General features: G+C 35.8%; 4 protein-coding genes and 1 non-coding gene across 6 annotated transcripts; 2 read left to right on the top strand and 3 right to left on the bottom strand.

Moving 5' to 3' along the window:
* Positions 1-14,007: 14,007 nt before the first annotated feature.
* LOC104084772 (uncharacterized) lies at positions 14,008-15,231 on the bottom strand. The gene has a single exon (XM_009588722.4). The coding sequence runs from the start codon at positions 14,879-14,881 to the stop codon at positions 14,333-14,335; it is 549 nt and encodes a 182-aa protein (XP_009587017.1). The 5' UTR covers positions 14,882-15,231; the 3' UTR covers positions 14,008-14,332.
* A 3,604-nt stretch (positions 15,232-18,835) lies between these two features.
* LOC104084770 (probable serine/threonine-protein kinase SIS8) lies at positions 18,836-36,736 on the bottom strand. 2 transcript variants are annotated; one of them, XM_009588721.4, is made up of 15 exons: positions 36,404-36,736; positions 33,333-33,697; positions 32,858-33,061; positions 31,671-31,862; positions 31,196-31,449; positions 29,663-29,758; positions 27,337-27,423; positions 26,610-26,715; positions 22,934-23,222; positions 21,631-21,754; positions 21,464-21,483; positions 21,078-21,234; positions 19,477-19,765; positions 19,292-19,364; positions 18,836-19,090 (listed from the first exon to the last, which is right to left on the bottom strand). In XM_009588721.4, the coding sequence occupies exons 2-15, from the start codon at positions 33,579-33,581 to the stop codon at positions 19,008-19,010; spliced, it is 2,223 nt and encodes a 740-aa protein (XP_009587016.1). In that variant the 5' UTR covers positions 33,582-33,697; positions 36,404-36,736; the 3' UTR covers positions 18,836-19,007. The 2 variants fall into 2 exon arrangements, with proteins under 2 accessions (XP_009587016.1, XP_009587015.1); XM_009588720.4 differs by having other exon boundaries at positions 29,663-29,773.
* Positions 36,737-41,458: 4,722 nt separating this feature from the next.
* LOC117273860 (small nucleolar RNA R71) lies at positions 41,459-41,565 on the bottom strand. Its single transcript, XR_004503881.1, has one exon. It is a non-coding gene; the product is annotated as a small nucleolar RNA R71 (small nucleolar RNA).
* A 5,271-nt stretch (positions 41,566-46,836) lies between these two features.
* LOC138904985 (uncharacterized) lies at positions 46,837-47,172 on the top strand. Its single transcript, XM_070193479.1, has one exon. It carries the CDS (start codon positions 46,837-46,839, stop codon positions 47,170-47,172), a length of 336 nt encoding a protein of 111 aa, XP_070049580.1.
* Positions 47,173-67,108: 19,936 nt separating this feature from the next.
* On the top strand, positions 67,109-67,669 carry LOC104091385 (abscisic acid receptor PYL11-like). The gene has a single exon (XM_009596711.4). The coding sequence runs from the start codon at positions 67,109-67,111 to the stop codon at positions 67,667-67,669; it is 561 nt and encodes a 186-aa protein (XP_009595006.4).
* Positions 67,670-72,089: the final 4,420 nt, after the last annotated feature.

Genomic DNA, 72,089 nt, shown 5'->3' on the forward strand with positions numbered 1-72,089 from the left:
ATCGATGTTTTGTCACTGTTAGTTTCCATTCAATTTTATATTTTGCTTCGCAAATTGTCTTGCAATGTGGCCCATGACCAAAGTATGACATTATATGTTCATAGTCCCTTAGTCTCAAGTTGGTACGCAAGGATAGGTGAGGCACCGGGTGCCGGTCTCGCCCCCCAGGTTCGGGGCGTGACATAATCGAAGAGCCAACTTTCGTTATTTCAAAGTGGGAGACTTGGTTCTAAGGAAAGTAACTCAAAATACCCGGGAACTCAACGCAGGGAAGCTAGGTCCAACATGGGAAGGCCCGTACCGGGTTTCAGCTGTCACCAGAAAAGGTTCATACGAGTTGGAGAATCAGGATAGAGAAAAGTTGCCAAGCAACTGGAATGTGGCACACATTAAGAGATATTATTGCTGATGAACAACACCTGTACTGAAAGTATGTGATGCACTCTTTTTTTCTTCGTCTAGTTTTTGTCCCAATTGAATTTTTTCTGGCAAGGTTTTTAATGAGGCAACAACGGAAAGCCTACTGAAAAGAAGGTTTCAACAGCATCAATAAGACCTTTTAATAGCAAGGTACACAAGCGAAGAACCACTCCAAAGCAGTTAGATAATCTTTGACTCGATAGCAAAATTCCCACCGGGAAATTAAGTTTGCTATCAAGCAAAGGTTACCCGACCGTTCACAAGTGCAAACCACTTAGGGATTGTTAGATAGTATTTGGCTCGATGACATAAATTCCTAAGGGGAAGTGAAATTTGTTACCGAACTGAAGACTATCTAGCAATTCATTAGTGGAATCCTCGAAGGTGCAAAACTTCCAGTGTTCCAATTTGCATCCTTCACATTCAAACACTGGGGGGGGGAATGATATGAGGACACGGCAACAATGACTGCCACGTCGACCGAAATACAAAAACCGAAAACATAGTTGTATCATCGGGACCGGGGATTGCGCAGCCAGCCCCATAGAAACAAGTTGTACAAGTTAGCCATAAGAAATGGCAATTTCTTTTTAGTATAACGAATGCTTATGTACTTTTTGAAAATGGAAGGAATAAAGTAAAGTCCTTTTATTTCTATCTTGTTTCTTGTATGAATGATGAATTGATTTTGTCATTTGAAAGTTAAACAAGTACTTCAAATGCTAGTGCCGTAATGAACAGGAGACGTCCTCTTCAAGAGCACAGTAAACATAACAAGGCCCTCTCTTATAAAATCCTCACGATAAGGGGTTGATTTCAGAAAAACTTGTGCCCGAAATCCAAATCTTTCGGGGGGAAATATACCCAAGGCCTTACATAATCAGACACAAACAGTAAAACTTGCGCAAAACACTCAAGCAAGAAAGAACGCAAAGATTAAAACTTGCATAAATTTTCAAACAAAAGAATGCAGAAAGACTCATGCAATACTTGAGCAAAAGATATTTTTATTCACAATAAATGTGCCAAAATAGCACATGCACAAAAGTTGGGAAAAGAAAAGAAAAAGCTAAGTTGTTGCATCTCCGGAACCCGGAGGAAGAGAAACGTCCTTGCTGTTGCGGGTCCATAGTAAGAGCATAATAGAATCTTCAGTTTGGTCCATAGTATAAGAAGACCATTGAGCATAAAACGACCCGCAACCGGAACCCGCAGCAGCAAGCTCTTCAGTTTTGGAGTTCAAGGCTGCCTCCAAGTTGGTCAATCTCTCAGCGGAGGCAGCCTCGCGATCGGATGCGGCAAGAACGACACTATGGACTTCAGCCCATTTGGCCTTGGACTTTTCAAATTGAATCCTCAGCGGGGCGATCTCTTGGCTAAGGGTTTCCACTTCTTGCTCGCTTTGCTGCAAACGAGCCTCCAATACAACGACCTCAGTAGCTTTGGCTTCCAGTTCTGAGAGGCGAGCAGTATTTTGGTCTCGCTCGGCCAAAAGTTGATCTCGCTCGGAGGTAAGTTCTTTTTTTTCCCAAATCAACCTCTAAAGGCCCTCAGAAGTAAGGAAATTGGCCTGCGAAACAATAAAGGTGAACTTAAGATATTACTAAAGCAAAGACATGAGAAATGACAAAGGAAATGAAGAGTGTACCGTTGCGGAGTTATGCATAACATTGTTAAACAAACACGCTCCCGAGAGAGCTTGTATCTTTTACCAATCTTTTTCTCAAGACAAAGGCTTCAGATAGTTAGCAAGTTCCACCAACCGGGACAGCAAGTTGCATCCGGTAGAGATCAAGAGAGTAACGCTCCTCCTCATTTGTGGATCTTCTAAGGGGGCAACATAATTTTGCCCCAAATTCCCGTGAACTGGGGACTGGAGCAGAGAAACATCCTCTTCTAGGATAGATGCGGCCGATGGAGATGATGTAGCAGTTGCTGATGGAATAATTAGTGGAGAAGGAGATGAATCTGATGGTGTTGAAGGATGAGAAGCAGCTGCGGAAAATGTAGTGTTGGTTGTTGGTTGCTCGTCAACCGAAGACAGCAGGGATCTGGTACTCAGCCCCACAATACCAGGCGCAGTGACTGGGATCCGAAAACGGGAGTTGGCATTTTCTACCATTTCAAACTCCCCCAGAGCACCGAGGCATATTCCTCGGTTGGTGTAACTAACTCAACAAGATTGAGTAGTCTGTTGAGTTGAGGAAGGTCATCATTTTCTATGTAGAAAATCTCCCTCCTCGCTAGCTTCTCTGTCATCGTCAATCATCACGTTATCTATGGCCAGCCCGGGCGGAGGCTCATCACCACGACTTCTGGAGACAACTCGAGGGCAGCATCCTTCGTCCTCTTATTGTTTCCCCCGGACGTAGAGGAACGCCTTCTTTTTTGTTTCTTGTTCTCCGGATGGGGACTCCGAGAAGAAACACTCGCACCAGAAGCAGGTCTGAAGACGCCTGTCTGTGAAAAAGCCTTCTGCAGTAGCCTCGCTGCATTATCAGGATCAACCAAAACGTCCTCATCGGGGATGACAACCGAACCCGGGGGTAGACCTATATTCGACAAGAGAGAAGAATCATATAACTTTCTTATAAGAAAAGGTAAAAACAATATGAGTTCAACTTACCATGATTTTTGGCCTTCCACCCATATTTCAGGGACAACTCTTTTCACGTGCGAGTTTCGGGAGTACCAACATCCATAATTTTCTTAACCCATTGGTCCAAACCCTCAACCCTAGGGGGAACTCACAGAGTCGCTATGACAGGTAAAGGAGTAAAAGTCAATAATGACGAGAAATGATCTTTAGCAGAAGCACAAGCAAACTATATACTTACGAGTACGGTTCCATAATTCCGGAAAAGACGGAACCGAGGCCGGGATGATGTCACCAGAGGAAACTGAAACAAATCATTTCATCCACCCACGGTCATTATTATAGTCCATGCTAGATAGCTGTGTATGGTGGCCTCGCTTGATGAAGTTAATCATCCCCCCCACGGAAGATCTTGCGGGAATAAATATTCATCACGTGAGCTAAGGTTAGTTCCTCCCCCTTTTCTTGGCACAGGCGCCGAAGACAAGTAATCGTCCTCCACAAGGAGGGACTCACCTGTGCCAAACATACCTGATAGCGGAGGCAGAGCTCCACAATAATGGAGTCAAGTTCTCCGCTCAGAGAAAACGTCCCCAAAGTGAAGGAATACGTATAAAGTACATAAATTCCTTCTTGGGTAGGGTTATCCGCTCCGCCAGATCAGGAGCGATAATGTCTAAGTCCTGGCAATGACAATCTTCCTTCACAACAGAAATACTGGAAGGACGAATGAAAAAAAGGATATTTGCCAACGGCCCATGTACGATAGTTAGCATAAGGAAATTTCTCTTCAAAGTCTTTAGTTGTAACAAGACTTCTAGGGATGATGGTACTCATGGTAGGAGGAGTGGCTTCATCGGCTTTACTTTTGTTCTTTGAGGAACTGAGGTTTTTGGAAAAAGAAGCCATTATTTGTTAGAGAAGAAGGAAAAACTTTTTGGTTATGAAAAGAATTAAAGAATGGTTGAAGAACAAAATACAAGTTGCATGAAGAGAGTTTGAGAGAGTTTGGACAATTATGGGGTATGAATAAATGATGTTGATGCGTATAAGTAAAGGTTTAGGCGGCTAAATTCGTGGCCATAATTACCTCGATAGCCGGCGAAAGTTATGCTAAATTGTGGGATGACGCGTGTTTGGGGCATTAAATACAGAGAGACGTGCGTCTAATCAACCGTCAGAAGCTTTTCAGAGGGGGTCAGTGAAATTCCCGCCAAAAGAATATTTCTACCAACTTTCCGATGATACAAAGTTATGTCACCGAAAAGTAGAGGGACTATCTGTATAGGGTAAAATATGCTATGTTAAGTGATTACATGAGGGAGCGACACACGGAGCCGAAGACATCGGATAGCTAAAATCGAAGACAGTTGTTCTATCTGTTACCGGAAAGAATGATGCTCATAAAGATGCTATAAATTCCTACCACCCGGTAGCATTTAATGGATAATATTCTACATCGTTTAGTACATTGCCCGTTATAAAGAATTTGTTATTCATGCCCATCGTTACACATTCTTCAATGACCCTCATAATTAAAATTAAAGAAGGGCATGATCCTAAGACCTTGTTCCCTAGGTGCAACTATAAATCGTGAGCTCCGTTATCATTGTAAAGGACACGAATTTTCTGGTAAACTCACGCTATAATCTATTCAAAGTTTTATACAATTTTAACTTCTTACTTTTTGATTTCACTACTGTTGTGCCCGGAAGCCCTGCTCCCGGAACTACTGTTTCTGCTATTTCATCTTCATCTCAAGGCTAAATATTGCATATTTATTCAATTCTCCTATTATTTCAGGATCAAATTAATTCACTTGTCTAAAAATCACGTATAAATTCAACTGTACCATTTTACGGGTAAACAATTTGGTAAGCTTTTCTTTGGCAGATAAAACATTTGTCTCTACATGTTACTTCAAACTGCTGAGTAGTACTTTCCAATTGTACTGTTTATTGGAATTTTTTTTCAAATATCAACTAGAAAGTGAAATAATAGCTTGTGGATCTCAACCCTTTAAGGTATTTCGGGAAGCCTATTATGTCCTTGTTTTAAACCTTTTGTTATTTGTTATTTGTTATTTGTTATAGACACTGTTTACTGTAATTTAAAACATTATGGATTTAGATTCTTCAAACAGATATTTAGCTAATAACCTCTCCGTCAGTTTTGAAACTAGTAAAGGTCATATGACTCCAGAAAAGAGAAAAAAAGGTTATATGGTAGGCATACCACCCACACTATTTTCATATTCCTCGAACCCAAACAGAACTCTTAAAGACTTTGTGGGCTAGACCCCAACCAAAGCCCACTTTCCATTGGGCGTCACATGTTTTCAAAAAGGGGGGGAAAATCAGAAATAGCCAGATTTACAACTGGTAACTAAAAAATAGTTACAATTTCAAAAGTATTCGAAATTTAGCCATTTTTTTATTTAAAGATAAAATCTGAACAAAAATACCCTTAAAATCCGAAAATATTCCAGCATAATATCAGTGTTTTAAAAGGCGTGGGCGTAAGGCGAAGCGTTTTACATGTGCCTCAGCGGGGCGTAAGCCCCGAGGCACGGGGCGTAAGCCCCATAGGTATTTAATTTTTAATATTTTATAAAATAATATAATGACAGTAAATATTTATAAACAGGTAAAATTGCATAAAAATTGAAGAAAACTATATATATGTGTGCTCCATCCCCACAAAAAACTAATCAAAACAATCTATTATACGTTACTTACAAGCACAAGTAATTTGAGTCTAAAAGAATAAAGTTTTTTATATGGAGGAACAAAAAGGATGATTAACCTGTAATTTGAACTTTGAATTTGCTGCTATGAAGAAGAATGTAGTTCTCTTTGTATTTGTAAAAAAAAAAATATTCGTTGCTTTTGGGAGATATTAGCAGACTAGCGGACAAGTTAAAAAATTAAAAAAACCATGAATTAGCGCTTAAATCAATAGAAAGGTCTTTACTTTTAAATTTAATACTTTTGAGTTCCTTTTTAAACCTTTTGAGTAATTACCAAACTGATTTTTGAGAATTTGGGTATGATATGAAGGACTAATTCAACAAATTTTGTTTTAATTTGAAAAAGTCTCTGGGCGTACGTCCCGAACGCCCGGGCGTACGCCCCAAATTGCGGGGCGTACTCCTCTTGAGACTTTCGCCCCACACCATCGCCCCGGGGCATTTTTGGTATGCCTCGCCCCGGGGCTCGCCCCAAAAACGTCTTTTAAAACAGTGTATAATATGTTGAAGTTTGAATTTTTTACATATAACATTCTAGTACAATGTGCTGGATTTTCATAATGTGTTGCAGTTCCAACATAATATGCTGGAAGTTTATACAGGAGCTCCACAATCCAACATATTATACTAGAACTTTTCTTGTGCTGGAGTTCCAACATATATACTATACTGGATATGTTGGAAGTTTATACGCTTGAGCTTTATAATCCAGCATATTATGCTGGAACTTTCCATGTTTCAGTAAAATAGTGGCTATTTTTCAATGATTTTGTAAACGCTGGTTATTTTTCTATTACCAGTCCTAAAACTGGCTAACCAGTGCTATTTTCCCGCAAAAACAAGTTTTACTTTCAAAAGTTACACGAGCTAATTCTCACTGGCAAATTGAACGTTAAATTGCAAAGTGTGAAACATTGGTTATTATGGGATAGTAAATACATGTTCTTGGCCATTTGGCACTAACTTAAACAACCGCTAGCCCATTATATTTGATTGCAAATTATAGCAAAAACTTATTGCATTGGCTATAACAAATATTCACTAACCCACCTTATCTTTTTCATTCTGTCTCTTTGCTACGCCCAGCTCCACCATCCAAACAATTATCATAACCCATCATAAATATCAGTCTTTACTTTATCAATTTGATAGTTCCTGTAGTAAGATTGATATTACATGCACTTAATAGATTTTATTTTTAGTCAAGATATGGTTACACAGAAAAAAAAATGCTATATATGGTGGGGCGGGGTGTATTGAAGTCTTTTCGGGTTAAGACTAAACATGTATTGCAATCGCGTCGCTGCCATCTCTAAATTAGTTAACAAGTTTGAGAAAATTCTGTCTTCAGTTCGCCCTCTTTCTTTTAGTCCCATGACGTTGGTGCGAATGGATGCTCGAGTTGCCATCTCGTGACTATGTTAGAGATAAAGTAATTGCTATATAACTAGAGTTTTCCTTAATGATAAATTTGAATTAATTTATTCTAATTGGAATTATCTTTTTGAATTATCGGAGTTTTATGATTGTTCTTTTTCAGATAACTATGCATAAAGTTGAAATATATGCTAAATAGACTGTCACTATATAATTTATATACAATAGACTGTTACTATACAAAATATATATATAAAAAGACTGTCATTATATAAAAAAAAATATACTAAATAGACTGTCACTATACAAAATATATACAAAATAGATTGTCATTATACAAAAATAATATACTAAATAGACTGTCACTATACAAAATATATACAGAATAGACTGTTACTATACAAAATATATACAAAATTGATTGTCACTATATAAAAAATATACTAAATAGACTGTCACTATACAATTTATATACAAAATAGACTGTCACTATACAAAATAAACTGTCACTGTGCAATTTATATACAATAACTGTCACTATACAAAAAATATACTAAATAAACTGTCACTATACAAAATATATACAAAATAGACTGTTACTATATAAAATAGATATTTCGGGCTATTAGATGTAATATATTTGGGCCGGAGAGATATTTCGGATTAATGGAAAAAAAACATGGACTATTAAAATTTTGAGGGTCATAGAGAGTTATTTTCTCTTCTTAATAGCGTGCAGTTGGTTTGTGACTTTGGTTAGTAACTATCTATTGCATTATTTGCATCCATCAATGAACTATATGTTCCCATAGAGGAGAAAATGTGATTTTGAAGTACAGCCTCAAATAAACAATTAAAGCCAAAATAAATGAATAAAAACCTCTTTATATTTTGATAGTATAAAAAAGAAAAAGGAAACTGTTTAGTGGGAAAATATGTGTAAAAGGATCATACCAAAGAGAAAAATAAATTGAGGGGAAGTATTTGGTCTGTTTCATGGGAGAACGTGGAGAAGGTGCCATACACTCTTCAACTTTTATCCCACCAAGAGAACATACTAACTAAATTATAATAAAAAGAAAAAGTAAGGCATTTTTAGTAGTTAGAGGAATTTTTTTCCCGAGGTAGTTAGAAGAATTCAATGAAGCTCAAAACAATTAAATTAGTCATTCTTGTATAGCACCTATGCTTTTCCTTTCTGAATAAAGGTCAATTATCCAATATGTTTCGTTTTTTCTTCCAAGTTCATTGCCTGTGGCTGCGGTATGTTGGAGCTATACCTGGAACTAACTCAAGTTTTGTCTTCTCAAAAAGAATATTTCAAGTTATGATATGTAAATTACTCCTTAATTAGGAGTCCAATATATGGTGGAGTAGGTGAAGGATTCAAAATTCGTATTCCAAATTAAATAAGCCCCTCATCGTATAGTCATATTGCAGCTAAATATCTTGACAAGTTTTTAAATATGCATCTTTTGGCACTTAATTTAGTCGTGTACCCTGTCTTTTGATGTCTTTTGATTCAATACCTTAAATCCTTAACCCTATAATCCTAAATCAGTGTCTTTATGGGGGCATCTCATTAAATTTTTAGGTATTTACCGACAAACTAACGAAAGAAGTACTATTAGAATTATTCAAGGGGGAACAAAGGGGAAAATTAGAAGGAAAAAGAAAAACAAAAGAGGCCGGAAGTTGAAGGAAGAAAATGCATTCCATAAAATTCTATACATAAAATCATAAAGTTCAGAAAGAAAAAAATCATACTTAAAAGAAGAATAAAGTTAGAATTTCTCGAGCCCGTTTATGAGCTGCCGCGTTTTATAAGTACCAGTGTTTTAAAAGGCGGGAGCGTGAGGCGGGGCGTTTTACTTAATACGGGACGAGACGAAAGCCTCGAGACACGGGGCGTAAGCCCCATGGATCTTTAATTTTTTTAAATTTATGAATTAATAATATAGCATTATAATACAATAAAAATATAAAAGATACATTAAAAGTTCAAAAAACTAAAAACAATTAAAGAAACTCATATAAAATAAAATATTTAGCATATTTTACAAGTATAATTAATATAATATTGTTAAAGTTACTATGAAATATGAATTAACTATAACCTCTTAACTTTCAAATAATTAAAAATTATAATTTCTTAAAAAATATTATCAAACTGCATATTTTACCTCTTTAAAAGTAAATTCTCAATAAATTTTATCAACACTGTAATTTAAATTATTACTCCTTCTTGAGTAAATATAAAATTATTTTTAAATATTTAGTAAAAGAAGAAATGTATGATAATTTTGAGAGACATAAAACTAAGACATGAAGATTTGTTAAGTAAAGATATAAATTTTGGTCATCTATTTTTAAAAGAAATATTCAAATGATATTCACCCTCACGATGTTTTCAATTAGTAAATATGCAATACACTATGGTTTGTTATTTGAGTTATTCACAATTTTTATATTCCTATAGATAAAAAGAACTTTAATCATTCATTTGTTAAAGAATTTAAGAGTCAACGGTGCAAATTAATGAATTCAACACATGATTTGCATAGGAACTATAGGGCGAGTCCCGAGCGTTGAGCGTTAGGTGTGTTTAGGGCGTACAGTCGGACACTTGGGGGCGTAAGCCTCACAGAACTAAACCCCACACATGAATTTCAAGGCGTTTTGATAGTGCCCGTCCCGGGACGGATCTCAAAAAAACCTTTTAAAACACTCATAAGTATTGATGACAACATGACAAATTTATCTTCGAAAATAAAATCATTACTAAACCACCATTATAGTAAAAGGTGTAGAGACACCGACTTCCTCACAGCCTACGCAGTAACGCAGCAGGTAGAGGCTCTGATTTAATTTCTTATTATTAAATTATCTTCTTGTCCTTTGTTCTTACTTTTTGTTTTGTACTTCTCTTCTCTATATGCCGTATAGAAAAAGAGAAAAATAGATAGACTTATTACTAGAGCCGAAAAGACAGAAGAGAAGATGGGCAAGTTGATACTTTGATCCATGATACTTGTCTTAGTGGACATATCTTGTGATTTTCTTCTTTATTGTTTTTTCATCGCGTTCCGTATTTGTTTTAGGGTCCGGATAATTCATATTCGCATCGAAAATTTTAATTTGATGTAATGTTCTCCCTATCAATGATGACTCTAATTTTAAGGTTCAAATTCGAAATCTCTGATTAAAAAATATATACGTACCTATCACCCACCCACTGCAACCCTCAGTAGTATATATGTAGTTAAGATTTTCATTGTTGTTATACTATTTCCCAAAAAAAAAAAAAAGGAGTTTTCAAGAGATTTCGTTATATAATTCGTCATATTCTACCTTGACGAGTTGACCATATCCAATTGGAGATCGCATGACATAATATCCATGTTATTGTCGCAGGGATTAATATAAACAATGAACATGGAAAATTTACGAGTGTTAGACCAAAAGGTCTTTTCACATAGCTACATAAAATGAATGTATTTTTTGTTGAACTCGAGCCACTTCATAAAACATTTTTTTTGATAAGAAAAATAAAGAAATGATAACAATTTTCATTGTTCGAGAAATATCACACAATGAACTTATAGTTTGAATCACGATACACATAGTTATTGGCTAATTCAATCGCATTTCCCCCTTGCTTATTATATATCAACTAATTAATCACCATTCAATATTAAGTTAGTCGGGGTCAATAATAAGAATCATCTACACTTATCTAATATTTTCATGGATCATTAAGTTATGTAACTTTTTTATTTTATCCAGATTTGAAACCAACACTCTTGAATTTTTTGTTGGCGGGTTCCAAACCTTTAAAAGAGGAAAACCTGAAAACTGGATGGGAATTGACAAAATTCGGCATTCTGATATTCTTTCTTCTCTCACAAGATATCTAATCAATGAATCCAATGGATTAAATTCCAAATAATTATCATGCCAGCTTTTTGCTGGCCCCCAATTTAGTGGAAGAGAGTTTCAGAAACTGAAACGAATCCGAATATATTGGGATCACGAACCATTTTCATACCCCCCCCCCCCCCCAAAGAACAATAATTAAGTGAATAATTAAAGAGTTCAATTAACTTTATGTAATTGTGTATAGAAAGTACTAGTTTCTCGGCACGTGCGTTGGATGTGTATGTCGAATCATGTAGTTAATATTAACTAAATAATCATACTTGAAGAAATAAAGTACATGTGAAGATTAATATGAATTGTCTCATCGTGACTAGTCTGTTGAGGGTCAAAGTGACAGTATATCGTTTGAATCTACAAAAATGAACAATCAAAATATAATTAGATAAAAAAATTACTTATTTTTTAATTTTATGAGGTATAAAATTGTAATAAAGCGTGTTTCACCTAATAGTTCCTTATAGTTGATATTCCGAGGACATAGAGTTAAAATTATTGATGTTCGTAGTTCGATAGCATTAATTTGACACATATATTTTTAACCAACATAAATGATAAAATTGTAACGACATGCTATTTATTTATTTTAAACTCACATTAGGAGTGTACATAAGTCGGGTGGGTTCGAATTTTTTAATTATCAAACCAAACCAATGGTGTCAGGTTTTTAAATTTATAAACCAAACCAAACCAACAAAGTCGGGTTTTTCAATCTCGATTTTTCTCAGGTTTTTCGGATTTTCGGAATTTTTTTCCGGTAAAGTTTTCATAGCATAAAATATGTAACTTGTGCTCCAACTATATAATGTATTTTCCAAGAAACTAACACAATAATATGAGATAAGTCATAGCATTATACTAAAATATTCAATAACAATGATAAAATAATAAAATTACATAAAACAAATATTGCTAATTAATAAGTCATAATAAAAATTAACATAATCTAAAAATACTATATAGGTCATGCTAAAATAAGTATAGCTAATAAGTACTAATATTAATTACATAACTAAACACTAAAGAAAAAGATAAACTAAGTTATGCATTTTCATTATAAACCAATGTAAAACTAAAATAATTATCCAACACTATCGTCATTCCTAGTATTGAATTGAACTTTTGTTAGCATTAGTATTGATTTGAACTTTGTTTGAGTTACTATATTTATGGGCTTTAAAATTTATTTACTATTCAAGAATGTTAAGTCTAAACTTGAAATAATACGTTAAAAAATAAAACTGTAAAAAAGTTTAAGAAATATTTATAAATTACATTACAATAAATATTTATATGTATAATTTTTTTAAAAAAAGTTATATAAATGTACTATCGGGTTGGTTTGGTTTCGGTTTGATTTTTTTTAGTTAAAACCAAACCAAACCAATTATGGTCGGGTTTTATTTTCTAATACCAAACCACATCGGATTTTTTTTCCGATTTGACTCGAATTATCGGTTTAGTACGATTTATCGAATTTTTTGTACACCCCTAACTCATTATTTACAGTACTATTATAATGGTTAGTTATTCCTAGTTGACGTTCCTTGAGCTTTCCTTTCACACGTTTAGTAATTGAATTAGGTCTACATTTATTATCTAATGCAACTCTTCATAATTTTATGATAGTTAATAGCAACGAGGAAGCTGTCTAATGTAAGCTAGGTTCTTGTATTGATTTAAGGAGGAATTTATTAATTTTCTTAAGGGTATTATAGTCTCTTAGTTTTATAGGGTCATTTAGGTCTTTTAACTTTCACTTTAGGCCTTCACACTTATAATATAGTATGATATGATGATATGATATGATGATTTATATAATTAAATTAATTATAAGTTAAATACACATAAATTTTGTGATAACATTGTTGAGTGTCACATCAGTTGGAAATTAACTGATGTGTTTACTTATGTGATCTTTTTAAAGTTGAGTTTGACTAAGGTCCATTTTTTTTTAATCAAACACTAATTGTTGACGTTTTAAAATGATAATTAATATGCCATACAAGCTAAATTCACTGATACTGCAAATAATCATTATGTCAATACATATAATAAGAATGGATGAATCTGACCCTGCAGGAAATGAAAGGGTCTAAGCATTGGTAAGGAAGCTTTTTAAGGATGCCAGCTTAGCTATTGGCATAAAATAGATTTAATTATAGTCTCATCACTCTAGTTTTTCACTTAGGCATAATGCAAACTAAAAGTGCATTATTCTATGCTTGGGAAAAAGCAGTGTGGGAACAATTGTTTCGTCAAACTTAACTTAAAGCACCCTCTGATTATCTTAATATATATAGTTTATTGTCAAACATTTGTATAAAGAATAGAAAGTATATTTTTCTTAGAGGGAAAAGTTCATGATAGTCTAGCTCATAATCTAGTTGTTAATAGGCTTTTGGACCATATGCAAATCTTCGTCTCAAGCAATGATCCAAAGAAGAATCCCTTTCTCTTTTAGTTTCAAATTCCAAATCTATATTTAGTCCCACATGAGTCATGATTTTATTTCTTTTAACTACTTTAATTAGATCTAATGATGCGCTGATCCTCAAATTAAATTTCATAACATGGCCTACTATGTTTAAGAACGTAATTTAAGTAAATATTTAATTGGATGATGAATAATTTAGTCACGGAGCGGCTTGTGTATTTTGTATAATTAAGGTGGGTGATATTTTTATTTTAAAAATGCACTTAGAAATCTTCTTTCTTAATTGCATAAATTAGTATAAGTTTCTTTTTTTTCCTGATAAAAATTACAGTATAAATTACTCTGCAAAATAAGAAGAAGAAAAAAATAGTAATGCCAACCGTCTCTTAATTTTTTAGAAGAAATTCACTCGGACATTTAACATGAGCTTTGCGTCAATGCCGACACATGAGGGGAACCAAAACCAGGAAACAAGCAGAACGATATAGCTGATATTAATGTGTTCTTAAAAGAAACGAAATTCCAAATAAATTACACCTTAGGACAAATCTAGTTTGCTCTGATCGCCGTAGATTTTCTGATAAAACAGGTAGTAAATGATTTAATACAAAATTCAAACATTAATACAATTTTTTTTTGGGGGGGGGGGGGGGGGGGGGGGGATATTATTGTTTTCTTTCTTCTATACTTATTTACAACAAAAAAAAAAAAAAAAAACTAAAAGAAAGGGTTCAAACTTTCCTTGAGAAACCTTAGTGAAGAAATTCTTGAAAAATGAATATCAAGAAAAAATAGTAGTAATAACCTTGCATTTAATTTATGGTTGATCACTTGAAGTCTCAGAAATGCTCTCTAAATGAGGTCTCCATACACCAACTCTTCCTCTTCTTCTATCTCTTTGTGTTGAGATTTTCTCCGACAAAATTTCACTCAAATATTGATCATTAGAAACCATCAAATTATTGCTATTACTATTACTATTACCATTATTGCGGCCAATATTCCCATGATCATGAGCTTGTGGTAATGAAGATCTTGTCTTCTTTTTCTTTGTTGTAGTTGATGATCTTGAACGAGTTTTCTCAGTTGAAGAAGGGATTGGCATAAGGAAATAAATCTTGCCACGTTGAAGTTCAGCATCAGGAGGAACTACAACGATCTTGGGACAAATTACCCCTTCTTCTGAGGAATAAGATGTTGATGGCTTCTTTAGTACATGTTTAGGGTAAAGCTTCATAATCTCAGCTGCTTTTACATGAGTTTCACTTATCTCTTCAACTTTTCCATTAGCATGAACTATTCTAATCACATCAAGTGCCCCACACGGTAGTATGCAAGATATGCAACATCTTATTGCGTTTTTCATTGCTATTTTTATCTTGCTCTCTCACAGAGGGATTTTCCAAAAGAAGAAGAAGAAGAAGAAAGAAAGAAGAGAAGAAGGGGGAGATATAGAGGGAGAGATGAGTAAAAAGGAAATAGAAAGAGAAGTATTCTCTTTTCCTTTGTTTATGTCAATGAAAGTAGCAAAATAAAAAGTGAAGAGGGGGAGGGATATAAGATATTGGTATCAATATCAATCAACTTGGTATAGTTTTTGTTACTAGAAATGATAGAGTTTATTATATGCTTTAGGGGCTTACTTTTTTTTTTTTTCCTTTTCTTTTTGTGTATACTTTTTCTTTTTCCTCTTTTCCTTACTTTTTAAAAATTTAAAATACTTGTTTGGGGGAGTTGAATTCTATGGCATGAATAATTGCACCTCATTTTTGTACTTTGGTTTTTGGATCCATCATTCAGGGCCCTTTGCCATTCAATTCCATTCCCCCATAGCCCTTAATTTGCTGAGTTCAATAATGGGAGTTTGGCTGCGTATGCATGAAAGCTTAGGGTCTTGGATGACCCCCATGTTTGTCCATGATTGGAATTGCCAAGTCAGCACAAGTGGGGGCCAGCATTTGCTTGAAGCTCAGACACGTGTCAGGATTAGAATTTGACACCTGTCAACATTTGGTTGAATTCTCCTGGTTTAGAGAGTAGGTGAAGAGGCTAATTAGTGTAGGGTCCTTGTTCAAGATAGAGCCAAATAGAAATATGAGAAGAGAATAGTGTTTTAGAATAGACAGGGTATTAGAGGATGGAGAAGGTTTCATTTGGTCCGTAGCTCATTAGGTTTAATTAAGAGTGAAAAGGAAATGGGGTTTTAATTTTTGCTATTTGTTGGAGTGGGTGGAGGGAGAAAGGAGATATGGGGGCATAAAGAGATATTCTTTTGAGAGGAGTTTTTTGTGATCTTTCAATATCCCAAAACAAATCATGTGGGTTTGTGGTTTTCATTGGGAAAGTGAGGTGTTGATAGACTCCTTTTACTCATCTTAAGTATAGAATGGATTTTGGTTTTGGATAGTGCTTTGACTAATGTGGAGTTGCTTGTCCTATTTACCCTAGAAAACATGAACTTCTAGCCACAAATTAAATTAAACTGTGCTTTTTTTTCTTCTTTTATCATTACCCAATATCAATATTCAAGAGATAAAAAATATACACTATCAATCTCTAATAATTTAGTTGGACTTTCAAGATTTCCTTTTTGAATTTGAAGAGGTGGGATTCCAATTCCAAGTACTCTTCTTTCCCTTAAATAAGTAGTAGTAGTATTCAAATCCAACATCATAACACAAAAGAAAATGGTTCATTCTGATCTGCATATCACAAAGTAAAAAAGTTGTAACATGATTGATTTGATGTGCATTACATTGTTATAGAATAATGCACCATACATTTACTTAGCGGGCCAACAAATGAAGCTTTGCTTAGAGCAGCAAGGTAAAAAAATACAAAGAAAGTTTAAAACTGTAGGTATAGTTAAACCTTATAAAGACATTGAGTTTTGCTTGGTTAATTTTGGTTGTCCCATCCAAGCTGTGGCCCAGTCATTAAATGGTTCAGATATGGATGATAGTGGGCAACATGTGAGGGCATGGAGAGAAGGGTCCATATGGGTTTTGAGAATGCAAGGGGGTTGAGAAGGGGGGGGGGGGGGAGGGGTTCTTATTTTAAGACAGATACAAACCTTATGATAAAATCTAGGATTGATTAGTTGGATTTATGGTTGATTAAGTGACTAAAAGTTTGAGATTAACCTTTATATATAGTTTATACATTTTATATCTACGAATATAATTTACCTATTATAACATATCAATTTTTATGTTTGTTTTATAGGTTATCAATTCATGATTGTCATAAAAGTTCCCTTTTTACATGATTTGATAGTGTAAATAAATTTATAGTGTTAGTGTATACTAATTAAACTCGTAATCTATTATGAGAGGTCAATTTGGAGTGATAAAAAGAAGAAAAGGGAAAATATGAGATGGATCATGGGCTGTCGGATAGCTTTAAATAATTGACAATAGGACAGTAGTGATAGGAACTCTTCTCTACCATAATTCTTTTGCCAATCATCTTCTTTGAAGAAGTTACAAAAAGAGAATTTTATTACCTTCTGACATATTTATCAACTTCGCTTTCCATACTTGTGTGCAGGTTCTATTCCATCTCTCTCAGAAAATTCCCTTTGTTTCTGTTGGATGCTCCTATATCTTTTTTTCCCATCCTTTTCCTTACTTGATTAGTATTAGTATATTATATATATATATATATATATATATATATATATATGTATGTACACACACAATCAAGAAGATCAAAGGTTTGGCTTCATCTTAGAATTGTTTTCTATATTAACCATGATGCAATTTCCTATATATTGTTCCAGCTCATGACTAGCTAGCATTTTGAGACTTCCTCTTTCTGGAACTGCTAGATAAAAGAAAGACTTTATGTTTTGTACGCGCTGATAATGTCAAGAATTTTAATATTATCGGATTAAGTTGACTTATGAAACTCTCGATCTCAACTATCAATTCTAACATGGTAATTTGAAAAATATAGTAGTAACATGTGGTACTTGAACATATTAAGGTTGGTACAACTTTGTATTTCGTTAGGTGACAGAGAGAAGAAAGAATGAAAAATGCCACATGTAAACAAACTTGATAATAGAGTCAATCAAGAAGAAATACTGCCTATACTCGAATTAAGAAGGAAAAAGTACATATAGCATGTGAAAAACATAGATGATAATCTGAATTGATTTGTACTTCAACAACTCTTGATGCTATTGATGAAGAGGACTGATCCTCAACTTGTGTGTAGTACCTATCAAACATATCTCTTTAATTAATGGGTGAAGAATGAAGGAGAATTTTTTGAGAATTTTGAGACTCAAAATACCTTTTTAAGGCCGACCAACGCTCATTACGATATACATTTGATAATGAAGTTTCATAATGAAAAGGAATGCAACATACTGCAACTGGTTAAAATTACGGTAATCGTATAATTATTTTTTTTTACATTACCAACGTATTTAAGTTAAGCCCTTGTATATTTTACTACTATAGAATCAGATATAACATACTGAAACACTTTTTATGACATTGATACCAGTTTTTGGTTGATATAGTTTTGGTAAAAATAAGAACCGATTTTTCTTTGATCTGATCCTTCATGGAAAAATGAGGGAGACTTTTAATTGGGGAAAGAGCAAATTTTGTGTTTATATCAACACAATCTTCCTCGTGTCCCTGACTTCCACTGGACATGAAAGTATGTGCATTTTCAAGCCATAACACAATCAAATGCATGTCCCATGTGTTTATCACATTGAGGCCATTCATAACAACTTATAAACACAACTGATTATTCTATTAGTAATTAAAAGAATATAATATTGACTAGGAATTTCTTATACATATTGACTTGGGAATCAATTGATTTCCATCCAATTATCCAGTAAATTAGGCGTACACAACAACCCAGTAAAATCCCATAAGTGGTTTGGGAAGGATAATACGTACGCAGACCTTACCCCTACCCGAAAGGTAAAGAGACTATTTCCGAAAGACCCTCAGTTCAAGACAACGAAAAGAAACACTATATCAGTACTATCAAAAGAAAAATCAAGAAATAGTGTGTTGCAAAAAGTTGTTTACAACTGTTTCCTCTAGATAGGTAAGTGAATTATACATTTAAAGACCTCCTAATTGGTCCTAGCCTTTTTTGTTCATTATTTTGGGGAGAAAAAAAACATGTACCTAATATTGCCGAACCCCTTGATTTTATTCACCCGTTTATTCTTTAAACTCAATAATAGTGGAAATTGCAGTTTTGGTACCTTCAGTGCAGGGTGTTAGTTGTTTGCAAAAATAGACATGGTTATTCAAAGAAATGAATGAAGAAAATAACACGGCAATTCCGCAAAAAATATTTTGTTAAAATGAGAAAAGGAATAAGAAGTAGAACTATAAGAGAGAAGTTTAGTCAAAATTTATGAACATTACTTTTACAGAAAGAAATTGATTATATATACAGTCTTTATTGAAGAATTAATCCTCGTTCTAGCATTCCACCAAGAATGCAAAGAATCAACTAGCAGAAGACCTACATTCTTGTAGCCGTAATAAGATTTCCTCACAACTAGGCCGTTCATCTGGTTCTGCCCAGCAATCTAAAACACGATTAGGAAAAAAAGTAATTAATAGGGAGAGATTCTCTCATTATATCAGAATAGAGTTAAACTACTATACGCTGTAAAGAATTTTTACCCTATAACAGGTTAAATTATGCTGATGCATATGAAATACATTAAATCCTATGAAATATAATAGCGTGTCCGTAATGTAGAGTAAGATATTGTAATGCAAAATACCTGAAATTAGCTTTCCTAGAGGACCTTCAGGAATTTCTAGCCGTTTTCCATCATTAGCAACAGCGTACACGACCTGAAGTTGTGAATTTCCACTTTATCAAGATTGCACTTGAAGATGAAAGGAAATGTTGTTCTCTTCTGTTTCCTTCACTAGGGGCAGGCAAGAAAGATCATTTAGAAATTACCTGGATAGATGGAACACCTTCCCATGGTTTTTTGAGTGTGAATAGTTCCCATATTATGACCCCAAGACTAAAAATGTCGCATTTTTCGGTGAAAGGTTCATTACGAATAAGCTCTGGGGCCATCCATTCCGGTGTACCTGCTGAGGAAGAATCTTGCATGGGCGTTGAAATCAGTAACCGCGACAGTCCAAAATCACAGATCTTGACTTTGTAGTGTTTATTTACAAGGCAGTTTCCACTCTTTAGATCACGATGCACAATTTTCATCCTATGTATACACAGCAGCCCCCTAAATGATCACAGAGAAGCAGATGTAAAGATAACTGCAAAGCAGAAAATAGACTTACCATAACTATAGCGCAAACCCAAAAAAAAAACACCTCAGAGTCCCCAAGCTACTAAATCCTACTGATTCTTCTCTCTTTTCAGGGAAATATGCAATATATGATATAAGAGTACAATTTCAGTTATGTACTACAATCAGTTAACAACGTGGGTTTGTCCCGATTGACTGTTTACTGTCCTTTTGGTCGATGAGACATGATAAGTAAACTGACTGGACATAAGTCTTGAAACTTGTGTGTGTGTATATCTTTTCCCTTTATGCTTAATGCCTATTGAATGCTCCTGTCTGCGTCCATTAAAAAATCCATGAGAATAGCTTTCATTTTCATATTTTTTTAAACCGTGGTGTCCCAACCAGCTTGCGTGCACCTCGACTAATTCCACGGGTGGTAGTCAGTTTCCACTCCATTTCTTGTTATACTAGATAATCATGAACTTATATAGCTATCTTTACTACTTCAATATTAACAACCACTATAAGATTCATGAAGTTTTAAAAAATTTTAAGCATAGAGTTTCTCCAAGGCACGGAGTTTACAGTAGACAATGGAAGTTGGATTTAGGAAAAAAATACACGACAGGCTTGACAACTGGGATGACTCCAATACCATTGAAGGTCCTGTTACTCCCTTCTTCATTCAGCGGTACAAATTGGAACTATCAACCTTGTATTCAAGGGGAGTATTTTATTAGATAAAACTAGACTACAACTATTTCTTTCATCAATTAGATAAATGATAACAACATGAGTAGATTCACTAAACATTCATTGGTAGAATGATTTTGCTTATGTAACCCACAGGATCTGGTATAAGCTATGAAGAAAATTCATGCAGTGGTACACAATGGCACACAAGTTTCCCAAGCTAATACAGGTTATGATTTTACTAGTTCTAAGAATAATATATAGCTCTAAACTGAGGTTTAAAAATAAAAATGGAAAGTCTTAGGATCTTAACTGAACTCATTTACAACTTCTCAAAAGCCACATGAAATTCCAAAGAGCATCTAACTGGAGGAAGTTATTGGAATGATCTTCCATATTTCAACAAAAAAGTGCAATGGCATGTACCCAGTCGTATGGACAGTAGCCTTTATCAGACAAAATGTATAACATTTCTAGGCTTTATGCCAAAAAACTTGCGAACCCCTCAAAAAGATATTCAAAGAACAAGTAGTTGAAAAGAAAAAAAGTTAACTTGCAAAAGAAGAATTATGAAACAGAACCTAAGTAATAGAGTTGATGTTGGAAATACCTGCATATATCGCAAAGCATTTTCAATCTCCTTTGCCAGCTGAGGTTATTCTTCTGTCCACTTACATGGATCAGATGATACAGGGATCCCATCTCCATGAATTCGGTAATCACGGATAAACGAGGGGGAGTAGTGCAAGCACCGAGGAACAAGATTACTGAAAGGAAAAATGTGTTCGAGCAAACAACAAGAGCACTGTTTCTCCATCAAAAGTGTATTTTTGGGAATTTTGGAAACATAGGATAAAAACTGAAAACGTATTTCATATATCCCGTAGAATCTCAAGGATCAAGTGCCTTCTACAGCTTTTACTAGCATATTCAATGAAGTAGATACAAGCAGTATGCCACTACAAATATAGATTTAGGGAAAAGCAGGAAAATTACCATTTGGGTGGCGAATGCGGCTGCATAAAGAGAAAAGAGAAAAGAGAAACAGGGTTAAGCTAAGCAAAATAAGTATGTTTGATTTGGTTTCGGTTTGATTTTGTTTCTACTTTATAGGAGGATCCTGAGGTATAAAGAACAAAAATGATTTTCTAAATACAACTTACCTCAGGATGGATATTTCATTGGCAAAATCTTCAATGTTTTCTTCGTTCAAGTCTTGTTCTAGGAAAACCTTAACTGCAACCTCTGTTCCATTCCAAATACAGCGAAAGACTTCTCCAAAAAACCCTTCAGACCATAACAATCAGTCAGCTGGATTTAGACATGAGATCAACAAAAAATGAATAAACATTCATTACACTGTACAGCTAAACATGGGCAGTAGTCATTATCCATATTTTGTGCTAATATCCTTACTAACTCCTTCTGTGTGAGCTTGCTCATATTACGGGTCTCAAGCCTGGATAAACGAGGAGGGTTGCGGTAGGTTGACAACCGCCGTAAGCTAGTCAATTCATAATGAATCTTCACCTCAACTTGTTGGGGTTGAGGCATAGTTGTTGTATACCTTACTGAAAGTCTGAACTAGGGTTATATGCTATCAGAAGTAAATGAGAAAAAGGAAAGAGAACACATCAAAGATGTTATTCTGTATAGATTATGACTTTCAGGACATGATGTGAAAGGTTTGACAGTCCAAATAAAACTAAGTTGCACATAGGTAGAAAAATATGCTTCCAAATGAAACTAGTATGGGGAAGACTCATGAGAATGAATTAACGATTAAGATTCCGCACTATTGATAAATCAGCACACATAACCATGGTTTCTTGAAAAGGGAATATGTCAAACTATCAAAGATAGAAACATCCATAACTGTATGAGATAATTCTTTTCTTTTTTTGGCATTAAATGGTTCAATCACTATCAATGACTAGCATGTGTTATCAACCCTAACGAAACAGTAAGTCATGCAGTTATAGCATATTAAGTAGATGGCAGCAAGGCATACAGGTGATGTTCACATATTAAATGGTGCATTTTCCTTTTAAGAATCACCTTCATTTCATGTTTTCTATTCCTCAGAGACGTTACTGGCAAGTTAAACTATCTTTTTGAACCTACTATTAGCATAATAGTTAATAGTACACCACAACCCACACCGGTTAAAAATGTAACTATGTCACTTGATGAAGAATGACAACGTTATAGATCTTTGGAGGTGACTAGGTACCCTATTGGTAAATCATAGATGTCTGTGTTAAAAGAAAAGAGAACAGCATGAGAAAAAAAAATGTCCATAACATGCGAAACCAGCAATCCACTGATCAAACTACCTGTTTGCCGACCCATAGGAAAGCATTTAGTTTAATTCCTAGTGAATGTGCAACTCAATAAGCATGTGGAGCATCAAACTTCATATGTTTATTTAGTTGTCATATTGTAGTGTATAAGAATAACGTATACCAATTCCAACACGTGCTCCAATGGTGATTTCAGAGAAATCAATGTTCCATTCATCAAATGGTAACAATGGTTTGTTGAGGATCCTTGAAGATTCTATCACTTTTTCCAATCTTGACATCATATCAGGACTGCCAAAAATTCCTGCTGCATTGCCTCTACCATAGGTCCGGTGCGGGGATGAAGGCAGGGAGATTGCTTTGTCAGATGCCAAACACTTTCCATGAAAATGCTGTGCTTGACCTTTTTCACCATTTCCTGTATTTGGGTCATCTGGATGGAAATTCAGCACCTGGAAAGTAGTGAATATGATTAATGTCATCATTGAGTTAAGCATATTCTGTGGCTCTGATTCTATCATTTAATCCAACTGAGTCACAAACTTTTAAGTAAACAAGCCTAGAAAACACGGTCTACAAAGTTAGAAAACCAGTTGAAAGTAGCTATAAGAGCATAAAGCAAAATGTATGAAGCATAAATTATTGTAAGCAATATCCCCAATTAAACACACTTAGGACAAATATTTAACATGCACGGCTTTGCTTCCTGGAAGTTGGAGTGGATATGCTGAAGCATGTTAGAAATAAAAACTAAAGAAATACATAAGCACATTTCCTCAGCATGTTTAAGCTTTTTCTTTTTCCTTTTATGGTGATGGCGTCTGGGTCAGTTTCAGCGCAACTCAACTAATCTACCAAGCTACCGACTACACCAAGCAAACACAAGCGCTGGGTAATCCTACCCATCAAGGTTAGAGCAGATGAGCGCACACTTAATGTTCTAGTCGGGATTCGAACCTGGGATATCCAAGTTATTACTACTATGCCTCAACCTCCCAGTCACCCTTTGGGGGCCATATCTAACCTCATATAAGAAGCATAGACGCATTTTGTCCTTGATGACAAATTAATACCTCTCAAAGGTAAAACTGATAAGTAACTTCAGTTGCAATCAGAAAATTGGATATAGTAAGAAGTTCTGTTTATTATGAAATAATTGTGAGAATGCACGGGAGAAAAATCTTATTGTTAATGTATTGACAATGATACAATGAGTCCTATATATATAAAATACATGTTCTACTCCTACTACATATGGGATTAGGGTTATTTACATGTAACTATTTTTTTGATTTGCACCGGGTGTCTAAGTCTCTTTGAGTCCCGACTAATCCCGGGGGTGCACAGGCCCTCGGCAAGGAGTTTCCCGCAAGTGCGCCACGGTTAATTCAGGTTTTACCCAGTCCGATGGCCCTCAGAAATTGTTTGCACCCAGTGGGTTTCGAACTTGAGACCTTGAAAGGGAGCAAACCCCAAGGCTCAAGTCAATTGCCACCAGGCCAAACACTCCCCCTCAAGCCGGTGCATATAAATCATATGTACCGAGCTTGTTACATATATCACTAATACGAGGACCAGTGAGGGACTTGGTGAAAATATCAGCAAGCTGATCATTCGACTTCACAAATTTTGTAGCAATATCTCCTGAGAGTATCTTTTCTCTGACGAAGTGACAATCAATCTCAATGTGTTTAGTCCTCTCATGGAACACCGGATTTGACGCAATATGAAGGGCAGCTTGATTATCGCATACAAGTTCCATCTGGCTGATGTCACCAAATTTCAACTCCTTGAGCAATTGTTTGATCCAAATTAGCTCACATGTTGCCATAGTCATTGCTCGATATTCTGCTTCTGCACTAGACCGAGCAACTACATTCTGTTTCTTACTCTTCCAAGACACCAAATTGCCTCCTACTAAAACACAATATCCATAGCCTCAATCCTCAAACAATAACTCTTTGCCTGGAGCCGATTTTATATACTGAAGAATGCGGACAACTGCATCCCAATGACTATCACATGGAGAATCCATAAACTGACTTACAACGCTCACAGGAAAGGAAATGTCATGTCTAGTCACTGTGAGATAATTTAATTTACCAACCAGCCGCTTATATCTTGTAGGATCGCTAAGCAACTCCCCCTGTCCTGGCAAAACTTTAGAATTCGGATCCATCGGAGTGTCACTCAGTCTATAACCTGTCATTCCTGTCTCCTCAAGAATGTCTAAGGCATACTTCCGCTGTGAGATTACAATACCTGAGCTAAACTGAGCGACCTCAATACCCAGAAAATACTTTAGTCTCCCCAGATCCTTAGTCTGAAAGTGTTGAAAGAGATGTTGTTTCAATTTAGTAATACCATCCTGATCATTGCCGGTAATAACAATGTCGTCAACATAGACCACCTGATAAATACAGAGACTTGGAAGCAGAATGCCGATAAAGCACAGAGTGATCAGCTTCACTACGAGTCATGCCAAACTCCTGGATAACTGTGCTGAACTTACCAAACCAGGCTCGAGGAGACTGCTTTAGACCATAAAGTGACCGGCCCAAGCAACATACAAGGCCACGAGACTCCCCCTGAGCAACAAACCCAGGTGGTTGCTCCATATAAACTTCATCCTCAAGGTCACCGTGTAGAAAAGCATTCTTAATGTCCAGCTGATAGAGAGGCCAATGGCGAACAACAACCATGGATAGAAAAAGGCGGACTGATGCTATCTTAGCCATGGGAGAGAAGGTATCACTATAATCGGGCCCAAATGCATCAACTCCCAAAGACATTGTTGAATTGAAAAAAAAAGAGGTCTAGCAAATTAGCACCAAATAAAACAAAGAATCAACTGTAGTTGCCGGAAAATTTTCAAAGTTCTCGGAATCAAAAAAGAAAATTACGGGTAGGCTCGGAATTATAGCGCGATCCAACTGTTCTAAAGAAGGTTTTTGAAAAAATGGCCGAAAAGGGCTCGTGGAGCATATCTCGCCGGAAAAACTCTTTCCGGTCGGCGCGTGGCGATGCGTGGGTCGTCGACTGACGGAGGTGTTTGCTGGGATTTGGTCGCCGGGAGTTGGGGACCTTGTGGTGGTGTTGGTTTTTGCACAACACCGATGGAATTGGTTTTGACGAAAAAACAGCCCTAAAAGGTCACCGGAATTGAAGCACGACGACTGTTGCGGCTGGGTTTTCTTTCCCGGATGTTTTCTCACTGCCGCTCTGATACCATGTGAGAATGCATGGGAGAAAAATCTTATTATTAATGTATTGACAATGATACAATGAATCATATATATATATATATATATATATATATATATATATATATAATACATATATATACCCCTACTACATATGGGATTAGGGTTATTTACATGTAACTATTTAACTACCAAACTAACAATAATATTTGGGTAGATTTGTAAATTGGATTCTTGGGACCAGATTAGACCCAGTTTAAGCTTAATGTAGATTGGACTTCATCCAAGGGGAGGTTGATTGTACTAGCTCTCATTTATCTATACCATCTTTTCAACAAATTAGAGATCAGAACTAATCCTATTAGTAACGGATAAGCATCTGGCTCAGATCCACCCAAACAAAGAAACAGTCCAATCAGATTTTGCTCTCCTTTTGCTAATTATTGAAAATGTGTTCAATCAAAAACATATCATACCTAATTAAAATTCTGAATATGTCTGGATAACCACTTCCAACTTTTAGAGTTGCCAAACAAAAGGTTCTTGGTACCAACTTTTGGCAAATAAGGTTAAAAAAGAAGCTAGATACCTACGTATCCTCTCTTAAACAAAGAGTTCAAGAAAAAATACACTTACTTGACGACCAGAATTATCTTCCTTTTTCCTTGTAGACAAATCAAATGTTGCTTGTCCCCCTGATAGATGATTTTTCTTCATAGATGCATTCATTTCCCGAACAACCCTACATTCAAGGTCAGACAGATGTTTACAAAAATATTCAGAAAATTGGTGTAACCAATAAAGAAATAAGTATTATATATATATATATATATATATCGCATAAGAATAGAACTGGATGGACTCATTCAGCCAAATAAGAGCTGCCTCTGTTCTTCACCTATAAATTTTGCTAGAAGATTCTACGATCTTGTAAGCATTTACCGGTGGTGCCAAAACTAACTAATAAAGCAGCGATTAAGGTGGTTGTCAGTTTTTTAAGGCAATTGTCAGTTTGTAACCTTGTCATCTCTCAAGTTATTCAAATTGAGTGTATAGTCATGTCTTTCCATGAGTTTTCGAGAATACTTGTACAGATCACGTTGGAAATACAAGATGTTAAAACAATTCGATCTAGTGACAACCTAATTTTGAAAAATTAAGCACTTTACTATTAATCCGCATAAGTTGTGTAGCAACATATATTAGCTACTGAATACTCATTTGAAGTTAAGAAGTATTAAAATTTGTAATTTCTTTTAAGAAAGTGAACTAAAACTAAACAATTTGCTGGAAAGGAAAAAGAAAAAGAGAATGAAAGAAGGAAGATGAATGGAGATGATTGAGGAGAAGGCGCATGGTCAACCTTACAATGTCATCACCAATCTCCGGAATCATGCTAATGGATCTTCGTCTTCTTCTACGAGTGTGTAAAGGTGATGCACCAGCAGACCTGCAGTCAGTTGAATTCATGCGTCATGTCGTGATGCTAAGCCGTGACATGCAGACAACATTTCCAGAGAGCTTCTGCTACTCCTCCCGGGAGAGACAGGAGAAAACATAATGGCAAAGAAAGCATAAAGTAAACAACTTATCCTCTGTGGAATAAGAACATCGGATTACTTTTTAAGAAGGAATAATAACATTGGATCGTCTGTGTACTTCCCCAAGAAAGAACAGAGAAAGTATTTCAGAGATCAGGGATGATGGATGAGAAGCAAAATCTTTATGCTCTTCACACAGTTCAAGAGTAAGAACCTCAAGTGTATAAGGTAACCATTCAATGTAGCAAAAAATAAGGTAACCTTTCATAAACATTGATGCAGCCAATTAACTACAACACACTCAAATACATATGAACCTGTCAATGGGTCATACCTACATATCAATTCTAGTTTCAAGCATGATCTGTCTGGTGGAATACATTATGCAACCAGGCAAATAAAAACCTGAAAATAAGAACCTGTATCTTTTTCCTTGATCACTAAAATACAAACCTCTATCACGGATCCTGAAGTGCTTAAGGCACCTTTTAGATACATAATGCAGCCAATTCACCATAACACATAAGAATATATGAGACCTCCTACTTCTCTGGGGAAATCTAAAACAGGTATGCCTGTCAATACAACAATTCACAAATCATGTATGCATATTACTTCTCGGTTCAAGTATGATTTGTTTGGTTGAAGATATTACGCTACCAAGGAAGCTACCTTATAATCATGACCAATTTGACTCAATAGAAAATCACAGATAAAAAAGGACTACTCTTCAGCTGGATCATACGACTTAGAAAGGAAAATCCTATTTTTGATATATTTGATAGTTAATAGCTTATTAGATGTTTGATCTTCAAAGTGGAGAAAGGATAACGAAAGGGATAAATAACGGATAGACAAACACAAGATTAATACCATTACTGACTAATAGAGTAGTACCAAAAAGGAAAGGAAGGCTTTGATACTAAATTGATGTAGCACCTACATAGGAGCAGAGAGAAAGGCAAGGGGGGAGAAACGAGAAAAGAAAAAGAGAGAGAGAGAGAGAGAGAGAGAGAGAAGTAAGATAAAGAGGGAAATAATAGAGAAGGAAGAAGGGATAGAGAGAGAAAATTCAACCAAATCAATTCAAAAAAACAAAGTACATAAGGGTGTAGGATAAAGAGTTTAGAACAAATTAGAGCTCTTGAAATTACTAAAACTCTATCTTTAACTAGTAAAATAAGACCTTATATTTAACTAAAAAATAAAATTATCTGTAATATAAATAAGACTTTATTTTCAACCAAAACATAAAGACACTTAGAAATCAAAGATACAGATAGTGCAATCTTTCATTTGTTAAGCTACATAATTCTCCACAAATTAAAGTAAGCTCGACCTTGACAAGTGAAACTGCTGGTGCAACTCCCAAAGGATGTTTTTAAAACACAACTGAAGAGGAAGAACATAGCCATCAACTAATGGTTATAATGATGGGCGCTAAAGAGTACAGTCGTTTGATGAATCAAACCTTAGTTCTGATATCAAACTGATGTATTACCAAAAAACAGAAAAAGGGAAGGCCCTGAAACAAAATCAATGTAGCGCCAACAAGGAAGAGAGAGAAAGGCAAGAGAAAGAAATGAGAAATGGGAGAAAGAGAGACAGAAAGAAAGGGAGAAAGATTGAATGAAAGGAGAAATAGAAAGATAGACAGAAAAGAGAGAAGGAAAGAAGAAAGAAGTGAGCAGGAAGAAAGGAATAGAGTGAGAAATTGTAATACCAAATCAATTTATCAAATATAATTGGAGTCTCCAAACAAATTAATAAGGGTTGTAGTTATAGGTTAAGAATTTAGAAAAAATTAGACCTTTTGAAACTAAAAGAACTCTATATCTAGCTTAAAAAGTAAGATAACATAAAACCGTATCTCCAACTAAAAGATAAGATCTAACTAAAACATAAAGATAAATGAAGTGAAAGCTAATTTTAGTGCAATTGTTTCTTGAGCTACTTCACTAATTATTCCAACCATTTAGATTGAAACAGAGCTGGATACTGATAATTTCATCAGGTCCAGATCTGTAAGACCAACTAGCAGACTCCAGCGCGAACCCGTTGAATGGCAAAGGAAATATATGTTCCCTTCAAACATGACAACTACAGATAACCTTTAATCTAAAGATACAAGAAATGTAGAGTTTGAACCTTGAAGAAGTAACATCATAGGTGCAGTCCTTGAAAGAAAGTGCGCGACCACCAAGAATGGATCTCCCAGGTCCTCGGAAGAAAGGATGCTCTGGACTGGAATAAGAATTACTAATACCAAATGTAAAATTATGAAATTGCTAAGCAACAAAGATTGCCTTAAAACAAAATTTGAAAATGCTTAGATAGCCTGAGATAAGAAATAAACATATCTGTTTTTTTACCAATTTGCAACAGACGTACGATAAGATTAGAGAAGACGTTGACACTAGCAAACAAAAAATTAACAGCAATTCTGACAAATCACAAAGAGTATGAAACAGAACTATGTTTGTACGATAGATATATTTAGTGGTAAATAACTTAGACATGAAAGCCAACTTAGGGCAGTCAAGTGATTCTGATGGTAATAAATGGTACCACAAGATCTCAAATTGAGTATTGTTGTAGATTCTCTTTTTATCCATTAAAAATCAAGATAATCCTTAAAGCGAATTGAATAATATATTCTAATGATTATGTTATAGTAATTTGAAATCACAAGAATTAGGATTCTCTCCTTATTTCAGTAGCTCAAACTTCTAGATAAAAGCTCTCTTATATGTTTTTAACCACTAATCTTAAGAAATCTCATTTCTCCTTCACGTGTTTCAGTGCCTCTACGATCTTGGTGGGGATTAAGTATCTTTTACTTACCAGTAGGAGGCATGACGTCTAACCATGCAAAATTTTATGCCTTTCCATTGTTTAATATTCTTGCCTCTTAGGTCATTATTTCGATAGCACTGGGCCTCTCTAAGTGATTGTTCTAGCGATACAACACCTATTTCTGGTGACTGACTCGGTGTCTGCGCCCATCTTTCCGATGACTGCTCTGGAGGAATCGTGCCTATTCAGACAACATTTTGGTTGTTCTTCTGGAAAGTTGTCGCTCCAATGCATGTACCGGCAACGGAGAGACAAATGTGGTGCGTAGGGAGCACAGGCACCCACCTTTTCCAGGACGAGCATCTGCCGTTAAGGTCACTGGAGATGGAGCTCCTTGACCATTTGAGATTTGGAGACGAGCCAGCAGTGACAAATTGAGAAGTCAGACTATCTTCATACGTAAAATTACAACCCTATAACTCTCTTAATTATATAATTATTTGGGAGCCTTTCCACACTTCCAACATCAATATCATTTCCATACTATAAATTCGTAACAGCTCGTGGATAATATAATAGAGAAAAAAATAGTATCAAAAACTTACTTTAACCAGAAGTGGACAACTGAGATAGCCCTATAACTATCTTTCTGGACTGAGGAATAGCTAAAAAATTTAGACAGTGCCCATATAACACTTCTTTAATTTTCACCACCATCAGAAAAAACATCTAACTTTTAGTCCCCAGTCTTTCCAACTCATATAAAACAATGTAACTATCATGCCAGGTCACCCAGAACAATTAGTTTGAAAGGATAGGATAAAAAATAACAAATTCTAAACAAACATCATGCCAATTTACCTCCCCACAGCTTTATATCCTTACCTTCCAGTGCCACTATAGTCGGAACTGAAACAGGTAGGGCTAATGGGATCCATCGGTGAGTTATATGAATCAGTTTCTATAGAATCACTCTCACCAAAGAAATGAGAGCGACTTCGCTGCTTTGTTGAACAGGGAAACAGCTTTCCGGGATAATGCATAAGGTCAACCAGTAGTTCCACCGAATCCAGAATGACTGTCACACAGATGTGCTTAGACGAGTCTGTGCGCTCCAGCGCTCCTCCTCTTGGGAAACCCTAATAGTAAGATGAAGATAAAACCGAGGGAGTTGAAAGAGAAAAAAGGGGGGTGGGGAAGAAGAAGAGAAAACTCCAGAATGATTAAGCATTAACTGGAAGCTTGATAAGCCAACTCAATATGCAATTTACTTAGACACAAAAGATGGAAATGAATATCTTTTCCAAATACTGAAAGCAGACTAACATCAAATCCTGTTGAAAAGAAATAAGGAGCTCACCACAATCAGCTTGCACTCCAGGCCCACAGTGTCAGCAAGAACTTTGAATAAGATTGCTCGAGAATGGCAGGAACCATCCTTTATTTGGCAGAGCATATGGATTCCTTGACTGCCCAAAGCATGTGAGACCTCCTCAAGTGTACCACTCACATGAGTTGACTTGTACTTTGGATGCTTATAAAAATCACAAACCTACCAATAGTGATATGTTGTCAGACTCAAAAACTACACAATCTTGGGAAAACAAAGATTTTTTGGCTAACTAAAGCCTGCAGTTAAGTCAAGAAAATAATTGAAAACTTTTCAAAAGATTCAAGAAGACATGGAAATTATATACTTTCTTAGAAAAACTTTATTGAGAACTTTTAAATTTGTTAATCTCTTCCACTTGAGAAACTTTTATTTGTATCTGAGAGAAAATGGTCATGTAATTTCAGATTCTTTTTCAACCCTGCAAAATATAATAGATACTATACATCCATTCTGGTTACAGCTTAATCTAATTTATGCATTATGTTTTCTGAAGCTACTGGAAAATGAAAGAAGAAGTTACCATTGCCTTCTCCTAAATCTAAGAATATTAGGCATTAGGTTTTCATTAGACTTCTGGTTATTTTGGTCAATGAAAAGGTGAAGTAATCCTTCCTTTCTCAGCAGAAGTATAATAATGATGCAAAAGGGAGGGAAGAAGAGGAATCTTCTCCCATGTCTTGTCGGTGATCCAAAGAGAGATATTTCTGGCCTTGTTAAGCTGAAGACAGAAGCCTTTTGTAGAGGGGAGCAAAAACCTGTTGAGGCTATGCTGGATTTGGTTTACTGTATCATTCAGCACTGATATACCTTTTGACCGGGAGCCGGGGTTACCTCACTAGCGTATTTCAGAGGTTGGAGAACAAGAAAATTACTTATGTGATAAGATCAAGAGAAAACGACCTATGTGGATCATGTTCTAAGAGGAGCAATCTAGGCTACACATTAGTATCCCTCAACCACGAGTATATAGAATATCAGGCCCAAAAGCACTATGCACTGTGTCCGATATATTAAATATGCATAGACTCCAGCATTAACATAACACACTACATGTAAACCGAGAAGCAAAAGATGATGTAAAAAAAAAAGAACCGAAATAACAATCTGTCTGAAACTAAATGCCAGCACAGACAGCACGATAATAGATGACGCACCAACCCTGCAATCTTCTTCACCACTACAGCTGGAGTAGAATGCAATCCTTTCACTAAAGTGAGGGTCAGCTGTTTTAACATGGAAAGCTTCTTATCTTTATGCAGATTGACAAGAATAACATTAGGCCGAAGACCCTCTGCGTCCAAAGCATAAAGGTCATCCAAAGATGGAATAGTATCAAAATGTTCCTTGAATCTTCTTTCCTACAAAAATTCAAGAGAACAATATTGAGTCGACACAATTCCATCCAGAAAAGAAGCAAAGCAAAGAAAAGGTACATATTCAGAATGTCATATTAGCAACAGACTAGACAAAAGAAGAAAAAGGAAAAACTAGTGTGCTGCACTAAAAACACATCATTCAATTCCTCCCCTTTCCATATTCCAATATTACGAGTATAATGACCTCTCTTCTGGAGAGAAATCATCCAAGTGGAGGATTACCCAAGTCCACACAAAATTATGTTATACTCACTGGAATAACAAAGTAGAAACCATCAGGAATAAGTTCTGCAAGTTCCCCCGTGTCCCACAGAATCTGAGACGCTCTCTTTGATGCTAAACCCTCTGGCTCCTGCTTGCCGCTCAATACAGTAGAGTTTGTTTTATCTTCTGAAGATTCCAGAGTGATCAACTGTAGTTTGTCAGAAATATCTGCTGGCCACCAAGGAGCATCGGAAGGCAGAACCTCTGCTGACCGCGTATCATTTCCTCTCTTCTCCATCTCCTCAAAGATTCAAAATTCTATATCATGTTCAGCAGATTGTGAACCCATAAATAATAACTGTACATGAAGCCAATATCTCCAAGCAAAATTTCAGACGAGCTCCATGAGATCTCCTGGAAAAAAGGATGACCCACAACATGTAATTAATTTCATACTTAATGGAATGCACACCTTGTTTTTTCGAGAAGATCCCGTACTAGAACTTGATTTGGTGTCTATTGCTCTCACATTTAATAAAACTTACTAGTCACTAAGAAGAGGCTGAATCAAAGGGGTGGAATTTGTTTCAGAGTCTAGTTTTCGTAATCCAATATCATACCTATTTTAGCGGCAAATAAGTGAATCATTGACAATATCTTCTAATGCAAGAAAAACCTAATCAAGAAAAACATAAGATAGAGACATCCAAAATCATAGCCTGATACTGGGGATAAACTAATAGAAAACATGGCCCAAGAGGCACTAATCAAAGCAGTTAATAAACTGAATGTGTTGGGTAGGTTTTTTGTTTCCTCTTTCACGTTGACTCTGGCTTTCCAGACTACATAAGATACCAGTAGAGATATCAAAATAGCGAGCGTGAGCCACATTGCCGATCCCAACTTGTTTGGGGTTGAGGCATAGTTGTTGTTGTTGTTCATATTTGGATAACCTCCAGATTCTGGCTAATTGGGCATAGCACTTGCAAGCCTCTGTTGAACGAGATCAACATCCAAAACCAGATATTGGACTAAAAGGGCATCAACATTTGCTTACAGATTCCAGCAACTGAAATGTGATTTATTTAGAGTGTGCGCTTTCTGTCCCCACAACTTCATGTTACCTAGAGTTCTATTAAAACTGAAGCAATTGATGCAGTCATTCCAATGGAAGGGTCCCTGATATTAGCACATGGAAAGAAAACTGGACTGGGAGCATGCATGTCCATGACAAGGCAGGTTAAGCTCTTTAAATTATTATGACGAATTATGGACATTTTGAGTGAAAGCTACTTTCACTTGTTAATGAAATTCTCTGATCAATAACCATCTCTAAACTGCTGGATTTGGAAAAAAGTATTGGAGATCATTTCTGCAACAAAGAATTTGATAAAAACAAGAAATGAAAATGGTTATCGGCTTACCTTTCATTTAAGCCCAATTATCCCTAAGCCCCACATATGTGAATTTCTCGGGTAAGTGCTTGAGTTCAACTAGGAAATTTACAACAACAACAACAACCCAGTAAAATCCCAAAAGTAAGGGATCTGGGGAGGGTAGTGTGTACGCAGACCTTACCCCTACCCCCATGGAGTAGAGAGGTTGTTTCCGATAGACCCTCGGCTTAAGAAAACGAAAAAGACAAAAGAGACAATATATCAGTACCATCAACAGAAACCATAGAAATAATAAAGCGCATTATAAGAAATTTACCAGTGATATAATTGACATTGTTATTTTTAAGAGGTAAAATGCTGCAGCCTCGGAGAAGAACATTTGTGCAGCAACTTTACGCTGATGTACCTACTTCCTATGTGCCAAAAATCCTAGTAAGATTCTATCAAAAGGATCATGAGCAGAAGCTTCTCATTACAAGACAAGCCCCTTAATTGCCTAAGCTTTCGCCTCCTGGATGTGTATAAGTATTATGTGAAAGGGTGCATAAGTTTAATTTTCTTTATTCTGGAACAAACTCTCAACCTTGATTTATATGACCGAGAGAACTATTAACTTCCTTAGAGTTCCACTGTCTTTCTACTCATGCTACCATCTCAAGTAGCACCTGTGTCTATCAATCCTAAAGCAAGAATGCCCCGCTACTTTAATCTTTCTATAAGCTGACTACTCATAATTCAGTCTCTCAATGTCCTAACAAGTTGTATGCAAAAATCATTTTTTTTTTTTACATCACCGGATTAACCACATCTCTAATTTGCTTTGACCGTTAAATTTCACCTTATATAGTAATAACATCAGAACCCCATAATTCCAAGATCTATCATGGTTTCCCCTACAGAAAATCAATGTTTTCAGCCCCAAAGTCAACCTTAGATCAGCCTGAGCAATTTGTGTTTTTTCCACTGCCTTAATGAGTGATTCCATTGCCTACTATGGGAAGGCTCTGTACTTTACAGGTGCAACAAGACACCCTTTACTTCCTCTCATTCCACAAGACGAACTTCAGCAAAAAACCACCCTAAATTCATAATCTGTAAGGATAAGCCAAGCAATATACTAAAAGGTTTTGACTCTAATACTACATTTCCTGAATAGAAAAATGACTCCGACCCATCCCTCACCCAGAACGGCCATCAAGAGAAACTCAGAACTGCTCCATCCAAATATTGGCAATATAAAATAAAATATGCAATACATCTATAAAATAAAATGACTTGTGCAATATATCCAATAACAAAAAACAAATTCTCCTCTGACACAACTAATACAATAGAAAAGAACTCAGCTTTGGAAAGATTTGGAGGACATGCCAAATTACAGTATCACCCTTTTTACAAAATAAAAAAAGAATTGCAGTATCACCCTTCTCTTCCTAAATCACCAATCCATCTAAATCTATAACCTCAACAATGGTGTCACTAATTAGCCCACAGTTACAGAAACATTAACTATGAATCTCACCAAATAGCTTAAACTTGATCAGATAAGTATTTGACAATGACAGTCATACTAATTCCCATTACTAAAATCTACATAACATTATACTCAATTTCACTAATCCAAAAACCAGTAGAATCTAAATAAAATAAATAAAGAACGGTAATGCAAAATAAATAAACTAAGAAAATTATTTATATGAAAACACTGCACGATTTTTATTACCTAAGATTGAAGGAAGAGAACTGTTGAATGGTTCTTGAAATCATACCATCTGAATCTGAATGACACTTTGACTTTGCTTTTGTATTCGTTTGTTTATTTATTTATTTATTTATTTTTCTGAATCTGAATCTACAGAATTATAAAAATAGTACTTATATGTGATTTGAGAGAAGGGATTCGGGGAGATCGAGGATTTGGCAATGGCAACTTCCGCTACTCTTCTTCTACTTCACTTCTTCCCCTTTTTGGGTCTCGTTATAACGGTCAGGGATTCAATCTCATTATTTCTTTGTTATTGTTATTTGGGTCCCATTTTTAATTTTACTCCCATTGTCCCAAGCGAATTTTTATATTTTTTTAAATAAAATTTATAAAATTACTATAAGTCACAATAATTAATAATTTATACTAATATTTAAAAGTTATATATATGAAAGAATCATGGACAAAAAAGAATTCATTTTACTCTCAAAATTCGAACATGCCACATAGAAAAATGACACCAAGTAGCCACTTTTAGGACCACAGTTTAAGTTTTATCCGGTGATTGTAAATTATTTTGGTGTTTAGCCGTAACTTTAAAAAAAAAAAAGCAGGCAAATATTGCTTCTTCTTTGCTTCCTCGAACTACAGGGACAATGAATCCTGAAATTTATTTTTTTATATATCCTAAAATTTATTTTTTAGTTCAGGATGTCCACAAGTTCAGTTTTTTAGTTCAGTAACTTAGTACAATGTATCATAAAATTCAGTTTTCAGTTCAAAACTTCAAGACATTGTGATCGTAAGTTCAATTATTGTTTAGTTCTTTAAGACAATCTTTCCCTTAGTTCAAAACTTCTAAAACTGTGTCAATAAGTTCACTTTTCAATTCAAAATTTTTAACTTTAGTGTCTTGAAGTTTAGTCTTTTCAATGTAAACTTTAGGGACACACGATATTGTTCTATGGAAGCGGGCGGTTTAGAAGTTCAGCCCAATTTTTTTGGTGTTGTAGGGGAGGTTTTGATATCCGGTAGGAATAATAAAATAAAAAAAGTCCAGGTTGGTTGGTGAGCCTAGTGATAGGAGACTATCTAGCTTGGTTCGGAGAGCACTTGTTGGGTTAAATATTTATTTGTTGCTAAATATTACGGCCTAAATGCTAAACTATTGACCCTACTTGAGAGACGATTGGAGGCTGGGGAAAGGGCACTCTTGAAGAAGGGCCTGCCATACGTAGGGGTGAAAAGAGCTCCTTCTCTTATAGGAGAGGCGCTATTGAATGAAAAAGAAAGTCTTCAAGAAGTGAGAGAAGGAATCATAAAAGAAATAGTTTCGTTTGTCATCATCTAAAAGAGAAATCATTTTCCACGTTAGACCGTGCTTGAGGGCCGTGTGTAGGATTTGGCTTGGGAAAAACCCGTGGATGAGCGAGAATATACGAATATTTTTGTTAGATGGTTTCCCCTTACAGTCTTTAAGTTTAATTTTTCAATCTACAACTTTAGGATATTGTATCATGAATTTCAGTTTTTAGTTCAAAACTTCAAGACACTATGTCATGAATTTTAGTTTTTCAGTTCATACTTATATATCAAATTTCTGGCTTGTATATCTCGTTTATGCAGAATTATAAAAGCAACAATCTGAAAATGAAAGCTTTGTTGTTGGTTGTGATGAAAGGGGTACAACTTTCATCTATGAAAGTATATACTACTGAAAATGTGTCAATTTGTGAATCACTAATGGAAGGGAATGAATTATTTGGCAGAAAATATTATGTGTAATGGAAAAGAAGTAAGAGATTTTCAGAAGATGGAGGACCATTTGGTCACGTTCCGGAGCGCGGTGGCCAAGACCCAGATTGATTACTTACTCTTGATTATGGACTTGGAGATTAAGAGGGAGAAGAAGAAAAGAGTGGTGTTTGGTCAACCTAAAATCAAGTGGGGAGCCTTGAGTGAGGACAAAGCTTAGGAATTGGGAGAGACATTGTTAGATATGGGGCTTGGAGGAGTTGTAGGGACGCGAGTAGTATGTGGATCTCGACAGCGAACTGCATTAAGGAAGTTGCTAGAGCGGTGTTAGGGGTCACGAAGGGTTTCTCCAGAGGCCACAAAGGTGACTGGTGGTGGAATGGAGAGGTCCAGGGTAAAGTAGAAGCCAAGAAGGCGGCGTATATAAAGCTAGTGAAGAACGCTGACGAGGAGAGATGAGGACGCTTAGGGAGTGTTACAAGAAGGCTAAGAAAGAGGCGAAGTGCTAGGTCATGGCGGCTAAGAACGCAGCATTTGAACGCCTGTATGCGGAACTTGGGGGCAGAGGCGGTGACAAGAGACTATTCAGGTTAGCCAAGGTTTGGGAAAGGAAGGTTCGGGATATAGACCAAGTGAGGTGCATCAAAGATGAGGATGGAAAGGTATTGGTGGAAGAGGCGTGCATTAGGCGCAAGTGGCAGTCATACTTCCACAAACTCTAGAAAGAGGATGGGGACAGGAACATTGTGCTTGGCGAGTTGGGAAACTCAGAGAACCGACATGATTTTAGGTTTTGTAAGCGTATTAAGGTTGAGGAGGTAATGCGGAAGATGAGTAGAGGCAGGGCGACTTGGCCAGACGAAATCCCGGTAGAATTATGGAAGGTTGTGGGACGGGTAGGCTTGGAGTAGCTTACTGGACTGTTTAATATCATTTTTAGGACTAAAAAGATGCTTGAAGAATGGATGTGGAGTTTGATGGTCCCGTTGTACAAGAACAAGGGTGATAACTAAAATTATAACAACTACAGGGGTGATGATAGGCTATAATTCCGTATTTTAGTCGCTTATTGCACTCTAATTTACTGCACTTTAATTGAGTTGGAGTTTTAATCGCTAGTGTTTTGCACAAATTGTGTATTTTATGCCTTGTAGGAGTGATTTCGATCTATGTAAATGTTATGGAACGAATTTATGCTATTTTGGAGCTTTGAAGTCTAAGTAAAAGCCCAAGGATTAAGTTGGGATCGTGTTCGAGGATCAACGGATGATAGTGCACTTTAAGAACGAAACGAAGAATCGAGCGAGCATATTGCGCCTTGTCCATTAAAATGCACATAACTTTTAGCTCAAAAATCCGTTTGGGCTCCACAATATAACGTTGGAAATCTATTTAAAAGAGCTACAATTTTCATGTTTTACACTTTCCCAAATTCCTAACTTATACCACCCATGTATGCGACCAAATACGCGATCGCGCATTGGGCGCGCACTTGGGGCAGAACGGTGTGCAAAATGAGCGACCAAGTCCCCAGGTGCGCGACCGCACATGTCCTGTCCGAGAAGAGTCCTATTTTGCTAAGAAAAGAGTAGTTTCATCCGTTTTTGTTTTGGGGGCGGATTAAATACCCCAAAACACCATTTTAGAACTACTTTTGATATACTTTAGACCTAAGGAAGCTAAGGAGAAGAGTGAGAAGAAAGAGCACAAGGATTTCACCCTTGCTTCCTCACTCAAGATCCGGTTTTGGATTGTATTTATGTTTTTCTCTACTTTTATTTCATTTGCGAAGAACTTCTCCATGTTTATGGAGTAAAACCTTTTGAGTTTTGATGGATTTGGTGTATTGATGGTTGTTTGTGGATTATAACTCTTGTTTTATGTATTTGAATCATTTTTGGAAGATTTAATTGTATATCTATGTTCACTTGTTCTTGTAATCGAGAGAGGCATAACTTGTGATATATTTACACTATATTGTTGGTTGAGTTCATAGATTCTTCTAAGTAATCGAAAGAGGCTAGTTGAATCCTTGAATAAACCTAGTTAGGAGGATAATCGAAAGAGATTCTCCTAAAGACCAATCCATTACGAATTCTTGCATATCTTCACCGAGCTTAAATTGGTTCATATTGTAAGGTTGAGACTTAATCGAGAGAGGAGTTTCTACTAAATATTTGTGCTGATAATTAAGTGGATTCGAGAGACTCACTTGAACATTAAAAGTGAATTATCTAGAGTTAGGTCCCGAACAATTATCTTGCACTTATCCTATCAACCCATATTTTCTCCCATTGATAACTTCCTTACTTACCTTTGTTGCGATTATCATTAGTCAATAGTTGTAGATTTTAGATTATTAATTATATAAATCTCAATTGTTGATCCTCCTGGATAGAAATCTAGCTACAAACTATGATAATACTGTTTAAATCCAATCCATGTGGATACAATATTTTACTATACTATCTTTGACTAGCGAGCACATTTTGAGTGTGTGTTTTGAGCTCGTCAAATTTTGGCGCCGTTGCCGGGGATTGACAATTAATAGTGTTGGAAATAGTTTATGATACTAATTCAGGATTTTTTTTTTTTTACTTTTATTTTTGTTCTTCACGGGTTTCTCCTCCGTGTGGAGGCAACATGTTAAGTTTGTGGTGTATGGCACTATCTTCTTGTTGAGAAGTAATACCCTACAAATCGGAATTGGAAAAACACCCGCGACAACTGAGGAAGGAGAAAGAGTTTATCGTAAGGTTCTTGGAGCAACATTCAACCCAAGAACACATGGCTAATAACAATAACAATAAGGTAGAGGCAACTGCAACGATAGCTGTTGAGGCAGCCCATAGAGCTGCTGAGGAAACTGTCGAAGACAATAGGAGTCGAAGATTCAATCTAAATCGACCCTTGATTGAAGACCAGTTCGAGAATGCCCTACCAAGGCCTGGTAAAGCATTGGGTGACTATGACAGACCACTCTACAATCAAGGATTGTCAAGTGTTAGACCACCTCCAATTGCAGCCAATAATTTCAAGTTGAAGCAAGGTTTGCTTTAAACCATTCAAAGCAGCTGCGTTTTCCGAGGGAAGATGAACGAAGATCCAAACACGCATCTGATGGACTTTGAGGAGATTATGAACACTTTTCAATATAATGGGGTGTCACAAGATGCAATGTATTTAAGGGCATTCTCCTTTTCACTTAAAGATGATACAGAGCAGTGGCTTCGAAGCTTGCCAAATGGATCAATTAGAACATGGGAGGAAATGACCAAAAATATTCTTGATAAATATTTCTCCTCAGCCATGACGGGCAAGTTTAGAAGAGAAATCCATAACTTCTGCCAGAAAGAGAATGAAACTGTTTTTGAAGCATGTGAGAGGTTTAAGGAGATAGTTAGAAGGTGTCAACATAGCGGAATTGAACTTTGAATGCAACTCCAGGATTTTTGGGATGGATTGACACCGGCCTCACGTAAAACTTTGAGTAATGCAGTTAGAGGCCCTTTTTATGGAGAAGACTCCAGATGAGATAGTTACAATTCTTGAGGAATTATCCGAAAATGCTAATCAGTGGCCCTCTGAGAGTATGGAAAGAAGAAAAACAACTGGTGTTCACCAAGTTGATGTTACTACATCTGCACAAGTACAACTTGATGCTATGGATAAAGAAATACGGAAGATACGGTAGCTTCGATGCAAAATATACACCACGCAGCTTGTGATATATGTGGAAGGGGACACCCCAGCCATGAGTGTCAAGCCTCAACTGAAGAAGTGAATGTTGTAGGAAACTATAATGCATTGGGTCAGAGGCACCCCGACTTTTCATGGAGTTCACCTGGGGGATACTGTAAATGCATGGCAACAAAACAACCCTATATTCCAAGAGCAAGGAGCTACAACTTTTCTAAATCAGCAGAGGCAGCAGTATTACTCTCCACAGTCGAATTAATCTAGCATGGAAGATCTTATGAAGACCTTCATTATCAAGACAGATGAGAGGCTTGATGCCCATGATGCAACTATCAAAGAATTGAGTACATCTTTTCGAAGACTGGAAAACAGGTTGGGCACTTAGCTACTCTAATGTTGGAGAGAGCCCCAGGAACACTTCCAACTGATACTGAGATAAATCCAAAAGGAACAGTGATGGCTGTAACTCTGAGAAGTAGGCAAGTGTTGAAAGATCCCACCCCAATCCAAAATGAGGTAAACTTTGAAAAAGAAAGCGAGAAGCAGTTGAAGGGTGATGTTGATAAAAAGAATAAAGGCCCGATGAAAACTGAGAAAAAGAAGGAAGAAAAATCAAGAAGGGCAGAACATGATGAGAGCAAGCATATGTCTGCGCTGCCTTTTCCCCAAAAGCTGAGTCGAGAAAAGCTGGACAAGCAGTTTGAGAGATTTCTAAATGTGCTGAAACAGGTTCATGTAAACCTACCATTCACAGAAGTGCTCTCACAAATGTCGGCTTATCCAAGTTCTTGAAGGAAATTCTGACAAAGAAGAGGAAAATAGAAGAGACCTCAGTGGTCAAGCTCACAGAGAATTGCAGTGGAATATTGCAAAACAAACTCCCACAAAAAGTGTGGAGATCCAAGGAGTTTTACCATACCTTACTCTTTAGGCACTACTAATTTTGATAAGTCTCTATGTGATTCTGGTGTCTCAATTAATTTAATACCTCTACCTATTTACAGGAAGCTGGATAAGGATATTGGAGAGATAAGGTCTACACCAATATCTTTGCAGCTGGCAGACCAAACGACTCTAATACCCGAGGGAATAGTTGAAGATGTCTTAGTTCGAGTAGATAAGTTTGTATTTCCTGTGGATTTCATAATGGTTAATATGGAAGAGAATAAGGAGGTCCCCCTCATCCTAGGAAGATCATTCCTAGCAACGGGTAGAGCAATATTAGATATACATGAAAGAAAACGCATGCTTAGAGTGGGCGAGGAGACTGTAATTTTTGAGATGGATGTAGAAACGGGGGTAAAAAGAGATAAGCTAGCTGCTAGTGTTGTGTGGGAAGTGAAGGGCGAGAAAGAGTAGACTGCAGCGAGCGAAAAAGATAAGTGTGGGGTGTATCCAAGGAAGGACGAGAAGAAGTTGTCTGCATGGATATGTGCATTAGTTCGTGCGCGAGGAATGGGGCCCAACTTCGATTCAAACCCCGACTAGATGTTCAGGGAAGTTGTCCTTATCTCTTTCTTTTTATTTGTGTGTCATAGGGATATGACACAATTTAAAGCATGGGGTAGGGATATTAATATGTATAGAATGTACAAAAGTTTATGTGTGTTTTTGTAATTCATTTGATTGAAAATTTTAAAATTTTTTATTTTTCCCGACGATGGATGTCATTCGACAGGTATATATATATATATATATATATATATATATATATATATATATATATATATATATTTTAGGTAGTATAATAATTCCCCCTGGGTTTTTTTTGTGACGCGGTTCTTTTTCAAGGTTTTTTTTGAACCGAGTGTAGTTAGTTTTATTTTAGGAGTAGGAAACCTTGTGCTGTGATTTTAAATTAAAGCAATGTCTCTTGACTTCATTATGCCTTGAGAATAATTAGTGCTTTAGTTGTGACGTTTAGGCTTAATTTTTTTTACTCTTGTATAAGCACCTTAAACTGTTCGATCTTAACTTTGCTTAACTACTTTGATTAGAGTGTCTTTATGAATCCGATCCTGAGTGAGTTATGTGCCATGTGTGTGTGAGGTTTCGTATATTCTGTGCATTGCATTTGATGTCTAGAACTTTCCCCGTGTGTCTGCAAAATCAAATAGTAGTTTGTTCAGTCTTGGAAGTGATATAGGCATTTCTTTGTTGAGCCAGCTATATAGTTTACCCACCAAATTATTATGTATCGTAGTTAACCCCGTTGAGCCTGTAATCCTGTTTCTTTGGCAATCACATTATAAGCCTTATCCTCTTGTTTGAATTGACCATCTATTTGAACCATTTACCTCTCGTGAGCACTTGAAATTGGTATGAACTTTGTAAAAGTTGAAGTGTGGGGTGGTTGGTTTGGCTTTTGAGTGGAACTATTGAAATAAGGAGAAAGGTGCATTGTTGTGAAAAAGTATGAGCCACTTGAATCGAAAAAGAAAATGAAGAAAAAAATAGTTTATATTCATTGATAGTGGTAAATCTTGATGTATTTGTGCTTAAAGAAGTTGGGAGTTGACATATACGGATGTGAAGGTGGATTCATGGTTTGACATAAGTGTGGGGGTTTAAAGGTCAAGTATATGTATTAAAAGTACTTAGGGAGGTGTAGTTACTCTTATATCTAAATGTATCCTACCTGTCCCACAACCTACATTACAACCAATTAAAGTTCTACTTGATCCTTGACTGAATAAGCTCGATTAGTAGAGTAGTACACTATGGGCAAGCCTGTGGTGCATCTTTTGGGGCATATGAATATTGTTTCTGAGAGTGAGTGAATTCTTTCTATATTGAGTTCCTAATTATTTTTAACTTTTATTGTGTGTGGAACTACTCTCTATTGTTGGGTGAGGGCACTTGATTCATGAAGGAAAGGTATTGTCATTAACCTCTGTGTTAGAGTAAGTGAGCGAGTTGTGAAAAATACGTGGTGTTGTTGTGTCACATCTTGAGGCTAGAATGTTACACTATTGTGCTTAGTCTATTTTAAATATTCTTGGTATGATGAGTTATGAGAGTTGTTTAAAAATGACATGTCTATGTGAAGTGTAGTTTGATTGCTCAAGGACGAGCAATGGTTTAAGTGTAGGGTGTTGATAGTAGGCTATAATTCCGTATTTTAGTCGCTTATTGCACTCTAATTTACTGCACTTTAATTGAGTTGGAGTTTTAATCGCTAGTGTTTTGCACAAATTGTGTATTTTATGCCTTGTAGGAGTGATTTCGATCTATGTAAATGTTATGGAACAAATTTATGCTATTTTGGAGCTTTGAAGTCTAAGTAAAAGCCCAAGGATTAAGTTGGGATCGTGTTCGAGGATCAACAGATGATAGTGCACTTTAAGAACGAAACGAAGAATCGAGCGAGCATATTGCGCCTTGTCCATTAAAATGCACATAACTTTTAGCTCAAAAATCCGTTTGGGCTCCACAATATAACGTTGGAAATCTATTTAAAAGAGCTACAATTTTCATGTTTTACACTTTCCCAAATTCCTAACTTATACCACCCATGTATGCAACCAAATACGCGATCGCGCATTGGGCGCGCACTTGGGGCAGAACGGTGTGCAAAATGAGCGACCAAGTCCCCAGGTGCGCGACCGCACATGTCCTGTCCGAGAAGAGTCCTATTTTACTAAGAAAAGAGTAGTTTCATCCGTTTTTGTTTTGGGGGCGGATTAAATACCCCAAAACACCATTTTAGAACTACTTTTGATATACTTTAGACCTAAGGAAGCTAAGGAGAAGAGTGAGAAGAAAGAGCACAAGGATTTCACCCTTTCTTCCTCACTCAAGATCCGGTTTTGGATTGTATTTATGTTTTCCTCTACTTTTATTTCATTTGTGAAGAACTTTTCCATGTTTATGGGGTAGAACCTTTTGGTTTTTGATGGATTTGGTGTATTGATGGTTGTTTGTGGATTATAACTCTTGTTTTATGTATTTGAATCATTTTCGGAAGATTTAATTGTGCATCTATGTTCACTTGTTCTTGTAATCGAGAGAGGCATAACTTGTGATATATTTGCACTATATTGTTAGTTGAGTTCATAGACTCTTCTAAGTAATCGAAAGATGCTAGTTGAATCCTTGATTAAACCTAGTTAGGAGGATAATCGAAAGAGGTTCTCCTAAAGACCAATCCATTACGAATTCTTGCATATCTTCACCGAGCTTAAATTGGTTCATATTGTGAGGTTGAGACTTAATCGAGAGAGGAGTTTCTACTAAACATTTGTGCTGATAATTAAGTGAATTCGAGAGACTCACTTGAATATTAGAAGTGAATTATCTAGAGTTAGATCCCGAACAATTATCTTGCACCTATCTTATCAACCCATATTTTCTCCCATTGATAAACTTCCTTTCTTACCTTTGTTGAGATTGTCATTAGTCAATAGTTGTAGATTTTAGATTATTAATTATATAAATCTCAACTGTTGATCCCCATGGATAGCAATCTAGCTACAAACTACGATAATACTATTTAAATTCAATCCATGTGGACACGATATTTTACTATACTATCTTTGACTAGCAAACTGAATTTAAGTGTGTTTTGCGCTTGTCAAGGGGTATTAAGCTATTAAGTCACACTATGAAAGTGTGGGAGAGGGTGGTGGAGAGGAGGGTGAGGAGGACTGGAGGAGTGTGTCTATTTCGGAGAATCAGTTCGGTTTCATGTATGGGTGTTCGACCACATAAGCCATTCATCTTGTGAGGAGGTTGTGGAGCATTACCGGGAGAGGAAGAGGGACCTGCATATAGTGTTCATCGATTTAGAAAAAAATTACGATAAAGTCCCAAGGGAGGTTCTATGGAGATGTCTGGAAGTTAGTGGTGTTCTGATAGCGTACATTAGGGTGATTAAAGATATGCACGATGGAGCGAAGACTCGGGTGAGGACTATGGGAGGAGACTCTGACTATTTTTCTGTGATGATGGGGTTACATTAGGGTTCGACTCTTATCCCATTTTTATTTGCACTGGCGATGGACGTGCTAACGCGCCACATTCAGGGGGAGGTTTCATGGTGTATGTTATTTGCAGATAACATAGTGCTAATCGATGAGATGCGTTGCGGGGTTAACGATCGACTGGAGATGTGGAGAAGGACCCTGGAGTCTAAAGGTTTCAAGTTGAGTAGGACAAAAAATGAATACTTGGAGTGCAAGTTCAGTGTGGGGATGCAGGAAATAGAAGTAGAGGTAAAGTTTGATACACAAGTCATCTCCAAGAGAGATAGTTTTAAATATCTTGGGTCTGTTATTCAGGGAAAATGGGAGATTGACGAGGATGTTACTCTCGTATTGAAGCGGGATGAATGAAATGGAGGCTTACGTCTGGTGTTTTGTGTGATAGGAATATGTCACAAAGACTTAAGGGCAAGTTCTACAAAGTGGTAGTGAGACCGACTATGTTGTATGGAGCCGAGTGTTGGCCAGTCAAGAAAGCTCATGTCCAAAAGATGAAAGTAGTAGAGATGAGGATATTGAGATGGATGTTTGGGCATACCGGAAAAGACCAGATTAAGAATGAAGTTATTAGAGACAAGGTGGGTGTGGCCCCAGTGGAAGATAAGCTGTGGGAATCGAGGCTGAGATGGTTCGGGCATATGAAGAGGAGAGACACCGATGCTCCGGTGAGGAGATGCGAGAGGTTGACCATATCGGGGTATATGAGAGGTAGATGGATGCCTAGAAAGTACTGGGGAGAGGTGATAAGGCAGGACATAGCACTACTTCAGCTTACCGAGGCATGACCCTCTATAGAGAGGTGTGGAAGTCGAGGATTAGGGTTGTGGGTTGATAGGTAGTCGAGAGTCTCTTCTAGTCGTACTAGTAGTACTAGTCTTGTATTCTCTTATTCCGAGTTCCTTGTTGTTAGACGATGTGAAATTATTGCCGGTAGTTTTCCCACTTCTCTTGTAGCTTCGTATTCCTAGTTCTTTTGCTATTACAGGTTGTGCTATTTGTTCCTGTTATCTTATTTCCTTGTCATTGTTACTATTTGTTTATTGTGTCTTTTTCACTGTTCTTGAGCCGATGATCTATCAGAAATAGCCTCTCTTCCTTCATAAGGTAGGGGTAAGATTTGCGTATACATTACCCTCCCTGGACCTCACTGTGTGGGATTACACTTAGTTTGTTGTCGTTGTTGTTGTTGTTGGAAAAGAAGTAAGAGATGTGAAATAAGAAGAAGACATAGAGCTCGTTTGAACTGGCTTAAAATAAGTGGCTTTTAAGTTAATTGCTTAAAAGTACTTTATAAGTGCTGGAACTTATTTTATAAATAAGGAGTTACGTGTTTGGATAAAAGTGTTGAAACTGAAAAAAGGCTGATGAAGTGTTTGGTAAAGAAGTGCTCGTAAGCACTTTTTCTTGTTAAAATGACTGAAATATCCTTAAAGTTGTTAACATTATAAAGAATATGATTACTATAATATTATATTTTCCGTTCATAACTTCAAACAGATGATTATTTCATTTTTGTCTTGTGTGTTTGCTATTTTTTTATGGATTGGTAAATGGGAAGACAAATGAGCTATTGAGCCAATTATTTGTAAAAAGTTTCCTCTTTCTCATTCCAATAAATCGACCCTTTATTTAAACTAATAAATCGACCACCCAAAAGTAAAAAATTTAAAAACAGTTCGCAACTAATTCATCTGCCCTTTAATTTTTTTCCCACTTAGATTGATAAAAGTTGTTCGAATATGTAAAAGTGTTTTACTGAAAAATATGAGGGGTGCGTAAAGAAAGAAATGAAAGAAAAAGAAAAAGAGGGGAAAATAATGAATGAAAGTGTAAAGAAAGAAATGAAAGGAAAAGAGAGGAAAGTTATGGAAGAAGATGAAGAAGAAAGCAGAGGCTGCTGCAACAAGAATTGAGAAAAGAAAAAGATAGTATGTTGTAGGGTTTTCTACTGAGGATTAATTTCGGGATTAAGAAAAATTATAAGGAATAAGAATGTAATATATTTGGTCGAAGCAATATAGTTTTAAGCCAATTTCGAAATTCCAACTTACTGGTTTTGACTTTTTTTAAGCAGATTTTAATTTTTTTAAGCCCTTTTTTGGTTGCCAGACACTTTCACAAATTAAAAAATGCTTAAACGAGATACGGCCTTCTTAAGTGGCTGGCGAAACTTTAAATAATTTGAATCCTAGTTGGCTAAACTCCCTCCGTGCACTTCGGCGGGAGGTCTAATACTTTACGTTTGTATAAAAGGCTATGATAAATGTTCACTTTTATCCTATGAAATTATTTTCGAAAAATAGTCATTTCTCGCTGAGAATATGTAAATTTACTCACATCTTTATGTTAAAAAGATTATATCGTTCTTGCAATAAATTGGGTTGCATAGTGTAGACAATAAATTGCGTCGAGAAAATAAAATCAAGATCGAAAAATATTGCAACTATCGTAGTATTTTATTTCAAATATTTGAGTGTTACAATCTCTATGAATCCTCTGATTCTTCTTTTCAATAGTAAATAAAAGAGCCTCCGAGCTTAGTCTTGAATTTTATTTTATTTTAATCCAAGTGCTTGAAGCTTGATCTTGATCTTGACGTACTTTTAATCCAAGGGCTTGCAGCTTGATCTTGAATCTTCGTCTTGATCTTTTAATCCTTAGAATACTTGAATGCTTGTAGCTTTTAGAGAAATCTGCGGCATTTGATCCACGAGCTCTCTCTTGCTTTTTGTTATAACTTCTAATTTTTTCTGGGTTATGAAGACCCCTATTTATAGTTATAGGAGGGAAGAGTTATGATAAGAACAAACTCTTTCCGACCAATCAAATTGAAGTGTGACAAGGCCACATTTGATTGGCCAGACCATGTCACTTGCACTTGTGGCGCGATTTCATTGGCCTTTTATTGTGACTTGGCATGCCTTATCATTTTGACACGTGTCATGATCCTATTGGCTCTTCCGCTTGACTTGGCGTGCCATGTCATATGACACGTGACACCGAACTAGGCCTCTAAGAAGATGACATCTTGGACTTAATGAAGTGGGCTCATCACTTTAGCCCAATGAATTAAGACTTATTTATTTAATCTATATATATTAGACTTATATAATTAATTCAATTATATTAGCCCATAATATTTATTTGGACCAATATATCATGAATTTAAAATATAATCCAAACTATTTTATGAATTTAATTTTAATAAAATTTATATCCCTACAAATACCCCATACTTTAAAACTTGTCGGGCTGTAGATTTGTTGCATTTCCAAGACGAGGCTTGAAGTATAATATCTCTCTTTCCAAGATCCCTCTTTTTTTGGTCCATGCACTACTTCAGAGTAATTATTCCCAAGAGTAGTGTGACATAACTTTGTCAAGTAAGCTTGCACGAGTATCCTTGCTTATTCATGGGGATATACTGTCAAAAGAACCATTTAAGAGTTTCTTGGACCTCCTTAGCTATATTTTTTTTAACCAAGAAGAGATCTTCTTTCTCAAATGTCTTGACATTTTTCATTCAAAAAAAAAATGACATACAATATTAAGTACTCCATTCGTGTGAATACCATGAGGTATTTAATCATGGAGTGATTTTTCATGTGAAAAATTTAATGACCACGAACAAAGTGGAGTACTACTTTCCATGTAGTCACGTGGGCCTCCACAAATTCTTTGACCATTTTGACTTAAATAAGGACTTGTGATACCTTTTCATCCTTTCAATTGAACTAGGATACCTAATCCTTCTTGGACTCCTATAACTGACACAATTTGTATCACATTAGGACTTAAAGTACCTCCACTATTTATTTATAAATAGGGATCCGGTAGAAGACTTATAGCCCAGAAACGGTGTTACAAGAGGGTTTGAATCTGCCTTTGACGCTTGGAAGAGTTGAAGGCAATTCCTTCTTCTTTTCTTTTCAATTTTTGTCACCCTTTTACGGCCAATATATCTTGTGGTATAAAATTGATATCTTGCTGTAGAAAAGTCCAAATTACGGTCTGTTTGATTCTATAGAAGCTAGACTTTTAGTTCTAGAACATATCCGAAATTTAGAATTAGAATCTTTGCGGATCATCCTAGGTGAGTTTTCGAATTAGCCTTAATTTCTGTCATGCTGGTATTTTCAGATTTGTGTGACTTTACCAAAAGTGTATGTCTTGATGTAGGAACCTCGGAATTGCAAACCGTTTGATTTATCAGAAATTAGACTTCAAGATCTACAATATATCCTAAATTCTGAATTAAAAACTTTCAGGATCATTCTAGATGATTTTTTAAAGTCGGCTCTACATTCTAAAGCACTAACAATTTCAGATTATCACGGCTTCACCGAAACCTTTGTATCTCGATGTTGGAATGTCGGAATTGAAAACCGTTTTAATTGCTAGAATCTAGACTCAGAGTGCTTCGTTCTCACCAAAAATCATGGCCTAAATCATGCCCGATTATTCTAGGAAATACTTTGAACTCAATTTTTAAATCTGGCACGCCTTGGTAGGTAACTATCTTTCTTGTACTTGTATATATTTTTTTTGCTGCCTTCTTTTTTGTTGTTGTAGGCAATGGATATATCTTCGTCAATAAGGTTAGATGCACATAGAAGGAAAGATTAGTGACGAAAAAATAGAAGGATAAATCTCCAACATCATATGGGAGGACAAGTCCATGACGGTATATGGAAGGACAAATCAATTACAACATATAGAAGCATCAAATTTATGACAACCTATAGAAGTATCTCTCAAACAGGAAGTCCTCACAGTTGAATTTCCAAGTCGATCAAAGACAGAAGGCTTGTTAGAAGCGGCAGATTCATCTTCTACAGTGATATAATTGTTGCTCGCCCTTCTTATGGAGATGCGCACTGGTGACGGTTGCTTGTATCCCAAACCTTCACGCGGTTATCTCGTCGCAACTTTTGATGATAGTTTCCCTAACTTTGACGGCTCATTGGGATTGTACCCAGCTTTTGCAAATAGCCTGTAAGCATTAGGATCAAAACCTTCATTTGTTCGCTTTGTAGGGAGTGCCACATTCTGCAAACGATTTTGGGTTACAAACCCTGCAAATGGCTTTGAGGATAACTTTACTGTCTCAATTCGTTTTACCAGAAGAGTTAACTTTAGCATGTTAATTTGGAGATTAGATGATTCGCCTTCATCTTTATTTCTTTTAGGGACATATTGGAGTGCATGACTTACTTTCTTGCCATAAGACGCAATATCCCCTCTACGAGATTTATTCGCGTTGGGTTGTACCTCCTCAGTAACAGCTTTGGCTCTACGAGCAATCACCTCAAATATTTTAGCTGTGGGCTCGTCATTCTTGCTTTTCATGCCATCATCAGCTTTTAGCTCCTTCACAATGCGATTCTTCAAGTAAAACTTTGCATCGGCGAAGTGTGACCCAGCCTCGATGAATGGCACATCATCAACAACTATCTTCTTCTCGACTTCACCCTCGTAATACTTCAAATGTTGATGGTAGGTAGATGGAACCACTTTATTCTCATGTATCCAAGGTCTTCCGAACAAGACGTTGTATGAATTCTTTGCATCGATCACATGCAGCCATGCACTTGATTGCATATCTTCAATGGTGATTCCCAACCTGATTGCACCTATGGCTCTTTGCCCCCCTGGTTGAATCTTTGGATAATCACATCACTTTTTGAGAGTTCGTTCATGGGAATACCAAGTTCTTTCACAGTGCGAATTGGCAAAATGTTCACTGAGGATCCTTTATCAACCAAAATTCGATTTACCCTTTCATCACGCATATAGCCAACCAGGTACAATGGGCGGTTATGAAGAGTGTCACCTAGCAGAAGATCGTCATTTATGAACGTGACTTTTTCCTCACAAGCATTAACTTCTTGAGGAGTGGACTCGATGAGCTTTTCTGAAGATGTTGCCAACGACAGGTCATCACTCTTTTCTTTCCCTTCGTCAGCATGGCAACAAGAGGTATCGATACCCCCATGGAAAATCTTCATGCGGAACCAACTTGGTAAAAACTCCTCCAAGGTCACTGGATTTCGTGGCTTTTGAGAGTGGTGCACCTCTACTTTTGCTTTTTTTAAGTTCTTAACCGGATTCCATCTCCTTGGTCTTTTTACCATCATTTTCCTTGTTGGTTGTTCTACTGATTCTTTTCGTGGGCTCCTTCTATGGTGCCTACGACGAGTCACCAACGTCCAACCTTCATCATCATCAGGTTGATTGACTTCAGCTTTGTCGTTCTCCAGTAATTCTTTATCTTTACTTTCTTTAAAACCACATAATTCATCCGGACTGAATGAGCCAAAGGTGATAGAGACTTGGTTTGCGCTTGCTTTCTCATCTTCAAGCACGATCTTCTTTTCGCGAGCCAAGTCCATAACTTTGTCCTTGAAGACAAAGCACTTCTCCAGAGGATGGCTTAAAAGTCGATGGTATTTGCAGTAATTCGGGTCATTTATTTTCCCAGCTTCATTTAGTCGCTTCATCTCCGGAAGCTCAATGAGATTTAACTTAAGGAGTTCTTCAAAAATAGCTGGCACATCAGAATCCAGAAATGGGTACTCTTTTGTCATGACCCGAAATTTTCCACCGACGGGACCGTGATGGCGCCTAACATTTCACTTGCCAGGCAAGCCAACGTTAGAGAATCATTAAACCAATTCCTTATTTCCATTCAGTAAATAACAATAATTAACTAAGATGAAATATAATAAGTGCGAAATATCATAAAATTGTATTAATTACTACCACCCGGATCTAGAGTCACAATTCACGAGTATTCTAGAATTTACTACAAGTAATAGTCCAAAAAAAAATACAACTGTCTGAATGAAAGAAACAGTAGAACAGAAAAGATAGACGGGGACTTCAAGGTCTGTGAACGCCGACAGATCTACATTGAGTATCCGGACAACGGACCAATAGAAAAATCTCGATCAACCCGAGCCGGTATCAAAATCTGCACAGAAAGTGCAGAGTGCAATATCAGTACAACCGACCCCATGTACTGGTAAGTGTCGAGCCTAACCTCGACGAAGTAGTGACGAGGCTAAGGCAATGCACCTACAAATCAACCTGTACAATTTAACAATGTATATGCCAATAACAGAAATGAAGAACTAAACAGGAAATGTCGGGAGGGGAACATACTGAGGGGAATATATAATTAGTTTTGAAATCCGACCTCAAATTAAGGTCTAAATTCTCAAATTTCCAAAATCCCTAGTTTCTATCCTAACCCCTAATTCCACAATGAAAACTCTAGATATTTGGTTGAATTCTTGTAAAATGAAGTAAAAGATTGAAAGAAACGAGTTAAGGAACACTTACCTATGATTTGGGGAAGAAAATGTCTTTGAAAAATTGCCTTAGGCCTCCTATCCTTTTGAAACGAGAAGAAAAATGGCTGGAGTCCGAATTAAATGAACTCACTGCCCAGCGACTTCGCACCTGCGGTGCTTTGGTCGCATCCGCACGTGCGGACAGGACGTGCGATTCTGCAAAAAAGGACTGGATCAACTGGGGCCGCACCTACGGATAGGGTTCCGCCTCTGCGGTCCCGCTCTTGTGGAGAGAAGAAAAATAACACCTAGAACTACGAATCGCCAAAATAATACCTAGAACTACGAATTTAGCACCAAATCAAATGAAATTCTCAAGAACACTTTAAAATTTCTATTTTATCAACTGGACGTCCGAATCACGTCAAATCAACTCCGTTTCTCACCAAATTTCACAGACAGGTCTTAAATATCATAATGAACCTGTACCGGACTCCGAAACTAAAATACGGACCCGGTACTAACAATGTCAAATATCAATCAATTATTAAAAATAATTAATTTTTAGACTTTTAATTTTCATCAAAAATTTATAACTTGAGCTAGGGACCTCCGAATTCGATTCCGGACATACGCACAGGTCCCATAATTCGATACGAACCTACTGGGACCGTCAAAATACGGATCCGGATCCGTTTACCAAAAATATTGACCGAAGTCAACTAAAATTAACTTTTAAGATAAAAAATCTTATTTTCATTAGTTTTCAATATAAAAACTTTCCGGAAACCTGCCGGACTGCGCACACAAATTGAGGAGGGTAAAAATGAGATTTTTAAGTCTTAAGAATGTAGATTCGAGTTCTAAAATATAAGATGACCTTTTGGGTCATCACATCTTTCTCTTGCATTTCTTTTAGAGTCAACTTTCCACTTGGCTTATCTTGAAAAGAAGTGGATTTCATACTCTACTTCTTGTTAACTTTCATCGTGAATTTTACAGGTGATGTGTTGACATTCATAGCTTCTTTGCTTTCAGGCTTGGGTACGAACTTGCTCCATTTTCTGACTTCTTGCTTGTCGTTCGCTTTGCGAGGTTCATAGATAGACAACCTTTCATTTCCAGCGGAGGCCATACTCAATTCCATGTCATGGGCAGGAGTTGCAAGTTCTTCAAATGTGCTAGGCTTGATACCTTGCAAGATATAGCGTAATCCCCAATGCATGCCTTGGATATACATCTCTATGCCAGAAGCTTCACTAAGCATGTCTTTACAGTTAAGGCTTGCGTTCTTCCAACGATTGATAAAGTCGATAATTGGTTCACCCTTTCGTTGACGAGTATCTGTGAGTTCCACCATGCTCACAGTGCGTCTTGTGCTATAAAAGCGATTAAGAAACTCTTGCTCTAGTTGATCCCAACTATCAATGGATCCCGCTTCGAGGTCTGTATACCAATCAAAAGCATTTCCTTTTAGCGAGCGGACAAACTGTTTGACAATGCAATCTCCATAAGTCCTAGCATTTTTGTATGTCTCAACGAAGGGCACCACATGTTGCTTTGGATTGCCTTTACCATCAAACTGTTGTAACTTTGGAGGTTGATAGCCAGCAGGCATCTTCAACATATCAATCCTTGCAGTGTGCGACTTTGCGTATGTAAGGCAGGACTTGGCAACAACTTCATATTTATTCTTAATAGTTCCTTCAATGAACTCCTTCAGTTGATCGATGGGAATCATCCCTTCAGATGAGACAGGGATAGCCTTAGCGGATGCTACTCGTGTCGGGGGAGAATCTATCTCTGGAACTTTTGGGAACTTGCTAGGTGCATGGGTGGATTCTTCTTCCATCAAGATTCCCACCATGTCTGTTAGCTTGTCAATTCTAGCATCTTGATTTTGCATGCATTTGGTCAAACCAGTGATTTCTTCCGTTAAGTTCGCCAACTGCTCTTCTACAAATGAAGTGTTTGTCATCATAGCTTGCATGATTGTTGTAGATAATGGGGAGTAGCATGGATTGTCACACAGATTGATTCTCGAATGTCTCACGCTACGCGGTGTAAGTGGGGATGATCCATCACTTGAAGCTTCATCATCTTCCTTCACAACCTAGTTCTTGGATTCGGAGAGGTCAAGCAGAGCAAGTATTTTCTTGATCTTTTCAGCAACATCGCTTCCTCCTTCGGGTATGTTTGTGGAAGATCTTGCTTCTTTTGAGGATGAAGATCCGAAAACAGGGGTTGATGCGGACGACACTTGGGATGCTTGTTGTCCTAACGAACTTGCTTTGCTCCTCGTAACTGGTCCAAAGCTTCCAAAGGTAACATCGAGGATGCTTTCCACATCAGCATAGAACCTGGAATTAGCAGCCTTGGTGGAAGTTGAACTGGAGTTGATTTTCTTTGAAGCCATTTCAATGTTCTTGAACTTTGGTGATTGAAAATAACTAATGACGTGGGCTTAATGAAGTGGGTTCATCACTTTAGCCCAATTAAATGGGCTAGCCCAATGGATTAAGATTTATTTATTTAATCCATATATATTAGACTTATATAACTAATTCAATTATATTAGCCCATAATATTTATTTGGACCAATATATCGTGAATTTAAAATATAATCCAAACTATTTTATGGATTTGATTTTAATAAAATTTGTATGCCTACACATAGCTTCGTATTTTAAAATCTTAAATTTAAATTATTAATTTTTTATAAAAGTACTAAAAGTTGCAATGTTTCCGATATCAACATAATACAATAATATATTTTAAAATATTAATCAAAATTTATATATTTTTAATCTCGAAAAGAGAAAAGTGTCATATAAATTCAAACAAAAAAGTAACTTTTTTTCCCTGAACAAACATATAAACTGCTTAATTAGGGACATTATGGGTGTGTTTGGTATGAAGGAAAATGTTTTGATTGAAAATGAGTGGTTTTATGACTTCCATTGTTTGGTTGGTGAGTGAAAAACTTTTTTCACAAAATATTTTCTAGTGTTTCCTGTGCTCTAACCTCCCCCCCCCCCCCCCCAAGTCCCATGTTTCTTGTGTTCTTCCCCCTCCCCTTCCAAATACTCAACGTTTTCAGAACTCTATTTTTCTTCAAGAATTTAATTATTCTTCTAAAAAATTCACACAAACCCAAAGTCACTAATGTGTTGCATTACTTTTTTACGTAAAAAATAACATTGCAATTTGTGCTCCACGACTAAAAAGAAAATACTCTTTTTTGGGTTTAAAAAAAGTACTCTTTCTACAACATGAAATAAAGTACTTATTTTGTTGAAATGGAAGAACTTTTTTTTCTGCATCATGAAAAGAAAATACCCATTTTGTTGAAATGAAAGAAAATATTTTTTCTACATCATGAAAAGAAAATATTTTTTTTGTTGAAATGAAAGAAAATACTTTTTCTACGTCATGAAAAGAAAATACTTTTTTTGTTGAATGAAAGAAAATACTTTTTTGTACATTATTTTGTTGAAAGGAAAGAAAATACTTTTTTTTACATCATGAAAAGAAAGTACTTTTTTTGTTAAAATAAAAAAAATACTTTTTTATATCATAAAAAGAAAATACTCATTTGTTGAAATGAAAAAAGTACACTATCTATAGCATGAAAAGAAAGAACTATTAATAATAGGTTGGTGGGGATGATAAATAGGATAGGAAAGGTTGAGAAAGAATTTCGGAAAATGTTTTCCCTTCTCTTGATAGAGAAAACATTTTCCTTCAATTGAAGGAAAATAAGTTCATGAGGAAAGTGTTTTTCAAAACATTTAAGCCAAACAAACATGGGAAAATGAAAAATATTTTCCGAAAATTATTTTCTTACATACCAAACACACCCTTATATGTCCAAAATATTGACTCCCAATCATCGTCATTTACAATTCAACTTGGAAACGGGCTCCATGAATTACCAAATAAGAAACAGAAAATTGAGGTAAGTTAATTAGGAGTAACCGAATTAATTAAAGTTTTAAGAATTTGTACAAAATCAACATGATCAAAAGTAAAAGCAAGTGCCACATATATAACGCTAGTATATATATAACTTCATTTGGAAAATGAAAATATATGGAAGAAATATGAGCATTTTTTATATGCTAAACCTACAAAAACTACTATGGGAAAAGCGACAAGAATATTAATAGAGAGATAAAACAATATTTCTTGTAATTAATTTCTTTCAGGTGTGTAACGGAGTCGATGAAATATCTTCGACTTGCCAGTAGAAAAGGAAATGACAAGGCTAGTTTTTGTTTTATACAAATTGAAAAGGAGGCTATAGTGATATTAATTCCAAAGTTTCTTTCCAAAGGTCTTCAAGTTTCAAAAATGTGAAGGCGGCTTTCAATGGAATAAGATATATTCATATCCACGTTAAAATATTCATATAGGAGCGTTCAAGTTTCAAAACTTTGAAGGTGGCTTCTATAGAGTAAGATCCATATCCACGTGAAAGTATTCATATAAGAGTCTTTTAGTTGAGTCATTCAGTTGCAGTTTCGTCCTTATGTATGTCAGAATTCAGCTAATTAACTCCTATAGTTGCTAATTTTGTAGCCAAATAAATTAGCAAAAAAGTTAAAGTCGCTAGTGGCCAGCTCCAATGATGCGCAAACAATGCGAAAATTAGAGGTATACGAATGAAACCGATAAATCGTACCAAATTGATAATTCGAGTCAAACCGAAAAAAAAATCCGACTATAGTTCGGTTTGACTTGGTTTGGTGTTGGAAAAAAAATGGTCATAATTGGTTTGGTTTGATTTTATCTAAAAAAGTCAAACCGCAACCAAACTAACTCGACATTATATATATAGAAGTCTTAAATGTGTATGATACATAAAAGTATTTATTGTAGTGTAATTTATAAATATTTCTTAAACTTTTTCATAATTTTATCTCCTTAACGTATTATTTCAAGTTTGAACTTATAATTTTTGAATGGGCAGAATAACCTAAATGGCACATATACTTATGCCACTTTGTCATCCCGGTCTCTGTATTCAATAAAATTTCATCCAGATACCTGAACTCAGTCAAAACATGTATTTTAAACCCCTCTGATCGTTGACTGAGTTTATGTATCATTCATTTTGCTGAGTCAGAAAAATGAGTGGTTACACGCTCTAAAAAGGAGAGCGGATATATTTATTTTGATTTAAAAATATTAAAAATAATAAATAATAACCGTAAAAAAGAAAAAGAGTAAATTAATTTCCCAACCCAAGTATCTCTACCCGTTTCCCAACCCTTCGGCCTTATTTCCCCCGTTTCTCCCTATCTTCTTCTCCCCCCTCTTTCCTATCGTAACCCCCCACCCCCTCTGCCGTTTGTGAATAGTTAGCAACAAAATCAATAGTATAAAAAGGAGAAGAATTTTCTTTTAGGGAAGCTAAATAAACAGATCTGTTAATGGGGTTAAAGTTTTTAAAGATATCAAAAATTTATGGCCAAATAATTTTCGTGTTCATTAGTCTATTGTGGTCATGGGTTTTCCAAAAGAATCTAGTGAGTGGAGAAATATGTGATGGAGTCCGCTAGTGATTATTTTTCAGCGATCTGGTTTTGTTTTGTGGTGGTCGGCAGTGAAATACTTTTAGCGATATAGTCCTTTGTTTTTTAGTGATGGTACGCTGCTCATTGGTTGTTGTCCCTTTTTATGTCTCTGTAAATTTTAAGATTACACTGGTAATCTGAATTTTACCTAAAATAGTGAGAGTAAGGAGATGAAGCACGATAATTTTTTTTATATCAAAATTGAAGAGTTTTATGTATATGAATTGGGGTTTAAGATTGTGCTCAGAAAGGAGGAAAGAGAGCAAAACGGTGAAGGCGACTCCGATTTTTTGGTTGTTTCCCGGTGATAAGGGTCGCCGACAACATAGGAAGATGGGGATGGATTTGAAATATTATTAAAAATTAATTTTTAAATAAATAAAGATGTGGCATTGATTTATCTGATGTGGGCATGATATTTTCTCCATGTCAGACGAGTGACCAACACGTAATCCTGAAGGGGTTTAAAATACATGTTTTGACTGAGTTCAGGTGTCTGAATGAAATTTTATTGAATACAGAGACCGGGATGACAAAGTGGCATAAGTATAGGTGCCATTTAGGTTATTCTGCCTTTTGAATTCTCCAATAAGTTTTTTACTCCATAAATATTAGTAACTCAAATAAAGTCCAAACCAAAATCAAATCAATACTAATGCTAATAAAAGACACTTAATTCAATTATATTAGGAATGACCATAGTGTTGGATAACTATTTTTTTTTAGTTTTTTCATCGTTTAGATAAAATGCATAACTTTTTTTTTAGTGTTTAGTCATATAAATAATAGTACTTATTAGTCGTATTTATTTTAGCACTTTGTAATTTTAGATTATGTTCATTTTTATTATGGCTTAATAATAATATTTATGCGATTTATTTTCTCTATTATTGAACATTTTAGTATAATGTCATGAGTCATCTTATATTTTATATATTTTTTTGAAAAATACCTTATTTAGTTTTGTCTTACTTGGAATAAAGAAATATTTGGAGCACAAATTCTATATTTTATGCTATGAAGAATTTTTTTTTGAAAAAACTGAAAACTTGAAAAATCCGATATTAAAAAATCCGACTTTTATTGGTTTGGTTTGGTCTTTAGATTTAATAACCTGACACAATTGATTTGGTCTGCTAATTGAAAAACTCGAAGCAACCCGACCTATGTACACCCCTACGAAAAACATCGAGTTGACAATAATTATATAAAACAGTTGTTCTGTCACGATCTAATTTTGAATGAATCATGATAATCACTGAGCAATTTATCTACTACTTACTAAGTGAATCTTTAAGTCATATTATTGAAGTAATATAATATGTGTATCATCTAATCATACCAGCTATTATATGAAGTAATATATAAAGTAAACATAGCACGAGCCAACCACATCTCCATAAATCGCAGAGTATATGTACATAATCTAAGTGGCCACGCAGCCCAAATATCAGGTAATTATCCTGCATGTGCCATTTAATTCTTAAAAAAAAAATATGTGAAAATTTTATTCATTGCATGCAGGGGTTGGCATTTTGTACATGCAGTGGCGGAGGCACCTAATACTAAGAGGTGTCAAATTAATACTCCTTCACCGGATAATTACTTTGTTTAAGTCGGTTTAAAATATGTATGTATACAATATGTTGACTACTCTTATTTTCTTATATTTTGATATTCTTTAATGAAATTTTTTGCTTAATCCATAAATTTAGTGATCAACCTCAACCATCTACCTTTATCTATACTATACTAAAAGCACGAATGTCCTTACCGAAATGTCGTTCGCCTTTTTTACCCTTTAAAATGAGAGTTCATACTGGGCAAAGTAGTCATTTAGTTATTTTTTTAATTTTAAAAATAATTATTTAATTAATTTTCTAATATTTAGGAATAGTCATTTTCCTAATATTTAGTAGTTTGAAATCAACTAAACTTTATATATCAAACCTTTCTTTATTTGAACTATTTTTCCGTATTTGAACTATGAAGGAGTTTAAATATTTAGCTCTTTTAGATTCAATTAGTTTAACTTTCTTTTTCAGGATTGTCACGACCCGAAATTTTTTACCGACGGAATCGTGATAGCGCCTAACATTTCACTTGCTAGGTAAGCCAACGTTAGAAAATCGTTAAACCAATTCCTTATTTCCATTCAGTAAATAACAATAATTAACTAAGATGAAATATAATAAGTACGGAATATTATAAAACTGTATTAATTACTATCACCCGGATCTGGAGTCACAATTCACGAGCATTCTAGAATTTACTACAAGTAATAGCCTGAAAGAAATACAACTTTCTGAATGAAAGAAAATAGTAGGACATAAAAGATAGACGGGGACTTCAAGGTCTGTGAACACCGACAGATGTACCTTGAGTCTCCGGACAGCGGACTAATAGCAAATCTCAATCAACCTGAGCCGGTATCAAAATCTGCACAGAAAATACAGAGTGCAGCATCAGTACAACCGACCCCATGTACTGATAAGTATCGAGCCTAACCTCAGCGAAGTAGTGACGAGGTTAGGACAAGACACCCATATATAACCTGAACAGTATAATCATGCTAGTGGCAATAACAGTAAATAAAGAAATAACGCAGAAATAATGGGAAGGGAACATACATTGGGGGAATACAACAGAAAGAGTGAGAATAATGTAAAGACAGAATTAAACCGGAAATCCTTAAACTAATTGAGCAATTAAGACAGCAAGAAAAACTGCACGGCATCACCCTTCGTGCTTTTACTCTCAACCTCACCAAATAATAAATAAGACTGTACGGCATCACCCTTCATGCTTTTACTCTCTTCCTCACCATATAAATAAATCATACACGACATCACCCTTCGTGCTTTACACTCTTCCTCACAATATAAATACTTCCTCAAATATAAATAAATCATGCACGGCATCACCCTTCGTGCTTTACACTCTTCCTCACAATATAAATAAATCATGCACGGCATCACCCTTCGTGCTTTACACTCTTACTCACAATTCACAGAATCGTTAACAACGGATAGAGAGAAGCTTCATAAAGAAATCAATATTTCATCAATGATTACTTTCACAAGTTAACATCTCAACCTCGAATCAATATTCATAATTTTATCGACCTTGGTGGAACCGGATACAAGTCTCCCAACATTTCAACAACAACAATAAGCATGGATAGCAAGATTTAAGACTACAAATTTGCAAGAATGGAATTTCACTCGCATGTTATGACTCGGCCACAACGTATAGATGCTCGTCACCTCAACTATACATCGTATTCAACAACAAAACACGTAGCAAATGCTCACACAATACCTATTCCCTCAAGCCAAAGTTAGACACAACACTTACCTTGCTCCGAAGACCACTAAATTCTCAATCACAGCTTTTCCTTTGGAATTCACTTCCAAACCACTCGTATCTATTCAACAATGACTCAATGACATCAAATATTGCTAAAGGAATCAATTATATTTCATAAATTAAATTTTCCAAATTTTTCTCCAAAAGGTTGAAAAATCGACCTCGGGCCCGCTTGGTCAAAACCCAGGGTTCGGACCAAAATTCCTTTACCATTCACTCTCGAGCCCGAATATATAATTAGTTTTGGAATCCGACCTCAAATTGAGGTCTAAATTCCCAAATTTTTGAAATCTCTAGTTTCTACCCAAAATCCCTAATTCTACCATAAAAACCTTAGATTTTAGGTTGAAATCTTATAAAATGTAGTGAAAGATTGAAAGAAACCAGTTTAGAATCACTTACTTATGATTTGGGGAAGAAATGGTCTTTGAAAAAATCGCCTCTTGCGTTTTAGGTCTTGAAATTTTGGGAAATGAATGAAAACTCCCGTCCAAAAGTCATTTTGATCAGTTGCAGATGTCGCATTTGCGACCTGGGCTTCGCAAATACGAATGAGTCATCGCAAATGCAAAGCCCTTCACACTTCTGCTGCCTTCGCAAATGCGAAGATAAGTTCGCAAATGCGACCTTGATATTTGCAAATGCGACTAAATGATCGTATTTGCGATCACTGCCCTTCCCCGACTCCCTTCGCAAATGCGAAAGAAAACTCGCAAATACGAAAACTATTGGCCCAGCCTCTTCGCATTTGCGATGAGAAGCTCGTAAATGCGAACCTCTCAGAGGTCGCAAATTGCGATGCCTGATCTCGCAAATGCGAGATCAGAGGCCTGCAACAATATCAGATGCTCAGCAGTGTTTTCCAAGCCAAATCTCACTCCGTAGCCTATCCGAAACTCACCCGAGCCCTCGGGGCTCCAAACCAAATATGCACACAAGTCTAAAAACATCATACGAACTTGCTCGCGTGATCAAATCGCCAAAATAACACCTAGAATTACGAATTTAGTACCAAATCAAATGAAATTCTCAAGAACACTTTAAAGTTTCTATTTTCTCAACTGGACGTCCGAATCACGTCAAATCAACTCCGTTTCTCACCAAATTTCACAGACATGTCTTAAATATCATAATGAACCTGTACCGGACTCCGGAACTAAAATACGGATCCGATACTAACAATGCCAACTATCAATCAATTCTTAAAAACAAATAATTTTCAAACTTTTAATTTTCATCAAAAATTCATAACTCAAGCTAGGGACCTCCGAATTCGATTTCGGGCATACGCCCAGGTCCTATAATTCGATACGGACCTACCGGGGCCGTCAACGCATGGATCCGGGCCCGTTTACCAAAAATGTTGATCGAAGTCAACTAAAATCAATTTTTAAGGCAAGAATTCTTATTTTTATTAGTTTTCAACATAAAAGCTTTTCGGATACCTGTCCGGACTGTGCACGCAAATCGAGGAGGATAAAAATAAGATTTTAAGGCTTAAGAGCGCAGATTCGAGTTTTAAAATATAAGATGACCTTTTGGGTCATCACAAGGATTCACAAGGAAAGAAAAAATAATACATTTTCATCTTTTCTGTAGAAGATTTTCGAACGCACACCTTCGAAAGGTTAGTCTATTTCACAAAATAATTCTGGAGAAAATAAAATTTTATTAGTGTTCGGCTTGACTTGTGATTATATAATATTTATAGTTATTTATTTATCACGAAAGTCCTTAGTGAAATGTCGTTCGCCTTTTTTACTCTTTAAAAATAAAGTTAACACTAGATATAATGGTCATTTAATTATTTTTTCTAATTTTTAGGTATTTAAAATCTACTAAATTTTATTTACCAAATCCTTCTTTATTTACACTATGTACAAAATCCTAATATTTAAAACTTTAAAATCTATTCAGATTTCATTCAATTAAACACAAACATAGAATAAACACATAAAATTGAACACTATCCTAAAAATCTCAACTTTTATGCAAATTACCTTACACATATAAACTAATGGACGGTGGAATAATCACAAAAAAATAATAAATACTTATGTAGGCCTACTTATATAATTAAATAAGGAAACATATATAAATATTCTAGCTATATATGTCATATATGAGTGCTAAAATAAAAATACACTCATGTACAAATTGAAAATAGAAAAATATCGCATATGCATAGAAAAATATCAGACTTCAGTGTCGTAATTAAATTATTAAGACACGTAATCATTATATTATTATACTTATTAAGCGGAAGTATACAGGGCAACTTGAGTGCCCTATAAACTAGTGTCTCAAAAAACGGAGGCATAACGTTCCAGATGACATACCTTGCCTAGGCCTACCGGCTCTACCCACACATATATGTTTTCTTTTTCTTAGGTGTTGCCAAAAAGATAGGCAATATAATGCGACGAGCGGCCGTGTATGATTATGCTTCTTTAGTTTAATTTAATTTTTTTTGCGTTTAACTTAAATGACATATTTCTTTATTAGTCAGTTTAAAAAATAATAACACATTTTTATATGTAGAAATAATTAACTTTAAATTTTTTATTTATCAAGTTTATCCTTGTGAGAAGTTTTTGTAGACACACAAATAGTATGGTTTCACAAAGCTTTTGCCCTTAAGCTTTTAGGCTCACATACTTCAAAAATCTTTTTTTTCTCTTAAATTTTATATCAAGTCAAACTATACCATCTAAATTGAGAGGGAGTACTTTTTACTTTCAATCTCTTAATAATGGTTTCGTTAAGTAAGTAACTTAAATTAGTACTTGACCTAATTCATATATACTCCATATGTTTATAATGAAAAGTTGAATTTATTTAGTTGAATAATACATGAACCAAAACTGGAATATTACTTTAACTAATTAAAGGAATAGGAAACCGGGAAATTACTTCAACTAATTAAAGGACTAGGATCGTTGTTTTTCCTTTCATCTAACTCGATGATTTAGAGTTTCAAAATATGTGAATGAAAGATAATTAGGGTTAAAAAAAATTTTGCATCCTAACTTTTTGGTTAAATTTGAGCAACTTATCAAACTTCTTCTCCGGAAAGCAAAACGCATATGATATTGACATCATAATCTCATTTGTTTAATTTGGACTTCATCATATAACATTATAAAGTGCCAATTAGACCTAATTTTAGAGATATAGCTCAATTAAAGTAGACAAATGACAATCGCTTTCTGAAATAAATAAAATTTCGAGAAGTTGGAGATCATGACTTAGTTGAATGGTGCTGGAGAGTACACGTAATATCCCAGCTTTATTACAAAATATACCAAGTACTATTAGTTATCTTTAGTGAAGGAATGAGATAACTATAAGAATGCATTTTTAAGAGGAGAAAATGACAAATGGGAAAAAGTGCAGTGGGAAAATCTCCAAGTACTTCAAGTTCCAAGTTCCAAGTTCCAAGTTCCAAACAAACAGGAGCTAGCTTCCAACGACGAGTTTGCTTTTAGTGCGAGATTTATGCAATAGATAGAAAGAATAGGGAAATATAAAAATTAGGAAGACGACACTGTTTGTGACCAAGACGCTCTCATAAAGCGTGACATCTAATTTTCTGGACATTTTCAGTTCTAAAAGAGACAAGCTACATACAACTCACTTGCGTGAGCGTACCAGAATTTTGATAATGGAGCTTCAAATATATTTACTACTGCCGTTATGTAGGAATAAATTAAACTTCTCTTATCTCTTACCAATATATATATAACCAATAATAGTTCAAACTCTAGAACTCTCTGCTTCTTAATAAGATTATAAAATAAGAAGCTTAAATTTTTCAATCATGATAACATCAATCCTTGTCGCAACTCGGGAAAATCGTTTCTACGAGAAAATAGAAAAAGAAAAGAAATTTTAAACTCTAATATTTGGTCTAATTAAAGGATTAAATTTGTATGCATTATATAAGAGCGAAATGCCCCTCTTTCCCTTTGCCGAAGCAACGAGAGACCCAAGCTCCACATAATGTTATTGACAAATCCAAAAAACTTAAAAGCTGTGGATAAAATGGTCAAACTTTACCACACTCATGAACTCTCACCAAAACAATGTTCTTCAATGCTAGTCCAAACCATAGATGCACCTCTTCCCTTGGTATGGTCTTTGGTCAAAAAATTCGACAAGCCACAATGCTATAAGAACTTCATCAGCAGCTGCACTTTACTTTCTGGTGATGGTGGTGTTGGGAGTATAAGGGAAGTGACGTTAGTTTCTGGATTTCCTGGTAAAAAAAGCATAGAAAGGTTCGATTTTCTTGATGATGAAATGCATGTTTGTGTGTTCAGTGTTGTTAATGCCGATCACAGTTTCTTGAACTTCAAATCTACTATCACTTTGGAAGAAGAAGAAGAAGAAGAAGAAGAAGATGGCGGCAAAGTATTGAGCAGTACTGGGAAGAGTACAGTGGCTATTGAGTCTTATGTTGTGGATTTTCCTGAAAATAGTTGTAAAGATGATACATGTGAGGTGACTGATAATATCTTGAGATGGCAACTTAGATCTTTAGCCTGGGTAGCTGAAAATATGGCTATTTCTGGAGTTTCTTCTTTGGATTTGAAGAAAACATGACGAATACCTTGTTAGATATATATTTATATCATATACTAATTACTCCTACTTCTTTTAATTAATCTTTCCTCTTGCGTTTTTGAGTTGATTATTGTGTTAGTTATCCACATAATGAATACCAATAATTGGACTAAATGTCTAGTATTTTCTTCTTCCGCCAACTTCTTAGTTCATGAAACGAAAAAACTCTAAATTTCTTGCATAAAAAGTTACTCCAATAATTGTCGCGGTAAAGCGACTATGAGATAAACACTGTGTACATTCACTCTGTTCCGACCCCTTACATTAAAAGTAAGTTACATAAATCTAGAACCATATCATTATTGCTGCACATGTACAGCTGGAGAAACTTATTTGCACATAATATTTATGCGATATTAGTGATAACATAACATTTATTGTAAAGTTATGTGACTCGATATAATTAAATATCGATTGAATTTGCAACGCTGAACTTTACTCTTGGTACGAACCTGCTGTGGCACTCATGAAAAGTGATTTCATAAGAAGGGATAGAGTTGAAGGATGCACAAATTGTGTGTTCAAAGAATGGCACACAAAGATGTCAGCAAATTAAATCGTGGCAAACTGGTAAGCTGCACACGTATATGATTGTTACCACTTGTCCATTCTCTCATCATGGGCGTGGCAAAACTGATTGTCAAGACAACAATACGATGATAATTATAGTAGCCATTTCTTTTCGTTTTATCTCTTTTTCCTTGCATAAGTATTGATACAATAGTAATGGTCTATAAGAGTACTTCTCTGCTAGTTTTATAACGACTACTGCTTCGAAAAATATTGTTGCTGAGCTCAATAAAGGGTTGAAATTCAATGACGATAACTATAAATTTTGGAGCTTGGAAGTCCAGTATGTACTAGAGGAGCAAGAGGCTCTGAAAGTCATTAACAATGTCATGAATGAGCCTGAGGAAGGCAACACTGCTCAGTATAGGCGTGAGCGTGAAGCCTACGACAGTTGGAAGAAAAAGAACTCCATTGCTCGCATTACGTTGTTGAACACCTTGGATGATGACATCCTAAGGGATCTTAAGGATCACAAAAAAATTATGGATCTTTGGAATGCCTTGAGGAAAAGGTTTGGTACCTGTTCCACTGTAAGGCCGCGATCTTTAACGAACAAATTTGATTCATATTAGAAACGCCCAGAACATTCAATGAAAACACATCTGAGGCAACTGACAAATATGATTGGGGAGTTGAAAGATGCTAGTCCTGTGTTGACTCACGAACAACAAATCCAAGCTGTTATATGCTCTTTACCTAATTCTTGGGATCATATGGAAAATGCATTTGACCCATAATGAGCGAATCACAACTCTGGAAGATGTCCGGAGGCATCTGAGTTAGTGGAGGAACGACTTGAGAATGCAAAGCCAATAGTGGAGTTGCACATGGCAACAACCTCCAAAACCAAGAGTGATTCAAATAAAAGGAACTGGGGAAAGAGGAGAGAGCCACATCAAACTCAGCCAGCTCAGCCTGCTAAAAGAGAATAGACTGAAAAAGGCAAGAACAAACGTCCTAAATATGTCAAAATTGCTAAAGTGAAATGCTAAAATTGTGAAAAAAAAGGGTCACTATGCCAGAGATTGCTCTTAGCCTCCTAGAAAGACTCAGGAGCAACGGACCACATAGCTTGGGAATGCAGTACCTTTGTTGAATTTCGGCGAGTTCCACGTGGAGCAAAGTCGATATATGTGGGCAACAACATTAAAGTTGTTGTTGAAGGGATCGGTACAAGCAAGTTAGTACTGCGTGTGGTCGAGACCTAATACTACATGATGTTCTCTTTGCACCAACAAATCGCTGCAGAATGTTATTTCAGTTTAAGTTTTGCTTAAACTAGGATTTGACTTGTTTTGTCATGGCAATTCTGCCAAGTTGACTTTTGGTTCAACTTTATTTGGTTTTGGTCATGTGACCGGGGGTTTAATTAATATGGATTTGGATTATGATTCATTTAATAATAATGTTAGTTTTCTATGTTTATTTCTTCACATAAATATGATAGTGATGTAATCATATGACATTCTAGACTTGGTCATATTGGCCAACAAATAATGCAAAGGTTAGCAAAACAAGGTTTGCTTTCCAACATTGAACATGTGGAATTGTTCACTTGTGAAAATCTGCAAGAAAACCTTTTGGTCAGGCGACTAGAGCTTAATATCTTTTGCAATTAGTCCATTCGGACATCTGCGGGCATATGAATGTTAGGGCTAGGCATGAAACAAGTTATTTCATCACATTTAATGATGACTTTACTCGTTTCAGTTATGTCTATTTAATATCCCACAAATCAGAAGCAATAAGTTGTTTCAAACGTTATATGAGCTTAGTGAAAAATCAATTAGACAAGAAGATAAAAGCTCTTCGAACTGATCGTGGTCGTGAATACTTATCAACCCAGTTTAATGGGTTATGTGATGAAAAGGGAGTAGTTCATCAGTTGACTATCCCAAATACTCCACAGCAAAATGATGTTGCAGAGAAAAGAAACAGAACGCTCCTAGAAATGGTTAGGTCAATGATGGTGCAAGCTAACCTCCCAATTAGTTACTGGGGTGATGCATTTCTTACTGCCACCTATGTACTTAACCAAGTGTCTAAAAAATCAGTTACTACTACTCCATATGAGTTATGGACTAGAAGACAACCCGACCTGAGTGTATTAAGACCTTGGGGTTGTGCTGCACTTCTGCCTATACACATGATTCCTATCACAATTATGACAAATTGGGCCCGAAGGAAAAGAAAAGTATCTTTATAAGATACTCTGAAACCTCAAAGGATTATGTGCTTATAGGTTAGCAAGATAGTGGGAGTGTAACTGAGTTTGAATCACGAGATGTCACATTCTTAGAGGGTGAGTTCCCTAAGAAGGGAGAGGTAGGCCAAGACCTAACCTTATTTGAGATAATAAATCAAGAAGTACAAGGATCGCTTCATTCGAGTAGGAGAATTTTAGCAGATGATGAATTAGTTTCTCATCAAGATAGTGAATGTGAAGTATGTGTCTACAAAAGATATATTAACAGATCCATTGACCAAGCCTTTGTCTAGAGATGCATTTGTAAGACACACTAGGTCTCAAGGCTTGCATAGACATTGATATTCTTCATCTTGTTATTCATTTTCCCGTGTTCACAAAATTGATGTTCTTTGATTATCAATAAAGTTGATTTACATACATACATATTTTTATTACATACATACATATTTTTATTATTGAATGTTATGTACATTCTTTGTTCATTTTTCTATAAGTATGTCAGGTAGACAAGAGGTTGGCCTTTTCACACAGGCAACTGCCTCCTTATCTTAGTGATGTGAGGAGATGAGACATGATGTTAAGTAAAATTATCATAAGGATAATTTGAGAGCTATTCACTTAAAATCAGAATATCGCTTAAACAATGACAAAAGATCATTAGGGTGAAAAACGTTCACCTAGTCTACTTTGTGAGCCAGATATAAGTAAAAAATGATATTGTAGATCAAGAAACTCAAATTTAGATACTTATGGTGTCTAAATATCATTTGTACAATATTTTTTATGAGATAAAGACATACGCTCCTTGGGAAAAAAGAGAAAATGATGTAGCACATGTTTCATACCATGTATGCTAATGTCGACCAATATGGTTAACATAAGTCCATTCTCAACTTATTATTGTGTGAGACCCAAAGTTTTTATGGTGGCTCAAGATTTTGTACTCTCAGAGACTCCGATCAGATACTTAAGACTTAGTGTGATGTTAGCTATCTTAGTGTGTTTCCAAAGGACCATGAACATAGATTCGGTCTAGCGGAGCATATCTAGAAAATTAGTCAAACAAATATTAAAGGGATCATGAGAACAAGAAGATCATTGATGGAATTTCATTTATTTGTGCTCCCTGGTGCACCAGTTATAACTTATGAGTTATGATTGTGAATACAAGAAATAATGATATATGAGATTTTGAGATTATATAAAATGTGATTCATATGATCTAGGGTACTGCATGCTTTATGATCTACTTACAAGTTTGACTCAACGAGAGGCTATATACTCCTAACAGATGTATAACACTTAGCTCTCACAGTATGCTGGTTGCACGATCTACTTCCCTGTATGAATGATTGAGGAGATGAGAATATGTTTCTCAGATTAGATGAGCACTCCCATTATGTATGAGCGGAAGATGTAGGAAATTTTGGGTCCACCCATAAGTGGTGCTTTAAGGATCAATAGGGTTATTAGTTAACCCTAATATTTTCTATATAAGTACACTTACTGTGTACAATAAAATAGACTCTATGCAGTATTTTTTCACGCTCTCTCTCTCTCTCTCTCTCTCTCTCTCTCTCTCTCTCTCTATATATATATATATATATATATATATATATA

Source organism: Nicotiana tomentosiformis, chromosome 2 (genome assembly GCF_000390325.3).
Source record: "Nicotiana tomentosiformis chromosome 2, ASM39032v3, whole genome shotgun sequence".
NCBI classification, from domain to species: Eukaryota; Viridiplantae; Streptophyta; class Magnoliopsida; order Solanales; family Solanaceae; genus Nicotiana; species Nicotiana tomentosiformis.

Excerpts from the sequence above, each read along its gene's own strand:
- LOC104084770 (XM_009588720.4), bottom strand. The coding sequence starts at position 33,581 with ATGGAGAAGAGAGGAAATGATACGCGGTCAGCAGAGGTTCTGCCTTCC. Across the intron at positions 31,450-31,670 it reads TGGAGTGCAAGCTGATTGTG|GGTTTCCCAAGAGGAGGAGC; the intron begins GTGAGCTCCTTA and ends TCTTACTATTAG. Across the intron at positions 21,235-21,463 it reads CCGCATTCGCCACCCAAATG|TAATCTTGTTCCTCGGTGCT; the intron begins GTAATTTTCCTG and ends TTTTCCTTTCAG.
- LOC104091385 (XM_009596711.4), top strand. The coding sequence starts at position 67,109 with ATGGTCAAACTTTACCACACTCATGAACTCTCACCAAAACAATGTTCT.
- LOC138904985 (XM_070193479.1), top strand. The coding sequence starts at position 46,837 with ATGGACGTGCTAACGCGCCACATTCAGGGGGAGGTTTCATGGTGTATG.
- LOC104084772 (XM_009588722.4), bottom strand. The coding sequence starts at position 14,881 with ATGAAAAACGCAATAAGATGTTGCATATCTTGCATACTACCGTGTGGG.